The sequence below is a fragment of the Lolium rigidum genome, chromosome 2, assembly GCF_022539505.1.
Source record: "Lolium rigidum isolate FL_2022 chromosome 2, APGP_CSIRO_Lrig_0.1, whole genome shotgun sequence".
NCBI classification, from domain to species: domain Eukaryota; kingdom Viridiplantae; phylum Streptophyta; class Magnoliopsida; order Poales; family Poaceae; genus Lolium; species Lolium rigidum.
Window position 1 is genome coordinate 242,584,911 of NC_061509.1, and position 72,089 is coordinate 242,656,999.

At 43.9% G+C, this 72,089-nt stretch overlaps 3 protein-coding genes and 1 long non-coding RNA gene across 4 annotated transcripts; 2 read left to right on the forward strand and 2 right to left on the reverse strand.

Moving 5' to 3' along the window:
- The first annotated feature begins 3,736 nt into the window (after window positions 1-3,736).
- LOC124693193 lies at window positions 3,737-7,456 on the forward strand. The gene is made up of 4 exons (XR_006999892.1): window positions 3,737-3,855; window positions 3,959-4,041; window positions 4,382-4,456; window positions 5,162-7,456. It is a non-coding gene; the product is annotated as an uncharacterized LOC124693193 (long non-coding RNA).
- Window positions 7,457-7,660: 204 nt separating this feature from the next.
- LOC124693192 lies at window positions 7,661-10,548 on the forward strand. The gene is made up of 5 exons (XM_047226657.1): window positions 7,661-7,683; window positions 7,806-8,050; window positions 8,143-9,205; window positions 9,321-9,565; window positions 9,662-10,548. Exons 2-5 carry the CDS (start codon window positions 7,820-7,822, stop codon window positions 10,313-10,315), a joined length of 2,193 nt encoding a protein of 730 aa, XP_047082613.1. The 5' UTR covers window positions 7,661-7,683; window positions 7,806-7,819; the 3' UTR covers window positions 10,316-10,548.
- Window positions 10,549-26,239: 15,691 nt separating this feature from the next.
- Window positions 26,240-26,673, reverse strand: LOC124688423 (EPIDERMAL PATTERNING FACTOR-like protein 1). Its single transcript, XM_047222102.1, has 2 exons — window positions 26,563-26,673; window positions 26,240-26,473 (listed from the first exon to the last, which is right to left on the reverse strand). Exons 1-2 carry the CDS (start codon window positions 26,671-26,673, stop codon window positions 26,240-26,242), a joined length of 345 nt encoding a protein of 114 aa, XP_047078058.1.
- A 30,013-nt stretch (window positions 26,674-56,686) lies between these two features.
- LOC124688424 (protein PHOSPHATE-INDUCED 1-like) lies at window positions 56,687-57,714 on the reverse strand. Its single transcript, XM_047222103.1, has one exon. The coding sequence runs from the start codon at window positions 57,712-57,714 to the stop codon at window positions 56,767-56,769; it is 948 nt and encodes a 315-aa protein (XP_047078059.1). The 3' UTR covers window positions 56,687-56,766.
- Between the last annotated feature and the right edge of the window lie 14,375 nt (window positions 57,715-72,089).

The following is a 72,089-nucleotide window of genomic DNA, read 5'->3' on the forward strand; positions in this document are numbered from 1 at the left end:
TACCACCTGCTCCTGGTCAGAGACTACCTGCGTACCATACAAGAGGTACCCAACGGCAGGGTCATCGATCTGGCCCTTTCAATGTTGGAGGCCATAAATGGTGCATCGTGTGTTACCCTAACAGTGCCAACCCAAGCTGCGCCGACTCCATCTCTCTTTTTGTTTGCCTTCGCGACGATGATCTTGAACATGCCGCTCCTGTAGAGGCCAAGTACCTGATTAATTACCTTTGTCAACGAAGTTGAGTGTCAAAAGCTGGTATACATTCGTGCGACCAAAACATACAACTCCTCCGTTGAAGCTCGTGGTAGGGGCTCCAACAGGTTTATCAAAAGAGATGCCCTCAAATGATCGACCTACCTCAAGGATGGTGGTTTCACCATCCGGTGCAACATCATGGTTTGCAGTGGCGCCGGCGCTTCCAAGGATGATGATGACACCTTGTCGGACATACATGATCATTTTAACAGCCTCCTTCAAAGCAAGATCGGTGCCGACATGACGTTTGAAGTCAGCGGCGAGATGTTCTTTGCGCATAGGTGCATGCTCGCAGCCCGATCAAAAGTCTTCAAGGCAGAGCTCTTTGCCCCCCCCCCCCCATGGCAAAGGGCGCTACATCTAGAGCCATATATGTCAAAGGCATAGAACCAAAAGTGTTTGTGGCTTTGATTAGGTTCATCTACACAGACTCGTTCCCCCCACTAGTAGAAAACAAGCCTTTGGTCAGGCACCTTTAGTCCCGGCCGTGTCCTGGGCCGGGACCCAAGGCCTGGCCACGTCGCCCCCAAAACGCCCAAGTGTATGGCACCAATTGGTCCCGGTTCGTTAGGACCAATTTGTCCCGGTTTGAGATACAAACCGGGACTAAAGGGTTCTGTGGCCTGCTGCGGCCAGGTGCTCCTCCTTTAGTCCCGGTTTGTATCCCAATCTGGGACAATTGGGCTAGCCCTATATATATGATAGCTCCCTCCCCCCTCTCTTGTTTTTTTCCTGGTGGGAGGAGTGTGGCTTTGTGCTAGTCTTTTTTACTAGTATGCACTAGAGGCGTTTGTTGAAATGTGTGTTAGAGCGACGCCACTCGAGTTCACAGAAACAAGCATGATATGAGGTGCCCGAGCCACACTTAAGCTTCCTCCTCTTAATTTCCACTTTTCCTACAAGGTTAGCAACTATTTTCTCATTTAGACCGTGCAGTACTAATTTCAGGATTGTGATTGTGTTTGTGTTTGATATACAGTTGTATGATGCAGATGAGCCATCCATGGATGTACGGTGACCGACGCACACCCGCTTACAGAAAACGTGTGCATTCTTTTCGTGATGCGGCCGAGGAGAACAAGCATGGTGATGGCTTTATGTATTGTCCATGTGTTGATTGTCGGAATGAGAAGGATCACACTTCCTCAAGAGTCATTCAGAGCCACCTGCTTCATTTCGATTTCATGTCTGGCTATAATGTTTGGACGAAGCACGGAGAAAGAGGGGTTATGATGGAAGACGACGATGAAGAAGATAACGATGATGACTACTGATCTATGTTCCCTGAGTACGTTGATACGGCAATGGAAGACAATGAAGAAGAAGGTCAGGGTGAAGATCAGGAACCAGGAGCCTGCTGATGATTTTGGTCGGGTCATTTCTGATGCACAGCGAGACTACGATACAGAAAAGGAGCGATTGCAGTTCGAGCAGATGTTACAGGACCACAACAAATTGTTGTACCCAACTTGTGAAGATAGCCAGAAGAAACTAGGCAACACACTAGAATTGTTGAAGTGGAAGGCACATAGCGGTGTGGCTGACTCGGCATTTGAAAAGTTGCTGGTAATAATGAAGAAGATGCTTCCAAGAAAGAACGAATTGCCCGCCAGCACATACGAAGCAAAGAAGCTTGTCTGCCCTCTAGGATTAGACGTGCAGAAGATACATGCATGCCCTAATGATTGCATCCTCTACCGCGGTGACGAGTACGAGAATATGGATAAATGCCCGGTATGCACTGCATTGCGGTATAAGATCAGAAAATATGACTGATACGTCTCAAACGTATCTATCATTTTTGATGCTCCATGCTTGTTTACACCGATTCATATATGTTTTGCTTACACTTCGTTGCACTTTTACATGATTTCCGACACTAACCTATTAACAAGATGCCATAGTGTCAGTTCCCTGTTTTCTGCTATTTTTTGTATTTTAGAAAAGTTGTACAGGAAATATTCTCGGAATTGGACGAAACAAAAGTCGAAGTCAATATTTTACCGAAACAAAGACGAAGTCCAGAGGGGGGTCGAAGAGGCGCCACGGGGCGGCCAGACCACCCCATGGCACGGCCTAGGTGTGGCCCGCGCCTAGGGGTGGTGTGGGCCCCCCAGGCACCCCACCGACCTAAATCCTTCGCCTATTTATACATCTTCTCTGGAAAACCTTGGATACCCGAGCCTCCATCCACGAAAAGTTCCGTCGCGGCCGCCATCGTAGAACGCATCTCGGGGGGAGGGGGGTTCCGAAGCTCTTCCCGGCACCCTACCCGAGGTGGAAATCATCGTCCGAGGCATCTACATCACCATGCCCGCCTCTGAAGTGATGCGTGAGTAGTTCTTCCCTGGACTATGGGTCCATAGCAGTAGCTAGATGGTTGTCTTCTCCACTTTGTGCTTCATGTATAGATCTTGTGAGCTGCCCTATGATCAAGATCATCTTTTTGTAATCCTATATGTTGTGTTTGCTGGGATCTAATGAATATTATATACTATGTTGAGATTGATTATATATTCATGTCATATGTTATTTGTGATCTTGCATGCTCTCCGTTGCTAGTAGAAACTCTGGCCAAGTGAACACTTGTGACTCCAAGAGGGGGTATTTATGCTCGATAGTAGGTTCATGCCTCTAATTTTCTGGGAGAGTGACAATAACTTCTAAAATTATAGATATGTTGTTGCTACTAGGGAGAAAACAACAATCTTTTATCCGAGGATAATTCTATTGTTTACTTTACACATTGTTTAATGTGAAAATCTGTGATCATGTATTTTTTTTTCGAAATGAGAGCATAGCCAAGCCTCTGAATTCAAAGTATGCACACTTTTTTTTATTAGATTATACACAAAGTCTTATAAGGAAGATAGAAAGATCAACGCAAAGCCACCTTTCCAGCAATAACTCGCTATACCTACAAAATTGATAAATGGGATAACCCTGAACAGGGCTATTACATTGACAATACACCAACACATCATCTAAAATCGAGTGTCTTCTTAAGCTACCCATTGACGGGTAAGAAGCACAACCATTCAAGTAGATCTTCAACGCACGCCATTGCACACGCCGTAAAAATCGCTACCGCCATCTTCCTCGAATCCATTTCCAAAAAAAATCACCGCATTAACCTTACCAGATCTGCCATCCATATCGCCACGACGCCACGGCGCGAGACGACACCATCCTGCGGTGGCGAAACCTTGGGGAAAAAAACTCACCGACAGCCAAACCCGACACGCGCCGTCCTCCTCACTCCCCCTCTCAAGCTCCTCTGGCCAAGACTGCGACGGCCCCCTCCCCTGCCTCTCCGGATCGCCGGAGATTCCATTTGCGAGCCCGCGCCGGCGTGGTTCTTCCACTCACATGCGCCTCCATCTTAGCCACGGGGGGCGATGGTGCTGGAGTGGACGCGGCGGTGTCTTCGAGCCGCCCAGGGCCTCCTCGAGCTCGTTACCCGCGGCGGCGGGACGGAGTTTCTGCTTCAGCGCGGGCTCCCTGATGGCGAGGCACGCGCCGTCACGTCCGCCTCCTGCGGGTACCCTTCTCAGCCTAATTCGTCGACGGTGAGGTACCCAGCATCCTGGCCTCCAGGTACAGACACAACTAGCAGGAGAACAACCTCAGCTGTGTGTATTTCGAATGTGGTACTTGTATTTGAGTCAGCAGTTTGTTTGATTGCGTCTTCCTCTTCCAGAAACAACAGAGGGAATAGAGGCGATTTATGTTGCTTTGGCCAAGAATCAATGCCATTTCCCACTCCAGTAGTTGTAATGTGAGGTATGGTCGTATGGATTTGATGCTGCTGCGGGGTGTGGAACGTTCTGTACTCTTAAGTTCAGACAACAGCAACTCTATCTTAAAGAGAAACAGATAATGCCTAGTGAGCTCTATCTTAAGAACATATGAATCTAGTACTACATGGTAATGTCCACTGTTGGTAATGCAACTTATTTCTTGTGATTTTCTATTGATTTGCCAAAACAAAATATAGTTTAGGTTTTATCTGATTGGCATATCATATGAGTTCCATCTATCATATCATATGGTGTCTGTTTAATTAAACATCTGATGAATATTATTGGCAGTTGTGTGATGCTTAATCTGCGACTTCCTTCAGGCAAAAACCACCAAGAAGATTGTGCTGAAACTGCAGTGCCAGAGCTGCAAGCACTGCTCCCAACGCGCCATCAAGGTTTGTTCCTTTTATCTTGAACTTTCTCCCAGCAAGTGCAGGTTTCCTCCTCTGTCATGTACGGGGACCATAATTATTGGTTAATTTTCTGTGATATTTTACTTAGAATATGAGGCAATTGATCCCTTGCTCATTGAAGCACTTAAAGCATCAACATCGTGAAGCTTCTTTTGTTCAACTTTTTGTTATAAACGTGACAAGCAAATAACGAAGAACGATAAAAGAAAACGCAGCGGAGACATGAGATTTAACGTGGAAAACCCCTTCCAACACAGAAGGGGAAAAACCACGGGCGCCAGCCAACAAAGCTTCACTATATCTGGGAGTGTTTACAAACGCCGTGGGTTATCTTATAATCTGATAAAACCTAACCGGCGGCTTACAAGATGTATATATAGGCGGTGGCAACGATCCGTACCAGCCTACCGGCGATGGGCCTCGCTCCGCTCGTCAGAAGTTAGCCTCCCTTTACTATATGAATTTGGATCACAATATAACAAACTTAAGATTTGAGATCGGTAAATTTTAATTTAGTGCAGCAAATTCTGTATTCCTCCTCAAGTTTATGTTGCATTGGGAGCTAAGAATATGCACATGCATCCATTACATGGTGCCGGTCATCTACTAAGTACAACTTTGTCATGGTTCATGCAAAACTAATTCGTAAACCTTCAGGTTTTAACACTTTTTTTTTCTGGATTATAGGCTTTGTCAGCTCGAATTTTTGCTGTCATGAATGTTGCAAACGCAGGCATATCTTGTGTCATGAGAAGGATATAAGAGGAGTGGAAAATTTCCAGGAAAGGTGAGGGTTCATAAGGTCTTGTTTCTTGTTTCTTTAAATGCTTGCTTCACATTCTTATGAAGTTGTACTTGGCTTCACATTCTTATGTCTATATATATGCATGTATTTACCTTCTCTGGATTATTTAATCATGATTTTTAGACATTTGATCATAGCAATCTGTTTTTTTGTTGCATCCGTCATGATTTCATAACCAACTTAATTACATTTTAACCTCTACTAATTTTTGTGTGCGTGATTGGTGCACGATTCGAATCACGGCAGAAATGTCTGTTTAAGATTTTTTTTGAGATGTTATTATGGAAAGAATTAGATCAAGCTGGATTCGGTTAAACCGTTGAGGAAGGAGTCATACGACTCCCCAACTCTGTTTTCCCTAGCGCCCGCTGCTCGTCAAACTTAAATTATGAGCGGAAAATTTGGCTAAGTGCCCGACTCTGGGATTGGACCGTATAAGGTCCCTCCTATGGACCCTCCTTGGACTTTAACACGTCAGCTTATAGCACCAAGTGCAAAGCTCTTTTATCTAGCCTGTATCTATAGTGCTTGTAGAAGGAAGACATACGACTCCTACCATATCCCCGGTAGGCGGTAGGCACAACTCGCCTTCAACAGCGCCTTGATGTCGACGTCTTCCCCAGTGCCGGTGACTCTCAACACGTCTACAAGCAGTAAAAAGCACCTCTCCTCATCGGCATACAGCTCACCAACGTCCACCGTGGTGATGCGCCCGCCGGCGTCGATGCGGTTCTTGTATCGTCCAGATTTGACGAACTGGACGCGGACGTTAGGACAGATGCAATCGACGGAGATGCGTGACTTATGCGATGTGACTGAGAGGAGCCCTCTGATGCACTGCGGAAATGAGTCCTCGATGATCTCCTCGTTCTCGATGAAGGAGAACATGCCGGTGGTGGCCTCCGCGATGGTGTGCATCGCCGCTGAATCCTGGTCAGTGCCGGAACTAAAGGTGTGGCCGACGCGAATCAAGGAAGATGACACGAGCACATTGTAGTCGGTGGCCGCCGCGGACCTTGGAGGCTTGGATGTAGCGTGTAGCTGTCCTGGCCGTCGGAGATGAGGATGACAGCGGAGATGGTGTCCTAGTATTGGCGGCCGTCAATCATCCTGGCAGCTTCGCGGAGGCCTTCTTTGATGTTGGTCCAGCCGCAGGTGACGAGGGACTCCACGGCACGCTTGCCGCTTGGACGAGGCCCTTCTGTCGTTGGACACACGCGTGAGACGGCGCGTGGTGGAGGAGAATGAGACGAGGCTGAGGCGGTGGTCAGGTCCCAGCTTGTTGACGACGAACCCCATGACCTGCTTCAGCAGGGCCAGCTTGACACCGACCATGCTTGTGCTGATGTCGCACCATCACAAGGTCGAGTGGGGCCGCAGATGCACTGAATAGAGGAAGTCGACACTGGTGTTTGCTTGCCATTGGAATGTTGCAGATCAACTCCTTGTCAATGGCGTGCATGGTTGCAGAGATGCAAACTTTACAGCCTTGTACATCCACCGGCCACCGCTAGTATGTCTGGACGTAGTGCCTTATTCTCCATGTATACTACTAATGTATGAAGAGTCAGATTAACTAGAAAGCTTTGAGATTAGTTCTAACACGACAGGTGTCACAGTCTGACAAGGGGCCCTAGCTGGAAGGTTGTGCGGCCCAGCCGCATAGAATTTTTTTCCGACGCCAAACGTCATCCGGAATCCTGGTATCCATCGGTAATCGGGCTTCAGGGATTTTGACCCTAGCGTCTGGGGTAAGTGGCCGCGTTGTACACGCCTAGGTTTTCCAAAGAAACCAGAGCGGCGGCGAAAGAGGGCGCCCTACCCTACTGGTCTGGTAGGGGAAGCGAGTCGTCGACGCGGAAGGAAGCCGTGGAGGAGACGGGAATAGGTCTGAGATGGCGGGGGTGAGCTCTGACTCTGAGGCGAGGATAGCGAATGTAAAGAAGATACAAGACCGCATGGCGATGACAAAGGCCTTCCTCCAGAGACAACAGAAGTTGCCAACGAAGAAGAAGGCGAATGATGACGAATCAGCAGATCCCAGTTCCACCAATTTAGTGGCCATCCAAGATAACCATCTCGACAAAGGTAAATCAGCATTGGCCAAGAAGACGTCAGATGAGGAGGCGGTGGATTACGCTTGGTACCGTCTAAACTGGGAATCAAATTGTTGCAAAAACTGTGGAGAGTGGATTTTGTACACCCACGCATGGGTGTGGGTGTTTCCGGCACCGTCCATTGTGCTTTGAGATTCGGATAAAAAGAGGAGAGAGAAAGGAATCTTTCCATCTACCATGGTGGGCACGAATCTCAAGGAATAAATGGACGGTGATGGAAACACCCACACCCATGCGTGGGTGTACAAAAGTATTTCCCAAAAACTGTGACTACTTCGAAAACTTAAGTACGTGATCCTCTTACTTTACTAGTGGTTATGTCAGTCAGCATTCTATCTATTTCCTTCGAAGTTGCTGCTGCTTACGATCTACTGCATGTTAATTATTTTGCTTGGGTGCGTGCACTCAGCGGTGCTGAGTTCAATGCAGTTTACACACTACACACCCGGAATCATCCCATACAACAGTGCTGGTGCCGCCGTGGATACCTTGCAGATCTTCTCCATGAAACTCAAACTCACAGATGACATTGCTGGTGGTTTTGAGTTGCCATTGTCTGTGTACGGCGTAGTTGCTGTCCGAGACACTGTGGATTTCAGCCGAAACATTCTCTTCTCTTGCGATAGGACCATGGCCCAAGAACTGACACAGGATGTATGTACTATCTTCCAGATCGATTTTCTCTTTTAGATCTTGATTGATTGCAGGTTAACAGTGATTGATTGATTGATGATGCTTGCTTGCAGGATCCTTTTCTGCACTTGACTGGTCCGTCCCGTGCGGTCGTGTCCATAGACACGGTGTACTTTGAGATCCAACTGAAAGTAAAAGGTGCAGCAGACTCTCAAGACAACTCGTTGATCACTTGTGCACGTGGTTACACCGGAGGATGTGGTTCTGGCGTATCAACCCTGTGCTTCAAGAACATCTTCTGCACGCTAGAGTTGTGCTTGCAGCCAGTTAAACGAACGGTCCAGGCCACTATCTTGACTGTCCAGATTGTCAAGAAGAAAGAGTTATGGCCTTTAAATTTTGCATATGGCGGACTGGTTGCTTGCACCCCACTACCAAGGACGACAATGGTGGCTGCTGATAGTGGAGTCTCATCCAACCAAATTGTGCTGATTGAGTCGAAAGGTAGACCAATGCCGAAAGGTGTTAATGGGCATGTACATCTGTGGCGGCAAGTTGTTTCTGTAGAACGTGGAGGAGGTTTGGACGTTGTCATACAAGCCTACTCCAAATCTGGTGATGTCCATGTAGAAGGTCGTGTCCATTTCACGTCCCAAACTTGCTCTGTAAGCCAGCAGGAATGTGTTGTTGGTGAAGCTCAGGTAACCGTCGCTGTTGCTTGGTCCCTTGTTCCCAACGACATGGACGATGTGGTGTCGTTTCAGGCATACAGAGGTTGGGTAGTTGGAAAACCTGAAGACTTCGTGACAGAAGTTGGGAAAGCAGAAGCTCCTGTGACAGAAGCTGGGAAAGCCGAAGAAATTTTGAAAGCTGAAGAATCTGACCAAGAGGCGAGGACGGCGAAGGTAAAGAAGATACAAGAGAGCATGACAATGACAAAGGCCTTCCTCTACAGCCAAGATAAGTTGCCAACGAAGAAGAAGGCCAAGGCGAAGGATGAAGAATCAGCGGATTCCAGTTCCACCAATTCAATGACCATCCAAGATAACTATCTCGGCAAAGGTAAATCAGCATTGGCTAAGAAGACGGCAGATGAGGAGGCGGTGGATTACGCTTGGTACCGTCTAGGCTGGGAATCTAATTGTTGCAAAAACTGTGATCACTTCGAAAACTTAAGTACGTCAGCCTCTTACTTTACTTGTTATGTCGGTTAGCATTTATCTATTTCCTTTGACCTTCCTGCTGCTTACAATCCATTGCATAATTTTCTTGCTTGGGTGCATGCATGCAGCGGTGCTGAGTTCAATGCTGTTTACACACTACACACCTGGAATCATCCCATACAATAGTGCCGGCGCCGCCGTGAATACCTTGCAGATCTTCTCCATGCAACTGAAACTCACAGACGACATTGCTGGTAGTTTTGAGTTGCCATTGTCTGTGTATGGTGTGGTTGCCGTCCGAGACACCCTGGATTCCAGGCGAAACATTCTCTTCTCTTGTGATAGGACCATGGCCCAAGAACTGACACAGGATGTATGTACTACCTTGCAGATCGATTTTCTCTTTTAGATCTTGATTGATTGCATGCTAACAGTGATTGATTGATGATGCATGCTTTCTTTCTTGCAGGATCCTTTTCTGCACTTGACTGGTCCGTCCCGTGCGATCGTGTCCATGGATACGGTCTATTTTGAGATCGAACTGAAAGTGAAAGGTGCAGCAGACTCTCAAGACAAATCGTTGATCACTTGTGCGCAGGGTTACACCGGAGGATGCGGTCCTGGCATATCAACCCTGTGCTTCAAGAACGTTTTCTGTACGCTAGAGTTGTGCTCGCAGCCAGTTAAACGAACGGTCCAGGCCACTATTTTGAGCATCCAGATTGTCAAGAAGAAAGAGCTATGGCCATTAAGTTTTGCATATGGCGGCCTGGTTGCTTGCACCCCACTACCAAGGGCGACAATGGTGGCAGCTGAGTGTGGAGTCTCATCCAACCAGATTGTTCTGATTGAGTCGAGAGGTAAACCAATGCCGAAAGGTGCTCGTGGGTACGCACATCTGTGGAGGCAAGTTGTTTCTGTAGAACATGAAGGAGGGCTGGACGTTGTCATACAAGCCTACTCCAAATCTGGTGATGTCCATGCAGAAGGTCGTGTCCATTTCACGGCCCAAAATTGCTACTTAAGCCAGGAGGAATGTATTGTTGGTGAAGCTCAGGTAACTGTTGCTGTTGCTTGGTCCCTTGTTCCCGACGACATGGACGATGTGGTGTCTGCAGACTAGTTGTTTGAAGCTTGCGGCCAGGAGATTTCAATCAGTGTGATGTCCGCAGCATATGTTGTGCTGCTGATTACTTCGCACGACTAAATTGTCTGAGTAACTGAGTTAGCTTACTTGCTTATTTTAGTTTACGAAAAGCTTGCTTCTTTTCGCACGTGGTGGATCCCAGTCCATCCACATATAACATACGAACCATGGGTTCCACTTGGGTTGCCACATTGTCTGGCTATTCTTCTCGTCGGCGGGGATGGTTGGACGTTGCTCCAATTCTCAAGTTGAAATCTTTGGGAGTTCCGTGGAGCCCTTCTCCACGATTTTTTACAAGTTCTCCCTGGCTTTCAAATTCACCACAATCTTAACCTGAAACGTTGGTTAAGTTTCACGACATGAGTCTTTTTTTTTAGCTCTTAGTTGTGTATTTACTATTTAGGACACATTAGTTGTGTATTTGGGACCTCCCCCTAGGTCACCCGTGCTCTGCGTCTTCTCTTCAAGCTAGATGATGCCTAGGGCATGCTGTGAAAGAGGCTATGCTCAACAGGGGTGGGGTGGCAGCCCTGGATCAGTTCGCAACAACCGGAGACATCAACCTGGACAATGTTTGACCATCCAAACTCTTCCAGCTCCGTCAGGATCTTCTTGTTCGTCTGTGTTAGTAAAAAATCCTGCGTTCTGTCAGTTTGGCCACCTGAGGCTGTTTTCTTGTTGTATCAGCATGTTGCTTTGGCACCCTTTGCTTTGCCTTGTTCCCAGTTTGTTGGAGACTGTGTCACTAACACTTATGCCTCTCTCGACCTTATCTCTTCTGCTACAGTTGAGAGAGGCGACTGAGAGGCGACCCGCAGGTTCTGGTCCTCGCCGGCGAGTCCGCCGCTCCCCTTCACCTCCGGCCGCCGTTTCGGCACCGTGAGGTGGGGGGGAGCCCCGGTCCTCGTCGTGTATAGTTAGGTTTGCTTCCTGTGTGCGTGTGTGTGTCCTCCCGACGAGATCGAGACGGTGGCGATGGCGTCGGTGTGGTGGTGTTCGTCCTCCCCCTCTTTTCCCCGTTCCGGCGCCTGCGTCGGAGAGGTCGTGGAGGCTGCTTGGTGCTTGTGCTTGGCCGGCGAGGCGGTGGCGGCGGTCGAGCTGAAGCCTTTTGTCCCGGGTCTTCTTCCCTGCTCTGCTGGCGCGAGCTCCGGCGCTGGCGGTGGAGTCTCCGGGGTCCTGTACAGGAGCTTGTTCTTGGTGTATCTTCAGCTGTCCCTCTTGGTGTGGAGCAAGTTGATGCAGGTCGAGGTGCTGGTGGTTGCCAGCGAGCTTGTCCTGACCGCCGGTGTGGATCGGGGCGTCGCCCTCGCCGATGTGCCTTCAGCCTCCTCTAGATCCCGGCGTCCGCGTCGGGTGGCTACTGCGGCGACTTCAAAGAGGCCTGGTCCTTCAAAGGTTCAGTCCGGCGGCTTTGCTGCGGCCATGGGTTGCTTCGTCTCTCGTTCCGGCGAGTTTGAAGCGGCGTTGATGGCGGTGGCCGATCTTGTTCGTCTCAGAGGAGCCCGATGGCTTAGTTGTATTTTCTTTGTTTTCCAGGGTTCCTTCTGTATGTTGGGGACAGCTGTCCCAGTTCTGGTTGTTTCCTGTAACTTCGTTTTCCTTAATTAATATATATCAGAGTTTGGGTTCAAAAAAAAAAAAAAGTTTGTTGGAGACTGTTGCTGATGATGTTCAGCTTGTTAATCTGTTTCTTCTCCTTGCGTTAATGACCTGTGACTTTGCCATGGTTGCCAATGAGTGATAACATCAACTCTCTTATCTGGAGCGTGCCCTGAATGACGAAGATAGGCAAACTGCGAACGAGATCCTTGGGGCTTTGTCCTGACCTTCTTTCGATAAAGGAAACTTCATTACTTAGAAATTCTAGTATTACTTCCTGCCACTGCATAATAAGAGCATCTCCAGTCGCGTCCCCCAAAGCTATTTGGGACGCGCCGGACAAAAAAACACTTCCAGCCGCGTTCTCCAAACCCGTTTTTTGTCTAGCGCCCCGAGCCCGTCCCCGCCCCACAGGGGACGCACCGGGGACGCCGGACACAACGAAAAGCGAGGCGAAGCGACGCGGGCCCGACCCGTCAGCGGCACAATAAATTTTAACCTAACTGTCGCCTGCCTCGCGGCGGAAGTTATTGGCGCGCAGCGACGGTGCAGTTCCCGCAGAGGCGCAGCGGCGCGTCTCATCGCGCCTAGCTCTGCGTGCTGACGTTAATGAGCGCCACCGCTCCCCCGCCTCCCTCCGGCCTATAAGGGCCGCCTCTCATCGTCCCTCTCACACACAAATCTTAGCGCCTCTCTCCCCAACTCTAGCCGCCACCATCTCAACAAGAGTCGACGCCATGGCTGGGAGAGGCGGAGGCCGAGCTCGCGGTCGCGGTCGTGGTCGTGGCCGCGGCAGAGGTGCACTGATAAGGGGTGGCCCGATCTTCTCAGTAAGCAACGGTGGTGATGATGATCACGGGGTGATGGCAGCGGAGAAACACGACGATGTAGTGGATGATAACTTGTATGACGCAACGAGATCTCTCGATTGGTCCCTGTCGCCGGATGCAACAACTCTCAACCCCGCAAGATATTCGCAAATCCACACACTTGCGCACGTAGCCGCCGACCACGAAGCGGTAAGTTGCAACCGTCTAATTCCCAATGGAACAACAGATCACACAAGACTTAAACGGGATCTACACAATATCCAAGCAATATGGTGTAGGGAATTCAATAGTTTTGCAGAGCAAACAACTAAGAACTAGGGTTTATCTTAAACGTGGTCTAAAGCCGCTAGGGGGTCGTCCAAGGCACTTATATAGGCGTCCGGGACGAGTTCTGGTCGAAAAATACAAGTAAAACCGACCCAGAATAGATCTGGTCGAGACAGACTCGGACTGGTCCGGTCTGGAATCCGGTCGACCGGGCCGTGGACCGGCCGGTCCGGTCGGTGGTCCGGTCAACCGGTCGCCAACCGGAAACTGCGAAGTTTCCGGTTTCGCCCGTACGATACGCTCCTCCGGTTGCCGGCCGGTTGCCGGCCGGTCGACCGGGCCGTGGACCGGGCGGCCCGGCGTGGGGGCCGGTCTCGACCGGGCGCCGGACCGGCCCGGACTTCTTCTTCTCCTCTCGCGCATTCCTCCCGCTCCTCCCTCGCGCGTCCATGAGATATCTTCATGTCAAGCTCCTTGTCCAGCCTTCACGTCCATCTTTACGTCCAACTGCTCCTCTCCTCCTCGTGCGATGCTTGTCTCCTCTTCATACCCGATGATACATAAGTAATAGGACTTAGGTAGTATAAAGTTCTCATCAATCAAGGTATCGTTTAGGAACAAGTTCACCTGTTGTTTAAGTAGCTTCGCACGAGCTCGTGTCATTGGTCCAATCCCGACTTCATTGGACTTGAGCTTCACAACGAGGTTCATCTTCGATTGATAATGACGGAGGTAGTAGTGAGGTAGGGATGCCCTCATCATCTCCCCCCCCCCCTTCAAAAGGCGTCGACCCCGACGCTCCAAGGTCTTCTCCGTTATATGGTGTCAAATCAGCAACATTGAAATAATTACTGACACCAAACTCATCCTCTGGAAGATCTATCGAGTATGCATTATCATTGATCTTGGCAAGCACTTTGTAAGGACCAGCACCACGAGGCTTCAACTTAGACTTCCTCAGCTTCGGGAATCTATCCTTGCGAAAATGTACCCAGACCAAATCACCAGGCTTGAACAACATCTCCATGCGCTTCTTATTCATCCTTGCAGCATTGCTCTTGCCTTTCTTCTCAATCAACTCTTTAGTCTTCACATGAATCTTCTTCACAAAATCTGCCCTCTTTGATGCCTCCATATTGACTCTCTCATGTATGGGCAAAGGCAACAAGTCAAGTGGAGTAATGGGTTTGAAACCATACATCACCTCAAAAGGACATAGCTCCGTGGTAGAATGCACCGCCCTGTTGTAAGAAAACTCCACATGCGGCAAACACTCTTCCCACTCCTTCAGGTTCTTCTTGATCATGGATCTCAACAGTTGTGACAATGTTCTATTCACCACTTCAGTTTGACCATCAGTTTGGGGATGACAAGTAGTGCTGAACAGCAGCTTCGTCCCCACCTTTCTCCAAAGCGTCTTCCAGAAGTAGCTCATAAACTTCACGTCACGATCAGAAACAATAGTCATCGGAACTCCATGTAAACGTACAATCTCCCTGAAAAACAGGTTAGCAATATGCGACGCATCGTCGCTCTTGTGGCAGGCAATAAAGTGGGACATCTTAGAAAATCTATCCACTACCACAAATATAGAATCATGGCCTCTCTTAGTACGCGGCAAACCCAACACAAAATCCATACTAATATCCTCCCATGGTGTAGTAGGTGCCGGTAAAGGAGTATACAAACCGTGAGGCTTCAGCTTGGACTTGGATTTGTTGCAAGTAATGCATCTCCTCACATATCTATCCACGTCCCGCCTCATCTTTGGCCAATAAAAGTGGTCAGCTAGCATGAGTAGCGTCTTCTCACGCCCAAAGTGACCCATCAAACCTCCAACATGTGATTCCTGCAATAAGAGCAAACGCATAGACGATTCTGGAACACATAATTTGTTAGCTCTAAACAAGAACCCATCATGTATGTGATATTTTTCCCATGCTTTACCAAGAGCACATAAGCGGTATGGTTCAGCAAAATCATGATCAGTAGCATACAAATCACATAGTATCTCTAAACCAGGAATTTTAACATCAAGTTGAGTTAATAGCATATTCTTCCTAGATAGAGCATCAGCAACAATATTATTTTTCCCTTCTTATGCTTAATAATATATGGAAAAGACTCAATGAACTCAACCCACTTAGCTAGACGCTTATGCAAAGTAGATTGGGCTTTCGTGTATTTTAAAGCTTCATGATCGAATGTATGATAAATTCTTTTGGCCACAAGTAATGTTGCCAAACCTCAAGAACTCTAATTAAAGCATACAATTCTTTATCATATATAGGATAGTTCAACTTAACACCAGAAAGTTTCTCAGAAAAATATGCAATTGGGCGACCCTCTTGCATCAACACACCACCAATTCCAATACCACTAGCATCACATTCAATGTCAAATTGCTTATTGAAATCAGGAAGTGCAAGCAACGGTGCAGAAGTTAACAATCTCTTAAGTTCATCAAAAGCATGATCTTGGGCTGCGCCCACTCAAAAACAACACCCTTCTTAGTTAAATCATTCAAAGGTGCAGCAATAGTACTAAAGTTGGGCACAAATCTGCGATAAAACCCAGCTAGACCATGGAAACTTCGTACTTGACTCACATTCATGGGAGTAGGCCAATTTTGAATAGCTTCAATTTTAGACACATCTACTTCTACTCCATGCTTAGAGACAACATAACCCGAAATATGACCTTATCTTTGCAAAATGTGCACTTCTCAAGATTACCATAGAGTTGATTATCACGCAACACTTGCAAAACATGTCTAATATGTATAGTATGATCAGATTCATTGCGGCTGTAGATTAATATATCATCAAAATACACAACCACAAATTTGCCAATAAATTCACGCAAAACATGGTTCATCAGTCTCATGAAAGTGCTAGGTGCATTAGTTAACCCAAAAGGCATTACTAACCACTCATATAAACTAAATTTTGTTTTAAAGGCTATTTTCCACTCATCCCCTTCTTTCATCCTAATTTGATGATAACCACTACGCAAATCAATTTTAGAGAACACATCAGCACCACTCAAACATCTAACATATCCTCTAAACGGGGAATAGGATGACGATATCGAATAGTAATGTTGTTTATAGCTCTACAATCTACGCACATACGCCAAGTACCATCTTTCTTAGGAACTAGAATAACAGGAACGAGCACAAGGACTAAGGCTTATGCGGATATAACCTTTGTCGAGTAGCGCTTGTACTTGCTTCCGTATCTCCTTCGTCTCTTCGGGATTAGTGCGATATGGCGCCCTATTGGGCAGCGAAGCTCCGGGAATCAAGTCAATTTGATGCTCAATACCTCGCAATGGTGGTAGTCCTGCGGGTACCTCCTCCGGAAACACGTCGCCAAATTCCTGCAAAACATTAGAAACACCAAGAGGAAGAGGGGTCATGTCGTTAGTAACCAAGACCGTACCCCTGTACAAAAGCACAAGAGGCATGGCCGTAGGATCCTCACTAAATTCTCTCATGTCTTCTTTGGTGGCTAATGAAACTAAGGAATTCACTCTCTCACTTTTCGTTATATCACTCACGACATTACAATTCGCTCGCCTATCTAGAGGTGCATCCTCCAAATTCACTTCAATCTTCTGACGAGACTCATTGACAATTTGTTGTGGTGACATAGGCCGTAAGTTAATTTTCTTGCCCTTGTACTCCAAGTGATATGTATTGGCTCGGCCATTGTGTTGCACCGAACGGTCATAGAGCCAAGGCCGACCCAATAAGAGGTGACAAACCGTCATAGGAACCACATCAAAATCAATGCAATCCTTATACGGTCCAATCTCAAACTCAACACGCACCATGTGATTTACCTTCATCTCACCATTGTCGCTCAACCATTGAATATAATATGGATGCGGGTGCGGTAGGTACTTCAACTTCAGCTTGGTACATAACTCCTTACTTGCTAAATTGCGGCAACTCCCGCCATCAATAATGACCTTGCAAGCCTTGTCAGGACCAACTAAAGCTTTGGTTTGGAACAAATTGCAGCGCTGAGTAGATGCACTAGGCAACACATTAAGAGCACGCTGCGACACAACAATGGTACGAGCATCAGAAGGATATGCATCTTCACCATCAGTGTCATAGTCATCATCGTCTGGAGCATTTGGATCAACATCATCTCCAATCTCATACTCATTATCCTCATTGATAATCATGACTTTGCGGTTAGGACAATCTCTCTTGAAGTGACCCTTGCCACCACATGTATGGCAAAGCATATCGCGGTTGCGCGCTGTAGACATGCTAGAACCACTCGTACTTGCAGCAGATTCGGACTTCTTTGCATTAGATACATTGGAGACCGGTTTGCTAGTCGGAGTAGAGTAAGGAGCAGAGCGCGTCGAAGGCGCCCACGCTGTAGAAGGCGCACGGGGTGTAAAACGCCCACCTCCCGTAGCACGTCCCTTAACCTTTGCTTCTTCAGCCAACTGTGATTCAGCTTCTCTTGCATGATGTAACAATTGATTCATATTGGTGTAGGTGTAATGACGAACAATGCCTGTAACATCATACTTCAATCCATTGAGAAAACGCTGCATTGTCATCTCTAGAGACTCACGGACACGACCACGCTGCATAAGCATCTCCATCTCCATGTAGTACTCATCAACAGTCTTCACACCTTGCCTCAATAGTGTTAGCTTATCAAAGATATTCCGCATGTAATTTGTAGGCACAAAACGAGAAGTCATAACTTCCTTCATAGCACGCCATGTACGGATAGGTTGTGCACCATCTTCGTCGCGATTACGAACCAAAGAATCCCACCAACGCAATGCATAACCATCAAATTCAGAAGAAGCAAGCTTGATCTTCTTATCTTCAGAATAGTTGGGATGTAAGCTCCATAACTTCTCAATCTTGAGCTCCCAAGTGAGATATTCTTCAACATCAGCTCCTCCTTCAAACTTGGGTATGGAAAACTTGGGCTTACCCAATCCATCTTCTTCATCTTGTCCACGACCATTGCGGCCAAGTGGAACCCAGCCACGAGGACGATGACCACGAGGCGCACCACGAGCATTGTGTGCGTCATCTTCAAGCTCAGGATCTTCATCATCGTCTTGCTGTTGTTGTTGTGCAGTCAAATTCTCAATAGCGAGGCGCATATCGGCAATATTGCGCTGGATATCCGTCATTTGATCAGCCAATCCAGTGACGGTAACATTAGTAGCATCCAGCGTTTGTTTGATCTCGTCAACTGTACCCTTAAGCTCATCATCCTTAGTGCGGAATTCACGTCGCATCTCATTACGAAGAGCTTCATACTCCCTCCATGTGATGATATCTGCCGAATTCTTGTTTTCCTGGTTAACAATCTTATTATCACTAGCAGACATGATTAGTAGGTTAGTGCACTAAATCAAAAATATATGGTGGTACTCTCACAACTCACTCAAAACTGATAAGAAAATGAAATCTTACCGTTCCAAAGTAAATTAGTATTGCTTACCACTTGTAGTAACAACTAGTGCACGGATGTAGCGAAGCGAATATCAAGGGTATAAGAACAAGCACACGACAAAGCAGGGTATATGTGGGGCTGTAGGTAGGCTACCTATTTGCACCAATAACAAGCTCTAGCGCTGACCGTAGACAACCAATGATACTCACACAAGGCGATATAATGGGGCAATGCAACTATATGGAGTAAAAGTTGCAATGCTCTAGAGAGACGCTAGCAAAGCTCAACGAGACAGGCACAAGATTGCTCAACTACAGGTGCAGTAAAGAAAAACTTAGGCCTTCACTTGAATTCAACTAGCACGACACTTTTCTTTTTGTATTTTCGTTTTGTAACACACGCAGCTATGTAGCTCTTTTTGCTTCTTTTCTATTTTCTCTTTTTTTTTGATGTTATGACTCAACTCCTTGATAACACGGCCAACAAGATATGCAAAGCACCAAAACCCTAATGAGCAGCCTGTCGAGCGGTAAAACTAGTCTCTTCTGGGGAAGTTCCTAGTCACGTATATCGATAAGCTGTGTCTATGGTTGGGAACAAGCACACTGTACGCTATGTGGACTCGGAGTAACAAAAACTGACACACTATGATAAACTAGATGATAGAGAAAACACAAACCCTAACAATTCTACTAGAAGAAAGATAAAGATACGCAAAAACAACTACGAAAAGCAACTAACACTTGAAATTAGTGCAATCTAAGGCTATGGCAAACCCTAACCCTAATTTTTTTTATGGCTTTTTCTGGATAGGAAACACTCACAACTCAACTATGGGGTGGATTGTGGATGGCTTACCGAGGAAAACTGGAAATCGATACCAAGATGATAAGGGGTGGCCCGATCTTCTCAGTAAGCAACGGTGGTGATGATGATCACGGGGTGATGGCAGCGGAGAAACACGACGATGTAGTGGATGATAACTTGTATGACGCAACGAGATCTCTCGATTGATCCTTGTCGCCAGATGCAACAGCTCTCAACCCTGCAAGATATTCGCAACTCCACACACTTGCGCACGTAGCCGCCGACCACGAAGCGGTAAGTTGCAACCATCTAATTCCCAATGGAACAGCAGATCACACAAGACTTAAACGAGATCTACACAATATCCAAGCAATATGGTGTAGGGAATTCAATAGTTTTGCAGAGCAAACAACTAAGAACTAGGGTTTATCTTAAACGTGGTCTAAAGCCGCTAGGGGGTCGTCCAAGGCACTTATATAGGCGTCCGTGACGAGTTCTGGTCGAAAAAATACAAGTAAACCAACCCAGAATAGATCTGGTCGAGACAGACTCGGACTGGTCCGGTCTGGAATCCGGTCGACCGGGCTGTGGACCGGCCGGTCCGGTCGGTGGTCCGGTCAACCGGTCGCCAACCGGGAAACTGCGAAGTTTCCGGTTTCTGCCCGGTACGATACGCTCCCTCCGGTTGCCGGCCGGTTGGCGGCCGGTCGACCGGGCCAGGGACCGGGCGGCCCGGCGTGGGGGCCGGTCTGACCGGGCGCTGGACCGGCCTGGACTTCTTCTTCTCCTCTCGCGCATTCCTCCCGCTCCTCCCTCGCGCGTCCATGAGATATCTTCATGTCCAGCTCCTTGTCCAGCTTCACGTCCATCTTTACGTCCAGCTGCTCCTCTCCTCCTCGTGCGATGCTTGTCTCCTCTTCATACCTGATGATACATAAGTAATAGGACTTAGGTAGTATAAAGTTCTCATCAATCAAGGTATCGTTTAGGAACAAGTTCACTTGTTGCCAAAGTAGCTTCGCACGAGCTCGTGTCATTGGTCCAATCCTGACTTCATTGGACTTGAGCTTCACGGCAGGTTCATCTTCAGTTGGTAATGACGGAGGTAGTAGTGAGGTAGGGATGTCCTCATCATCTCCCCCCCCCTTCAAAAGGCGTCGACCCCGATGCTCCAAGGTCTTCTCCGTTATGTGGTGTCAAATCAGCAACATTGAAAGAATTACTGACACCAAACTCATCCTCTGGAAGATCTATCGAGTATGCATTATCATTGATCTTGGCAAGCACTTTGTAAGGACCAGCACCACGAGGCTTCAACTTAGACTTCCTCAGCTTCGGGAACCTATCCTTGCGAAAATGTACCCAGACCAAATCTCCTTGCGCTTCTTATTCATCCTTGCAGCATTGCTCTTGCCTTTCTTCTCAATCAACTCTTTAGTCTTCACATGAATCTTCTTCACAAAATCTGCCCTCTTTGATGCCTCCATATTGACTCTCTCATGTATGGGCAAAGGCAACAAGTCAAGTGGAGTAATGGGTTTGAAACCATACACCACCTCAAAAGGACATAGCTCCGTGGTAGAATGCACCGCCCTGTTGTAAGCAAACTCCACATGCGGCAAACACTCTTCCCACTCCTTTCAGGTTCTTCTTGATCATGGATCTCAACAGTTGTGACAATGTTCTATTCACCACTTCGGTTTGACCATCGGTTTGGGGATGAAAAGTAGTGCTCGAACAGCAGCTTCGTCCCCGACTTTCTCCAAAGCGTCTTCAGAAGTAGCTCATAAACTTCACGTCACGATCAGAAACAATAGTCTTCGGAACTCCATGTAAACGTACAATCTCCCTGAAAAACAGGTTAGCAATATGCGACGCATCGTCGCTCTTGTGGCAGGCAATAAAGTGGGACATCTTAGAATAAAAAGCTAAACATATCAAAATACAAAAGAATAAAAAGCACGAATAATTCTCTAAGAAACTAAAAAATAGGTGTCTAAGGTGATGGAGGAGAAATCCGTAGGTTACGTTGCCATCTATGTTGGATAAAAATATCTTTTGATGTGTCCTCAAATCATGTAAATACCTTCGTAAACAGGTTGTGGTTCTCCACACTTTAAAAAGACCAAATAACGGCAAGTGTTCCACCCTAATAAGTACTTTAAACCTACAATCCACACCATTTAGCCAATTGCCAAATTAAAGATGGGGAGAATTTCACTTCCTCAAGTATAACAAGTATAAATAGGAACCTAAAATTGTGTACACGAGGATTTGAACTTAGGTGTTGGGTTTGTACATCCGAGCCCAACCAGTTAAGTTAGACTCACTTCATGAAACCGGATGACATGGATCAGTCTACCGGTGCTTACCTCGGAGGAAATTGCTTAAGGAGATTCGCCCAACGCCCAGCTATGGCACCCTCTTGCTATGGGATGGGGCAGTTGCGCAAGTTTCTGATGTCGTTGTCACTGAATTCTGCCTCTCGGCTTATATCCTCCTTTGGCACAAGGGAACCTCTTTAAGAAGCGGGCTTCATCTACGGACCCACCTCCTACAGCTGAAAAGGCGACTTCTTCACCGAATTGCTTGCCCAAAATTCCGCAAATGGAGACAAATGGCTTGCCTTGAGAGATTTAGACCAAATTTATAGAGCGATAGATCGAGAAACAACAATAAGAGAAATGTTAATCGGAGCGCAAAAATAGATTATGAACAACTTTTTAAAGTTGCGAGCTCAAGGAAATTCATCCGCAAAAGAGACGCTTCACTTGGACAAATGAGTGGGAGAGCCCCACCATATGCAAATTGGACTCCTTTTGCAACGCTGAGGGAACATCCACTTTGACTCCCAAGTCCGCAATGCTCTTTCTCCCACCCTCTCCGACCACTGTACCCTCCTCCTTGTTGATAATAGCAGGCCAAGAATTCCAAGGAGCTTCAAATTTGAGAGCTTTTGGATGGGTATCCACATATTCAAGGAGATTGTGGCACAAGATTGGCAAATTCACTCTGGACATGATGAGCCATACCAAAAGCACTTCCACAAGCTAAAGCCAAGTGAGACAAACCTCTCCAAGTGGAACCGTGGTTTATTATCCAAAACAAAAAAAGCGCTCCTCCAGCATGCTCTCCCGGGCATCTTGCAACTTGACATTGCCCAAGAGAACCATCGTCTCTCCAAGGAGGAAAGGGAGCTTAGGGATGACCCAAAGAAGAGAGTAATTAGCCTTGCAATTATAGATCGAGCTAAAAAAAGCACAAGGAAAACAAGCATCAAAGACGGAGACGCGAGTACAAAAAATATTCCACTTGAGGGTCAATGCGAGGAGGAGAAAAAAACCATATTCACTGCCTCAAAAGAATTGATGGATGGGTCACCGAGCATGAGAAAAAAGAGAAGATCATCTATGATCACTTCGCTTGGGTCATGGGAAGACGACCAACTAGTAACAAAATCTTCAATTCGGAGAGCCTACCTTTAAGCAATGTGGACATAGAAGGCATTAATGACCCTTCTCGTAGGAAGAGGTGCTTAAAGCAATAAACCAAATGCCCTTCGATAAGCCTCTCGGACTAGATGGTTCTACTGGGGCCTTCTTCAACAAGTTCACGAATCTTCAAGTGGCTCACCTCCAATGGTTAAATTCAGCTAATATTGTTCTCTTGCCGAAAAAGGAGGGGTCGAGGGCATATCCGAGTATAGACCATATAGCTTGATCCATGCCATAAGAAAGACCAACGCCAAAATGATAGCTACCCGGTTTACCCCGTACATGAAAAAGCTCGTGTCCAATGTGCAAATTATTTCCTTAAAAAGAGGAGTATCTATGATAAAAAAAAATGTATGTTCGTAACCTTGCTATAAGACTCCACAAGAGTGAATCGAACCTCTTATATTCAAGCTTGACATTTACAAAGTGTTTGACTCCATGAGAACGGGTGGTCATTCTTGAGCTCCTTAAAATACATGGGTTCCCACCAAAGTTCCGTGATTGGATTACCGCTTTGCTTTGCACCTCATCCTCGAGGGTTACCTTAATGGTTTTTCCCTTTACAGTCAAGCACCAGAAGGTTCTAAGGCAAGGAGACCTCCTTTCGCCACTTCTTTTTTTTCCTTTCTGTCGACCCCCTTAAAGAAATTATTGGGTTTGCCACAAACAAGACCTTTTGAGCAAGATTAGGGGGAGATGGACCATTTTTAGAACATCTTTATATGTGGATGATGCATCTATTTCTGTAGCTCCTAACAAAGAGGACATACAAAACCTATCCTCCATTCTCAAGGCCTCTAGAGAGGTTACGAGGCTTGAGAAAAATTTCAAAAAATTCTTGGTGATGCCCATTAGATGCCGCAACATCAATATTGACGAAGTGCTTAGTGACATGCTGGTCATCCTCTCTACCTTCAATTTGAAGTACTCCGGCCTCCCGCTATCGGTGTGAAAACTTAAGATGGTTGATTTCCAACCGCTTGAAGATAAGATGGTTGGGAAACTTGTTACTTGGGATGGGAAGAATACCAACGCAGCCGGTTGTGGGGTGCTTGTGAAATAAGTTATCACTTCGCAAGCTATTGTGCACCTCGCACCGCTCACAATTCCACCAGGTAGCATGAACAAGGTTGAAAGGGACTTTTGTGGGCTGTTACTAAGGAGAAAGTGTAAGATCAATTGGGAGGCAATTTCTAGGCCTACTCTTCTTAATGGTTTGGAGATTTTGCACCTCGAGAAATTTGCTCGTGCCCTCCATTTTCGATAGCCTTGGTTTGAATGGTGTGACCATGAAAAGCTTTCGGTCATCTCGAGCACCCCTTGCGAGTCGGTAGACATGAGCCTCTTCTATGCCAGAACCACCATTACCATTGGCAACGGGAATATTGCGCCTTTTTTGGACTCCACTCATTTTTAGGTGGCACAATGGAAAGATGCCCAAAGATATTGCTCCACTCATTTTTGAAGCATCTACAAGGGAGAAACAGAGTGTTAAACAAGCCTTGCACAACAAGGCTTGGATTTCTATGGCTTTGGAGTGACCTTAATAATGCCCATCTTCATGAGGAGGTCCAGGACACCATTGTTTGGAACCTCACTTCAAGCGGGGAATATTCTACAACTTTGGCCTACAACGCTCCATGTTCTGGGGCAACGCAAACTTGCATGAACAAATTGGTGCGAAAAACCTGGGCGCCGCCAAAAGTCAAGTTCTTCACTTGGTTGGCCATACAAACTAGGTTTTGGACGAAGGAACGTCTTGAGAAGAGGGGACCGACCAATTGTGGCATTTGCCCTTTTGCAAGCAAATTTAAAAAACGGTGGCGTACCTCTTCCCACATTGCCGATTCACCAAAAGATTTTGGGGATGACTAAAGAGTGGCTTGGGCTCCATAATGTCAACACCCAAGAGTGGACGGGGAACCTCTCCATAAAGGCATGGCAGACCAAAATGTCATGCAAGTGTCCCCCGAACCGCAAGGCGGTAGCCTCCCTCACTGAGCTTGTTAGTTGGAAGGTGTGCAAGAAGAGTAATGCGAGGGTTTTTCGTAACAAGTGTACCATGCCTTCGAACCTTCACGATATCGATCATTAAGAATGAGGCTAGAATTAGAATAGTCGCGGACGCAAAACATTTGAGTTTTTGCTTGACAAACTCTTCTCGTTAATTAATAAAATGGGGTAAATCTTTTGGCTACGTTAAAAAAATTAAAAAAGGCAAGCGCATCTGCATCTGTCGCCACCGTGGTGTGCCCACTACCCAATAGCCAGCACCAGTGCCTGTGCGACGGTAAGAGCATCTCCACTCGTCTCCCCGAGAAGCCCACACACGAGCCGTTTTTTACATCCGGACGGCGAAATCCGGCCCAGTCGTGCCCCCGGTTTCTCGATTTCGTCCGGATTTGGGCCTAAATTCATCCGGCGATCCCACGCCATCCCCGGCCCCCCGGGAGCGCTCGGGCCTCCGGATGGAGCAAAACCAACCGCCCACGCCCACGTGTCTCCTCTTTCGTCCAGACTCCCCGGGCCATCCTCTTTTTCCCCGAGAAACGCTGCTTGGGGAGCACACGACTGGAAATATACTACCCCCATGCCAAAAATTGATCCAATCCGGACGAAAATTTCGCCGGATTTGGGCGTGGGGAGCGCCAACGAGTGGGGATGCTTAACAAAGAGGGAGACCCGACAAGAGCAACGTCCGCGCGTGTGCTTCCAAGCGCGGCGAACCCTACACAGCCATACAAACCGGCCAAGCGCGAGGGAGACACCTCAGTGAATAAACACATGGAGATCCATCAGAGCCGTACTACAGAGATAATGATGATCAGGCTAAAACCTCGCGCTAGCCTCCACTCGTCTCACAGTCTTTGAACAGCGCACTTATGAGCTAGAGGGCCACCGCTCAGCTGCTCCTGGAAAACGTGTCGGAGACCCGCTCAGTACCGTCAGTGGCGCTAATTAATCAGATCGATCGCTACTGTAGTAGCAGTACGTACGTGGGGCGCAACATCCTTGCACCGGGTTCAGGATTTCAGATTCATATCAGAGGCGAGTCACATGCTGCCATACGGCCTTGTCTCTAACCTGCCATGAGCAGAGACCACTAGGTAGTGCTAACATTATTACTGTATTACATCTACGCTAGTACATAAGTATAATTTACCGCTCCATCTCGATCGATCCCACAGTCGCTCTTACATGTTCGTGTCATGAATCATGATGGAATCAGCGTAGCAAAAAGAAGGGGTAATAGCTAGGAATCGCTAAGTGTGCAAGACGGTACACGAGAGATCAATCGAGCTCGAGCAACGGAAGCTGATGAGTAACCAAAACAAGACCAGAAGTTGTTGGTCTCGCCAACACTTGCAGCCATGACAGCATAGCGGCGCAGCGTTCTCAGGGTGAGGCCACGCCGCCGTCAAGGAATGTAAGCGACTATCTACTTGGACGATCTAGCTAGGGGTTGTAGAGGCGGCCGGCGCAGCGGCATTTCCACCCGAGCGGCTTGTAGTTGGAGTACTGCGCGTAGGCGGCGGCCTCGTCGGCGGCGCTGCGGGACGTCGACGGCCGGCTAGAACCCGAGGGGAGCGTCGTGGCCACCTGGATGGGCTTGCAGGGGTTGCAAGCGTTGCACCGGTTGTGGCAGCTCGGCGGCGTCGACCCCAGCCGCGACTTGTCCTCCGCCAAGTTCTGCACACAAATAAACCCAAAGCACTTAGTTAGACCAACCTATCAATGGCGTCATTGAGAGAATGAGAGATGCGAGAGTGACGTCGTACCTGGAAAGAGGAGAGGGTCGTCGTGGTGCGGCTGCATGTTGCAGCTCCGAGGAGGAAGCTAAGAACCATGGCCGCGAGGAACGCTCGGAGAGGGGATTTGCTCATGGCCATCCGACCATCTCGATCGTTACAGCCAGAAAGTATGTAGTGATGAGAGGTTAAAGAGAAGCGAAGCTTCTAGCCTGGAGTGATGTTGAAGCGAAGCTAAGCTAGCTTTGCCTTGTGTGTACCTTCTTTGATCAGACTAGCTAGAGCTAAAGATGCAGCTAGAAGAAACCTATAGCACCTCCACCTGCTAGGTTGGCCGGCAGTGATGATGCCACAGGTTAGGAGGATGGAAGGAAGTGTGGTCAGTGGCCTATGAGAAGCTTGGTTGCAAAGGAGAGTAGAGGGATGGAACGAGATGGGCATATATGTATGGGAGCCTGGGATGCCGCTGCTGCTGAATGGAGGTCGCAAAAGACAAAGGTGGTGACCACCCCGGCCTGGACCATGGCTGCCGCTTGTGTAACTATCACTTCCGACGGTGCAAACACACGATTTGTAGTGGCATCCCCTCTCCTCTCGACGAAGTCTTACTACCTTGGTTCGGAAAAAAAGGCGTATAAATTTGATTTAAAAAATTAGAGCTTCTTAAATTTGATCACATATATAATAAAATTTTAATACCGATAACATGGATAAACAATCTTATAATCGACCCCCTCCTGACTCCCTCCACCTAAACTTAGCGGCCACCCTCCATATCTCCTTCCTCGCCGTTGTTGGAGCGGTGACGGGGCCCTTCTACACCGGCGGCGCCTGCCTCCATCTGGCGGTGGCGGGTGGGCAGCGGAATTTTGGCGGCGCGGTCCTACCAACCTCCAGAGGCGATCTCAGCCCACACGGCGGCGGTGGGGGCTCCCTACTTCGGTGGTGCCCCATGTAACTATGGCTGGCGGTGTCCGGGTCAATGTCTATAGGAGGCAGTGTGGTTCGTCTTAGCTGGGAATGCTTCCTGGCACCATGGTGGTGCCGACGTTGACGAGCTTCGTGGTCATGGCCATGGTGTGGCCAGCTTCGTGGCACGGCAGATCCGGTGATGGTGGCGGCACCAACCTCGTGGTTGGTGGCGATCTAGTCAGCTGCGGGTTTGGGGAGGCGTGAATCAGTATGTACTACTCCAAAAAAGAACGGCCATCTAAAAGGAAAAATATGGCAGTTAGGAACTATGCACAAATACCGAAACTCCCTTATCAATTGTGCATGTTTTTTTAATAATACTCCCATCGTCCTAAAATGGTGTCATAGATATGTATAAATTTAGATGTATCTATAAAAAATTTACTCTATAGATACATTCAAATTTAGACAAATCCGTAATATCGTGGTTTCAAACGATGGAATACATTATTTTGATCCACAAAAAGTAGTGAACACATAAACCTTTTTGAAGGAAAAAACAAAACGTCTCTCTTCAATTGCGCTCTTACTTTAAAAAAAATTTCCACCATATTGATCCATAAAAATTGATCTATCAAATTAACCAAATGAAAAATAACAAAAAACAAATAAGCAAAAAAGAAAGCTCTTGCAAGGTCTCTCGAAGTCAATGGCTTTGTTTCAAGCATATTTTCTTCTTCCACGTCACTAGTGACAAAATGCAAACAAAAACACATCTTAAAACTATAATAACTTTATAATTTTTTAAAGCCGCACGAGACACACGTGGCCGTATGATCTTTGTGCGCACTTTGTCAAGGGACACATCTCTCCCAAAGGCATGCATTTTTTGTATTCATGAGGTATCAAGAATACTAACATAATGACTGAATACGAACATGAGAAACGCTGAGTCCATGAAATACAGTATATACCCGAACAAATTTTAGATCCCATAGATTTACAATAGGAAAATTATTCGCATACCATTTACAATGATCGTGGATTTGTATTAACCTAGATCCCATGACATGCACTTAAATTTATTTGTAAGTATTTTCGGCAATGATGCCATCGCATGTATGGGCAAAGCTTGAGTAGGACGGCTAACCAGCCAACCAGGAGTACGTACGATAGGGAGGACAGGAGTTGGATGGCGACACAACAATCGCTATCAATTTGGGGAACATGGCCGGGTTTGACGCCGGCTCTGACTGACCGGCGTACGTGTCACAATGAATGGGCAAGGCCACTAGCGCTGCTTGCTGATAGCGAAGGAGCGGCGCGAATGGCGTCGCCGTGGTTTCATGAGAGGATGCCAATGCTGGCTTATCAATTATCAAAACAACTATAGCTTGGCCGTGGCAGACGGCCGGGAAGCGTGTGCGTGAGTGCATGTAAGGGCATCGCTCCGGCGGTGAAAACTGCTCGCGCTGCATCGAAACCGAAGCAGCAGCGTGACGACGACGTTACACGGAGTACTCCTCAATGTACTAGCAATAGAATGTGAGATGGTGCTGGTCAAAGCGTGGTACTGCTGCTGGTGTAGGACTGTAGTATCTGTATGATCCAGCAGCTTGTTCCATTGGTGGCCTAGTGGCCGGTCAAACAAACAACCGTGTCATGCAATGCATAGTTCTTCGTGTAGGCTGGCATCAGTGCCAGAGAGCTTCAGATCTGAAAAGTGTGGCAGAAACGAAGGAGGAAAAATGGCGTTCCAGTCAACGTACGTACAAGCGGCTGTAGCTCTACTCCTGTGAGAGTTCATACCAAGCAATGTGCAGATGCATCGGAGACGTTTCTCCATCGGAGGGCTGCAACCGTTGGCGGCAGTGGCACGTGGTCTCGCGCAAGTGCCCAATGGTGAATGTTGTCGCTCCAGCGCGGCCGCACCTACGCACGCAGCCGAAAGCTTGGCAGGCCATAAAACGATGGGGAGGCTGGTCAGGTATGGGTGTCGGAGAAGACGACGAGCACGGCAAGGAAAATGCATTAACTTCAACTTCAATTCCTTACATGCATGGTGTTTCTTGTTCAACGGATCCAGTCTTCTCGACAGGGCATTGGATTCGATCTTTAAATCTGTTCTTTCTGCCTGTATTTTTTTTTTTGAAAAAAGGTAAGCCCCGCAGCCTTTTTGATTATAAGTGAATATTAGTATAAGAAATTATTTAGACCACCGGCACCAAGTTGTTTTATAGCAAGAGAAGAAGTCATTTATGATATTTCTCAATAATTATCTGAGGAGGAGAGAACTATTGTCGCATCACCTTGCAAGGAAGAGAAGGTGCTTGAACTCAGATGGAACTTAATAAAGCTCCGGGCTAGATGAGTTCTCTACAGAGTTTTATCAAAAGTTCTGAGACGTCATGAAATTTGATATGATGACACTTGTTAAGCAATTGCAAACTAGAGAGTTGTAACTATTTAAGTTAAATTTTGTAGTCATAACACTCTTCCATAAGGAGGACATGAGTAGAATTGAGCGATATAGGCCAATTTGTCCAATGAATGTTCGTTTCAAAGCGCTCACTAAAGTCGGAACTAATCGTGCAAATATGATTGCACATAAAGTAGCAACACCTACTCAATCCACTTTCATACCTAGGAGGAACATACTAGAGGGGGTAGTTGTTCTCCACGAGTCTATCCATGAAATATATGAAAAAATGGATGTGTCCTTTTAAAAATTGATTTGAAACTGCCTATCATAAAGTTAAATGATCGTTCCTTCAACAAGCTTTGCTTGAGAGGGTTCACACCTCATTGGTGTGAATGGATGGCAAGGTTTGCAGTGTGGGAATGTAGATATAAAAGTTAATGATGATATTGAACACTTCTTTCAACACTAGAAGGTTTACAACAAGGGGACCTGTCTTCTCGTATTTTATTCAATATTGTGGTAGACATGTTTGACATCCTCATTGCAAGGGCGAAAGAGGATGGGCAAATAGGCAGTTCAGTGTCTCATTTAGTTGATGGTGTAATTTCTATTCTGCAATATGCGATTAGTACTATCCCATATTCCTATTTATGTAACACGGTTTAGCTAAGGTCATAAACATGAAGTTAATCATATGCTTCTTTGAACAACTGTCTGGTTTGAAAAGAAATCATAAGAGTGAGATTTTTTTGTTTTGGTAAGGCTAAAGAGGTGGAGAGCGATTCGGAAACATCTTTGGACATGGCACTTTACCTTTCAAATATTTTGGCATCCCTATTCATTATAGAAAATTGCTAAACAAGGAATGGAAGCCAGTTGAAGATTTTTTTGAACGAAAACTTGCATCTTGATTTGGCAAAATGCTCTCATGTGGAGATCTTCTTGTGTTAATAAATTATGTTCTAACTAGCTTGCAAATGTTCTTACTTTCCTACTTCGAGATACCCAAAGTGGTAAGGAAAAGATGAGATTTCTGTAGGTCGCGCTTTTTCTGGCAAAGTGATGATCTGAAGAAAAAGTGTAAACTAACAAAATGGAACATTATTTGCTGACCTAAGAAACAAAAGGGTTTAGGAATAGAGGTACTTGAAATAAAGAATAGGTGCTTACTTAGAAAATGGTTATTTATGATTCTTTCTGAGAAAGGGGCGTGGCAGGAATTGCTAGACAACAAGTATTTACGCGGGAAAACTATGTGTAAGTGCAAGCTTAACCCATGGACTCCCCATTATGGAAGGGTATTATGGGAGTAAAAGATGACTTATTTCAATCGGTTCTTTTGTTGTGGGAGATGGCATGAGAACAATGTTTTGGGAGGATAGATGGCGGAGCACTCTCCTTTGGCAATAATGTTGACCTATGGAATTTCTTGTTACGGGCAGTTCTACGGAAGGATGTGGTGGCAGCTAGTTGGTGGAAATCTGATTTCGTTCCATGAGTTTAGGAAGGTGGGTTCTGAGACTAATTACCACGTCAGCGCGTAAGTAAGTTTTTGTAAAACTGAGCCTCTAGGTGTAGCATTAGAGCATCTCCAACGGTGCACCCCATAGCGGCTTCGATAGCGTTTTGAGGGCCGACGTGGATTTTGGGCTCGCAACGGTGCGCCTCAAAAGGCGCCGGCTAGTTTTCGATTCCAATACAATTGTCGGCAACCCCGTGCAGGCCCCTTCGTAGAGGGCGCGGATAGGGCACATCGGCGCCTCGTGGCACGTCAGAAAACGAGTGTGGGCTCCGTCTGGAAGCCAGACGCAACGCTTTCCCCACCTCCTACCCACGCCCGAGCCGACTCCCACCCCTCTAGATCGCCACCATCGCCGTCACCGCCGTGCCCCTGCTTGCAATAGACACAACCGGCTATCCAGGAACCACCGTCCATTGACACGACCGCCACCCCCTCGACTAGCGGCCGCTGTTTCGCCCGGAACAGAGCTCGCCGCCACCGTGGCACAACCGCCCAGCCCGCAAGGTGTTCGTCGGATTGCGGCAATGGACAGCGACGATGAGATGATGATGCAACTTTTCACGGAGGAGCAGAACGTTGAGGCTGTCCGGCGGCAACATCAACACATGATTCTGACGAGTATGTTGCGTGTTTTCCAGCCTTTCTTCATCGTGCCTCAGCGCGGCGACTCAAAGTCAGGCAAGAGGAGGACCATCAACCGGCATCGTCAAGCCGACGCAATGCTTCTTGACGCCGACTACTTCAACGACGACACGACTCATTCGTCGACGAATGAATTTCGGCGCCGGTTTAGGATGAACAAGGAGATGTTCTTGAAGATTTTCTACGGCGTCAGGGAGTACGACCACTACTTCATGGCCAAGCAAGATTGCAAGGTTTATGGGGCTTCACCTCAATTCAGAAATGCACTGTTGCAATGCGCTGTCCTGCATATGGAGCTCCTCCAGATACAGCCAATGACTACCTACGGATGGCAGAGTCGACATGTCCAGAGACTCTCTACATGTTTAGCCGAGCCGTCATAGCAGTGTTTGCTAAAGACTATTTGAGAGCACCAAGGGCAGATGATATAGCTCGGATCCTAGAAAAAAATGCATCAAGACGGTTTCCTGGTATGCTCGAAAGCATTGAATGTATGTGTTAGGGCTAGAAGAATTGCTATTTTGCTTGTGAAAGGACACGGATGTCGCCTAGAGGGGGGGGGTGAATAGGCGATTTAAAACTTTTACGAGATGGGCTTAACAAATGCGGAATAAAACTAGCGTTTACTTTATCAAGCCCAAAGCCTATATACTATGGTTCACCTATGTGCACCAACAACTTATTCTAAGCAAGAGTTCATCTATGTGCACCAACAACTTATGCTAAGCAATACAAGCAAGTATGTGATAGCAAGATATATATAACTTCAAGCACGATGGCTATCACAAGGTAAAGTGCATAAGTAAAGAGCTCGGGTATAGAGATAACCGAGGCACGAGGAGACGATGATTTATCCCGGAGTTCACACTCTTGCGAGTGCTAATCTCCGGTGGAGAGGTGCGGTTGCTTAGTGCTCCCGAACGCCACAAGAGGCTCACCTTGAGGTGTGGTTGCTCGATGCACACCAACGCCACAAAGGCCTCACCCCAAGATGCGGTACTCACACCACACACCGAACGCCATGAAGGCGCCTCACCTAAATCTCCGGTGACCCTCGCCACAAAGGCCTAGGTCACGGTTCCACTAAGGGATTTCCTTCGAGGCGGAAACCGGGCCTTACACAAAGATTGGGGCACACATCCACAACTTAATTGGAGGCTCCCAACAAATCGCCACAAAGGCCTAGAATCCGTCTAGGGTTCCAAGAACCCAAGAGTAACAACCTTCTTGCTTTCACCACCACGAATCACCGTGGAGAACTCAAACCGATGCACCAAATGCAATGGCAAGAACACCACAAAGATGCTCAAGTCCTTCTCTCTCAAATTCCAACAAAGCTACAAAAGCTATTGGGGGAATAAGAGAGGAAGAACAAATAAGAGGAGGAACACCAAATTTCTCCAAGATCTAGATCTAGTGGATTCCCCTCACAGAGGGATTTGATTGGTAGGAATGTAGATCTAGATCTCCTCTTCCTTTTCCCACAAAAAGATTCAAGAAGCATAGGAGGAGTAGAGGGAAAGGGAAGCTCTCAAGGTCAACAATGGTGGAGAGCACAAAGGGGAAGAGGTAGCTGCCCAAGGAGGAAGAAGGGGGGCTTAAATACCCCCTCACATCGAAATATGACCGTTTGGGTCAGCTCAGGCCGGATTTTCCGGGCCGGATATTTGCAAAATATCCGGGCCCCGAAAAATGGCTAAGGACCATGAGAAAACATGCCCCTGGATGGGGGCCGGACATTTGGCCGGATATTTGCCCGGATTTGTCCAAAAACCAGATTTTTCCGGGGGGCCGGATTATCCGCCCCAAACTTGGGCCGGAATATCCGCCCCCCCTGAAAACTGGCGAAACATCAAACTGAAACGGGCATAACTTTAGCATCCGGACTCCGATTTTGATGATCTTGGGCTTGTTTTAAAGCTAGGAACAAGCTCTACAAGATCATGCAGGAAGCCATCATAGTCCAACAAGGGAGGATAGAAACAAATGATGAAAGGTTTGACCTATCTAAAAAAGACATACCGGTAAAACCTCCAATCTTGAAAATGCAACAAGTTGCCCGTGCAAAAACCATTCTTGATGAACTAGAGCTTGTCATGAGAATAAGCACAAGCTCTAAATCATCACATGGATAAGATCCAAATAATAACCAAGAAAGATGATGAACCAAACTCGAAAACGCAACAAGTGATCTATGCAAAATCCGTTTTCGATGAACTAGAGCTTGTCATGAGAATAAGCACAAGCTCTAAAACATCACATGGATAAGGTCCAAATAACAACCAAGAAAGATGATGCAAGGATGCAAAGGTTTGAGCTCTCTCCGAACGATATGATCAAGTTACTCACTCGAGAGCCCTCTTGATAGTACGGCAACTAAACTATAAACCGGTCTCCAACTACACTATGAGACCGGTGAGAAAGAAACCCTATCAAGAGCAAAACTTATACTTGCGCATTCCACTTGAGCTTGATGACGACGATCTTGACCTCAACAAGATGGAACGCCTTTCTTGCTTGTGCTTGCTTGACGAAGTCTTGTAGATTGCTCCCCCATAAACCACCATGGGAGAGCTTCTTCTTCGACGCATCTTCGCATAACCATGATCACCATGTGGATTGCTCCCCCATAATCCACCATGGGAGAGCTTCTTCTTCGGCGCATCTTCACATATCCATGATCACCATATGGATGGCAAGACTCAAGCAAAGGATCTCTTCGAGATGGCTCATCTTGAACTTGCACATCATTTCTCCATGGCAAGCTTCAAGCTTATGAACTCTTCGAGTTGGCTCATCTTGAACTTGCACTACATTTCTTCATTCTTCATCATGTTGATGTCTTGAAGTAACTTGAGGGCTCACTTCATCTTCATCTTCAAGACATACTTGACACTTGATATCCTTCATCAATTTCTTCTTATTGCAACCTTGAAACCAACATATGGTTCAAGAATTGCCTATGGACAACTCCTACAAATATAACTCAATGCAAACATTAGTCCATAGGGATTGTCATTAATTACCAAAACCACACATGGGGGCTCCATGCACTTTCAATCTCCCCCATTTTGGTAATTGATGACAATCTCTTTGAGAGGGTTTATATAAGGAATTTAAGTAACAAATAAGTTGAATATATAGAGCAAACTCCCCCATAATATATGCATGTGTGAATGATCTTGACTTTCATTGCATATATTGGCATTCAAAGCCTAGTGGAGTTTCCTCTAAATATTCAACTATGCAAAGCAACAAGATGCAATGCAATAAATGCACATGCTTAAGCACAAAGCAAAGACATAACCAAATTCCCTTAAACCCTCCAAACTTCTCCCCCATTGGCACCAATTGCCGAAATGGGTGAAAAATTTAGAAGGCCAATATAGTGAGAGTTCCTCCATAGCGTGTGCATTTCTCATAATTTGAGTGGAATCAAATGCACATATCCAATGACGAATATTCGGAAGGAATCACACTATAGATAGGATCAAAGATTGCAAAAAGATAACAAAGTCTAGAAGCTTCAACAAATGAAGCAAGCAACCAAATGAACCTCAAAGAGGATACCAAAAGAAAGATAGATATTATGATAAGATCAAGAAGATTGCTCTAAATAATATGAGGAAGCTCCCCAAGGTTTGTGCACAAAACTAGACAATTTGCATTGGAGTATAAAGTGCACAAACATGGAATCGTCACTCCCATAATATCATTCAAAAACAAAAGATACCAAGTGAATCAAACTCTAATGATCACCACAAGATAGTGTTCTAAATCAAATGAGGAAGCTCCCCAATGTACATGCATAAAATAAAATGTTGCATTTGAATACAATATGCATAACATGGAATCCTCACTCCCTCATTTAAAACACAAACATTTGTAATAGATCATAGATAGAAAAGTAAGCTAAACACTTGCAACAAACAAATAGTTGAGCAACAAGTAAGAGGCACCATAATAAAAAGGCTCAACCAAGAGGATATGTGAAAGACATGATAAATCATATTATAAGACTATTACAAGGATGAGCAAAAAGCATCATCATAGTCTGTAATGAATTATATTGCTTAGCATGACCAATCAACACGCAATAAATAAATAAGATATCAAAAGGAGATGTATCATCTCTTATGTGTATAAGTTTCTCTAAGTGGGCAATATCACAAAGATATTTATCCACAAAGAAACATGCACACATAAAATAGATACGCAAGAAAAATAGTATGATATCCAAGACGAAGTCATGCAATATACCAATAAGAAATTTTGCTTAATAGCATGGCCAAAGGCTCAATTTTATCTTATTGTACATTCATGAACTTCAACCATAAACAACTAAAATACATCACAAATATCAACAAGGGATAGAAGATAGTTGGGACGCATTTGAGAAAGGCAACAAGTATCACAAACGGGGATACCGGCCAAAAGAAGTAACTAAATTTGCACTTTCATCTATATTGCACATGTGAGAGCCTTGAGGAATTGATATGCAACAAAAATTTCTAGATAGGCATAGTTGGGATGGATGAATCATGAGCATGATTTAAAATACTTCCCAACAAATGCACTCATCTCAAATTACTCACATTCACAATAAAGAGGTTTCATAAAGACTTTTGCAAGAAGCACAACATTTGCAAATCAAGAGATTCATGCCAAGATGCAACCATAAGGTTGGATACAAGAAAAGTATGCATGAGAAGATACTTGTTACTGATACGTCCAAAACGTATCTACTTTCCCGAACACTTTTGCTATTGTTTTGCCTCTAATTTGTGTATTTTGGATGCAACTAACACGGACTAACGCTGTTTTCAGCGAAGCTGATTACAGTGTCTCGTTTTTGTGCAGAAATCCAACTTTCGGGAAAAACCTCGGGATTTTGACGAAAGGGCCTATTTTCCCAGAATGCGACGGAGCCGGAAGGACAAGTAAGGTGGAGGCCGAGGGCCCCACACCATAGGGCGGCGCGGCCCAGGGGGGGCCCGCGCGGCCCTGTGGTGTGGCCCCCTCGGCTGGCCTCCGACGCCCTCCTTCGGACTACTTATTCGCCTCGACCTAAAAACGCACGGAGAGAAGTCGAAGTCGCCAGAAACCCTCCAGAACGCCGCCACATCGCGAAACTCCGTCTCGGGAGCCAGAAGTCTCCGTTATGGCACTCCGCCGGGACGGGGAATTGGAGGAGATCATCGCCATCATCACCGCCAACGCCTCTCCATCGACCAGCCATGTTTCCCCCATCCATGTGTGAGTAATTCCCCCGCTGTAGGCCGAAGGGGATGGTAGGGATTGGATGAGATTGGTCATGTAATAGCATAAGATTGTTAGGGCATAGTGCCTAGTGTCCGTAGATGGTACTTTTATGATATTGTTGCAACTTGTTATGCTTAATGCTTGTCACTAGGGCCCGAGTGCCATGATCTCAGATCTGAACATGTTATTATTTCATCATGATATTCATTGTTTATGGTCTTACCTGCAAGTTGTATACACATGTCGCTGTCCGGAACCAATGGCCCCGAAGTGACAGAAATCGGGACAACCGGAGGGAATGGTAGTGACATGAGGATCACATGTGTTCACGGAGTGTTAATGCTTTGCTCCGGTACTCTATTAAAAGGAGTACCTTAATATCCAGATAGTTTCCCTTGAGGCCCGGCTGCCACCGGCTGGTAGGACAAAAGATGTTGTGCAAGTTTCTCATTGCGAGCACGCACGACTATAATTGGAACACATGCCTATTGATTGATTAGTACTTGGATACCGTTTTATTATTATCACGCAAATGCCCTGCTATGATTGTTACATGAGTTTCTCTCATCCATGCAACGCCCGTCATCCGTCCCCGTGCCTACGGTATTTTAATCCTGCTTGTTTACTAAAATTACTACTGCTGTCTTTGTTACTCTGCTGATGTTATTTCACTCATCGCTACTACTATAAAGCTGTTACTACGATAAACTCTTGCGAGCAAGTACTGTTTCCAGTGCAGCTGAATTGACAACTCCGTTGTTAAGGCTTTCAAGTATTCTTTGTCTCCCCTTGTGTCGAATCAATAAATTGGGTTTTACTTCCCTCGAAGACTCGTTGCGATCCCCTATACTTGTGGGTCATCAAGACTATTTTACGGCGCCGTTGCCGGGGAGCATAGCTTTATTTGGAAGTTCACTTGGATTGATATTGTTCGCTGCAAATTCTCCATCATGGGTAAAACTCGCGATACTAAGGTCGCCATATTACCATCCACTACAAGAAAAGGTACAACTACGAGTACCTCTGCTGCTCTTGATTCACCATCCGTGATTGATAAACTTGTTTCACCGCCACATGCTTCAAATGCTTGGTACTTCGCTGAATCCGAAAACTCTCATAATACTGATAATATTTCTGCTTGTGCTTGATGATAGTGGTTCATTGGGAACTTTTCTAGATGCTTCAATTGCTAGATCTAGACAAATTGAAAATACTGAAACTCCTGATGCTACTACACCTGTTAATTCACCTGAACTTGAATACTCTAGTGATGATCTTGATGAAGATTATGTGGAACTTGATGATGATTTTATTGAAAAATGTCATGCTACTACTGATGCAAGAAAAATTAAAAAGTTGCTTGCAGAACATACTGTTAGATATAAAGCTGTCTCCTGATCCTAAATTTGCCACATCTCCTATAAACATTAAGGATAAAGATTATGATTTTTCTCTTGATCTATCTCATATAGCTATTGTTGGGAAAACACCCTTTTGTGGTACTGAAAAAGAAAGTGCTTTGTTGAACACATGACTGAGTTATCTACTCCGAGTAGCTTGTTTTCTGATGATGTTAAGAAGCGTACTTACTTTGTTGCTAAAATCTTTCCATTCTCATTAAAGGATGACGCTAAAACTTGGTATAATAGTTTGCCACCTAGCTCTATTAAAAGTCCAAAAGAATTGCTTGCTGTTTTCTTTCGGAAATACTTTCCTGCTAGTGCTCAACATGCTTGCTTTGCGAGAGAGTTTATAATTTTGATCGAGGAGATGAAGAGAAATTGCACGAGGCTTGGGCGAGATTTTGCTCTCTTATTAGAGCTCGCCGACCATGATTTGGAAAAGCATGATTTACTTGATATATTTTATAGTGGACTAACCATTGAGTCTAGGGCATACCTGGATAGTTGTGCTTGGTTGTGTTTTCGGAAAAGAACTCCAGACGAAGCTGAAGAATTATTGGCTAAAATAGGCCGGAATTATGATGATTGGACTACGCCTGAACCAACTCCAACGCCAATAGTGAAGAAGAGGAGTTTAATTAAATTGAATGATGAAGATATGAGGGAAGCCAAGAAGTCTCTCAAGGAGAAAGGTATTAAATCTGAAGATGTGAAGAATCTACCTCCTATAGAAGATATATGTGAGATAATTCCCCCTTCATCCATGATTGAGGTAAATTCCCTTCAACGCTTTACTAGGGAAGATATTCCGTATTCAAAACCTTCTGCGCAATGCTTAGATGAGTTTGATAATTATATTGTTAAGCAAGAAAATTTTAATATGAGAGTAGAGAATCATCTAATGGAAAATTCTCAAGCTATTAGTCAATTGCATGATATTGTGGAGAGAACCTCCAATGATGTTAAGATGCTTGTTAAACATTTTCATATGGTTCAAACTCAAATTGATCAACTCACTAAAGTGCAAAATGACTTGCTAGGAAATAATTCTAAAGAAAAACATGCTTATAAAGTAACAACTAGAGGTGGTGTCTCTACCCGGGATCCTCTATATCCTGAAGGGCATCCCAAAAGAGTTGAACAAGATTCTCAACAAATTGAAACTAGTGCTCCATCTAAGAAAAAGAAAAAGAAACATAAGAATGTTGTAGAATCCTCTGAACCTGCTAATGATCCTAATAGTATTTCTATTTCTGATGCTGAGAAGCTGAAAGTGGTAATGAACATGATAACGATAATGATAAGAATGATACTCCCGATAAAGAAGAGGTTGAAAAAGAACTCGAAAAGCATGCTAAAAATAAAAAGTATACTAAAGAAGATTTTATTGCTGAGAAACATGGTAATGAAAGAGAACCTTGGGTGCAAAAGCAAATGCCTTTTCCTGCTAAGAAACTAAAATCAAAGGAAGAAGAACACTATAATAAATTTTGTGATTGGATGAAACCTTTATTCTTGCAAATCCCTTTGATCGATGCTATTAAATTGCCTCCTTATTCAAAGTATATGAAAGATATTGTTACTAACAAAAGGAAAATCCCCAATGAGGAAATTTCCACTATGCTTGCTAATTACTCTTTCAATGGCAAAGTTCCAAAGAAGTTGGGCGACCCATGTATACCTACTATTCCTTGTTCTATTAAGAATAATTATGTTAAAACTGCTCTATGTGACTTGGGAGCCGGTGTTAGTGTTATGCCTTTTTCTCTTTATAAGAGACTTTACTTAGATAAGTTGATACCTACTGATATATCTTTGCAAATGGCTGATAAATCTACTTGCTATTCCTGTTGGTATATGTGAGGATGTTCTGTTCAAGTTACTAATAACTGCTTGATATTAACTGATTTTGTTGTGTTGGAAATGCATGAAGATGATAATATGTCTATTATTCTTGGGAGACCTTTTCTTAACACCGCAGAGGCTGTTATTGATTGCAATAAAGGAAAGGTTACTTTCAATGTTGATGATAAGGAACACACCGTCTATTTCCCCAAGAGGATTGAGAAAGCGTGTGGAGTTAATACTATTTCTAATGTGAGAACTATCAAAGTGGGAACTATTGATTGTCCTATATATGAGCCTAAAGAAGAATATCAAACTCTTATGATTGGATCCATATCAATACAATTCAAGGTAACATGATTGATTTGAGGTTTATTTCTTCATATGCTATATAAAATTTATTTGGTGGCAAGACTTGATCAACCTTGTTAACAAATACATCTTATATGCATAGAGGAGGTAAACAACATCTCTTTCTTCCTCCACTTGCTTTAGTTGTTGTAGCATTTTTAATTTGCAAAGTTTCTTAGTTGATTTGAGATTTCAAAAATTTTCCTGGCCAGTAATAATAAACTTAATACCCAGAAATGTGCATTTTTCAAAGTTTTCAAAAATTCGCGAAAATTACACCGTTGGTCCTATTTTTCGACGAGGCACTGGGAGCACCGAGAGGATGACCTGTGGGGCACCACGGGGTGCCACACCACGAGCCGGCGCGGCCAAGGAGGGGCGCGCCACCCTGTGGTGTGGGCCCCTCCTTGCCCCACTACTTCATCTCTTTCTCCCGGCATCTTCTCTCTCCCGAAAAAACTCGAACCAACTTTCTCTCACTCGCGTTTTTGCTCAAGAGCTCAGGATTTTTCGATCTCTTTGCTCAGCCCAGATTTCTGTCTGAAATTTGGCACATTTGTTCTCCGGTATGTGACTCCTTCGATTATCCAAGTAGAATTCTGTTTGGTGAAGTATATCTTGAATATTTTGCTGTTGTAGGTAACATGTTTAGTGAGCTTGCATGCTTGTTCTAAGTGGTAGAAATTAGTTTTGATGCATGATTAGTATTCTAGCAAGTTCCTATGGTAGTTTCCCTCAATTATATGTCACCAAATCAAGTTTTATATTGTTTGTTGAAAATTTCAGAAAATGGAAGGAGGTAGGCACCAACTCAACCAACATGAGTTGGAGGTGCCACAGGTCATGAGAGTTCACCGAGAAGAAGGAGTATATCCCACTTACTATCCGTGTGCGGATTTCATGAGAAGTGCGGGGATCTTGCGGGACGTCCAAAATTTAATCTCTCGTGCGGGATTGGATGATTTTGTTGATGGGGAACCATGCCAATATGTGAAACTGACTATGTCGGTAGTGCAAGATTTTAAATTCAATTGGTCACGATCTAACCCCATGGTTCAGGTACAAAATTTATAATAAAGCTGTCAACTTGCCATTCGGTGATTTTTGTGCGGCAATCGAGTACCGCAATGGGGATCATGCGAGAAGATAAAGGGATCGCCGCAAGAGCTTTTGGACCTCTTCAAGATGATTTTTCATGGAAGAAGCTTCTCAGAGGATGATGGTAAAATCAGTAGTATTCATTTCCCAGCTATTCGTTACTTCGCTTATTTCATTACCAAGTGCGTTCTAGCGAGAAAGAATGGAGGTAAAGTAACTATTCCGGATCTAGCCTTTCTAGCTGCTTGCATTACAAGGTAATAGAACTTATAACTTGGGAGCTTTGATAGCCAACGGACTTGCCATTAACCGTGAGAAGGGAGGAATTTGTGGGGGTCTCATCGCCTCTCGTTTATTAGCTATGCATAATGTGGGACCTCACCGTCTTGATATTCCGCTCCCTATGGAGAAACTTGACATAGCTTCCATGATTAAGCATGAATTTCTTTCTAATTCGTCTAATTTAGGGAACCTGTCTTATAGAATAACATTTTACAAGAAATCTTGGACAAGGACTAAGAAAGTTGAAAAATTAGTAGGATTGCCTGCACCTTCTCTGTTTAACTTTGATTCCAGGGAGGATTGGTCAGTCACGGAAAGTGCGGTTAATGCATACATAGAGGGAGGAAGCCATCGTGCACGAGACAACACGGATGAGGTCGAGGAACACCTCGACTCGTCATCCGATGCAGCAAGCTCTTCGCATCCACAAGCTGGGTATGAGGAACCCCCACGCTTTTCTTACGCATCGGTACCTTATTATGACTACTCCATGTATGATCCACGGCGTGGAACCCAAACCCTCGATGGGGTTGAACTCCACTTAGGCCAAAAGCCTAAGCTTGGGGGAGGTATACCGGCATCACTCATTCTTTGCATATTATGGTTGCTGGATACTTGTATATACTTGTTTAGTTTGTTTGAGTGGTTTTCTAATGAGAGGAAGATGATATTTGGGGAAGTGCTGCCTGAAAACAGATTCTGGGATGTTACCGTAAATATTCGTGCGCACAGCCAGAACAGTATTTTGCGAAGCCAATTTTTGTGCATGTTCCCCAGGTTGTTATCTAACTTTCATTAGTTGAACACTTTTCGAGCTGAGCAACGTAAGATTTTTGTAAAAATCGATTTCTGTACTGCTGTCAAGTTTTGGCAGATTTCCGCCATCTCGCTTTTCTGTGTTTCTTTTAGTTTGCTATTTCTTGCTTTCACTTTGTTTCTTTCCCAAAACACAAAAAGACCAAAAATATTTCTGTTGTTTCTCTTCACCATTTGTTTATCTTGGTTTCTTGCATTTGTTTCGCTTTATTTGCTATTGCTAGTTCGTTATAAGAAAACCCAAAAAGATTTTGCTTTGTTTGCTTGTTTCCTTTTGTTCTTGTTCTCAAATTCGAAAACACCAAAAATATTTGCTGTTCTTCTTTGGTTTGTAAAGTTCATCATGAGTTCAATGGTCTTCGGTGGCTGGAGCGTGGTTTTCATTTCATATTATCCAAGCTATACAAGTGAAAAGGCAATAATGATGATCTACGACAATCTGATTGTGGTGAGAGGCTGGTATGAACTCTATTTGTTTTCATTTTTGTACATATACTCATCCATGTGAGCATGCTTAGTTGGTTCATGTGAGGTATATGTTATTTAAGAAAGTCTAGTAGTTCATGATCTCTCATGATTAGCTCCAATTTATTAATATGAGTAGCATGTCATGAATGTTTGCTTGTATTGTTTTATTCATAAGTAAGTATGGCATTGTGGTATCCTCCTCTGAATAATTCATCTATATCGACTTGGCACATATGCTCACGCATGCATATGACTGAACAAAAGTCAATTAAGCCTCCATGATTTACATTGCTTCAGAGTTCTTGTATCACTTTTATGCCTCAGTTAATTTATTTTGCCGCAAGCATGATTATGACGATTCCTGCTCTCTTGATTTGTCGCTCCCTAGTCTTTTGCTAGCCTTCACTTGTACTGAGCGGGAACGCTGCTCGTGCCTCCAAACACATGAAAACCAAGTTATTCCAAAGTGTCCACCATAAATACCTATGCATGGCATTTCAAACCATTCCAAGTAAATTCTCATGCGCTACCTTTAAAATTTTCAAAATGCTTCTTAATTTGTGTTAATGTTTCATAGCTCATGAGGAAGTATGTGGTGTTTAGCTTTCAACCTTGTCATTTACTTTTGACGGACTCTCATATGGACTAGTGGCACATCCGCTTATCCAATAATTTTGCAAAAAGAGCTGGCAATGGGATTCCCAGTCCCGAATTAATTAACTTAAATAGACACTCCTCCATGGTTTGTGATTGTTGGACGGCACCCGAAGGATTCGGTTAGCCATGGCTTGTGTAAGCAAAGGTTGGGGGGAGTGTCATCATCATAATAAAACTAAACTAAAAACGCACTCCTTCATGGTATGTGATTGTTGGCAGGCACCCGATGATTCGGTTAGCCATGGTTTGTGTAAGAAAGGTTGGAAGGAGTGCCACATAAAAATGCAAATAATTCATGGGAGCCGCTCTTGAAAGTCCGGTTGGCGAGGTAGTTGGTGTACCCATTACCATTCGTTGACAACAACAAACACCTCTCAAAATAATTTTACTCCTGCTTTACAAATGAAAAGCTCTAGCGCATGTTAATCCCTGCTTCCCTCTGCGAAGGGTCAATCTTTTACTTTTATGTTGTGTCTCCATTATTTCTTTGAGCACTTTCTTGAGAGCACAACTTGTCATTCTTAGTATAATATGCTTGTCTCAAAATACGATTGATTGTGGTATAACTTTGATGCTTTTATCTTTGACAATCACTACTTCTAGTCTTTCTATGAACTCCAAAGGTGCCCGGGCATTTATGTTTTGCCAATCAAATACAGGCAAGCGAGATACCACTTTATCATACTCTCTTATGAACATTGCAATCCTGCTTATATACATGATTCATGATGCTTATTATTAATTGTTGGGACCTCTTCATGATTGACATAGCTGTTAGATGATCTTGTTTGCATGTATCTTATTATGAGCTGCTTAAGTATTAGCCATATCATGAGAATATATACATCATATGAGCAAATGTGTTCGTGAAAGTTCTTTTATCGCTCAGTTGTTAACTGAATTGCTTGAGGACAAGCAATAAGCTAAGCTTGGGGGGGTTGATACGTCCAAAACGTATCTACTTTCCCGAACACTTTTGCTATTGTTTTGCCTCTAATTTGTGTATTTTGGATGCAACTAACACGGACTAACGCTGTTTTCAGCGAAGCTGTTCCGGTGTCTCGTTTTTGTGCAGAAATCCAACTTTCGGGAAAAACCTCGGGATTTTGACGAAAGGGCCTATTTTCCCGGAATACTGACGGAGCCAGAAGGACAAGTAAGGTGGAGGCCCGAGGGCCCCACACCATAGGGCGGCGCGGCCCGGGGGGCCGCGCGGCCCTGTGGTGTGGCCCCCTCGGCTGGCCTCCGACGCCCTCCTTCGGACTACTTATTCGCCTCGACCTAAAAACGCACAGAGAGAAGTCGAAGTCGCCAGAAATCCTCCAGAACGCCGCCACATCGCGAAACTCCGTCTCGGGAGCCAGAAGTCTCCGTTCTGGCACTCCGCCGGGACGGGGAATTGGAGGAGATCATCGCCATCATCACCGCCAACGCCTCTCCATCGACCAGCCATGTTTCCCCCATCCATGTGTGAGTAATTCCCCCACTGTAGGCCGAAGGGGATGGTAGGGATTGGATGAGATTGGTCATGTAATAGCATAAGATTGTTAGGGCATAGTGCCTAGTGTCCGTAGATGGTACTTTTATGATATTGTTGCAACTTGTTATGCTTAATGCTTGTCACTAGGGCCCGAGTGCCATGATCTCAGATCTGAACATGTTATTATTTCATCATGATATTCATTGTTTATGGTCTTACTCGCAAGTTGTATACACATGTCGTCTGTCCGGAACCAATGGCCCCGAAGTGACGAAATCGGGACAACCGGAGGGAATGGTAGTGACATGAGGATCACATGTGTTCACGGAGTGTTAATGCTTTGCTCCGGTACTCTATTAAAAGGAGTACCTTAATATCCGATAGTTTCCCTTGAGGCCCGGCTGCCACCGGCTGGTAGGACAAAAGATGTTGTGCAAGTTTCTCATTGCGAGCACGCACGACTATAATTGGAACACATGCCTATTGATTGATTAGTACTTGGATACCGTTTTATTATTATCTGCAAATGCCCTGCTATGATTGTTACATGAGTTTCTCTCATCCATGCAACGCCCGTCATCCGTCCCCGTGCCTACGATATTTTAATCCTTCTGTTTACTAAAATTACTACTGCTTGTCTTTGTTACTCTGCTCGTCGTTATTTCACTACTGCTACTACTATAAAACTGTTACTATCGATAAACCCTTGCGAGCAAGTCTGTTTCCAGTGCAGCTGAATTGACAACTCCGCTGTTAAGGATTTCAAGTATTCTTTGTCTCCCCTTGTGTCGAATCAATAAATTGGGTTTTACTTCCCTCGAAGACTGTTGCGATCCCCTATACTTGTGGGTCATCAGTTACCAAGATAGCATTGGTGTGGATGTAGTAGATATGTGTTCGTTTGATCATCCTAGCTTGCCTCAAGTTACCATTGAGTCACCACTTCTTTCCAAGAGTGAGACAAGCATTCAATGCATATCCATTGTACCTAACACAAAGGTAAGTACAAAATGGTCCCCAAACTAATTGGATCCGAAGTAGTTAGACACACTACAACATATAGGACAAACTCCACAATTCTATGTGCATATAGATATGAAATTGAATTTCATGCACATCTTAGTCAAATTAGGATTTGATGGAGTTTACCCTATATATTGGATCAAAGAAAGTGACACATGCCATAAGATATACATATATTAAATATGCATGCACAATACTTTCAAGAACCAAAGGAAGATACAATTTGGACAAAACACCAAATAAACCAAGAGACAATGGTTGTCCAAATTATATCAAAGAATCAAATCAACACAAGATTGACTCCAAAGACTTATCTCATTATAAGAAGCTAATTAAACCTAAACACAAAGGAATGAGATAACCAACTCCCAAGAGAGCAAGGTTCCAACAAATAAACCAAACCCTCAAAACTTTTTATGATGGCACAAAGTACCAAAAAGAAAATTTATGTCTCCCAAAACCAAATTTTTGATAATGATCAAGAGAAGTTTAAGCATTATAACAAATATAGGAGAGCTCCCCCAAGATTAGTGCATTATCTAGGATTTAGAATATGGATACAAAATGCACAAAACTAGGATCATCACGCTACCTATATCTACTAAAAATGCTAAGAAAGTTTGAATAGACAAATTAGATCCATGAGATGCAAGGAAAACACATGGGAGTTAAAGCACAACAAATTCATGGAAATAAATAAGGCAATATAAATACAAGAGCCAATGTAGATATGATAAATAAATATCTACCTCATAATTGATTACCAATTGTCCTAGGACAAGAGGTATTAGGAAATATTTCCCGGTGGTAGTTTGTAAGAATACATAAGATCATATTTACAACGAACAAAGCATATGGTAAAAGATAAGAGTTAACCATCATGCAAAGATAGTTTCTTGATAGCTTCATTTAGTCATACCAACATGCAAGGCAATTAATAGTATTCATACCAACATGCAAAGCAATTAATAGTATTCATACCAACATGCAAAGCAATTAATAGTATGACTTGAAGCACATGGTTTTCCAAAAAATGTATTGAGGGACACGTTGTGAAAAACCATGCCAAGAAAAACTTTCACAAATAAGATCCACAAAGATATTAGCAATGAAGCCATTTAAGCAAATTGGAGCTTGTTTGAGCAAACATGCCACATAGGAGAGAGATAATTTACAGTATCAATTCTATGTGACACAACCTCAAATGTTCACATTTTCTAGGCTTGTAATATGCACAAAGCTTATTACTCCCCCATAATGTGATAAGGAATTTATTTTCACAAGAGGCAAATAAGATCCAAGTAGAGATATTAATGGACATTAGAATTTGAATTTCTCATGAAGATGACATACCACATAGCGACTAGATGATCTCGCAATATCAATTCTAAGTGATATTCCTCATGTACACACATTGTTTAGGATCATGAAATTCCCAAAGGAATATCACTCCCCCAAAATGGGATTGTCCATTAATTGCTCATAAGAGCCATATAAGATACAACAAGATGCAAAGAGGCTCCAACACAAACACAAATACATGGTGTGCAACCCAACATGCATAGATTTGATTTCTCAAGCAAAACTATTAGAAAGCACAACATATACAAACACATGTTAGGAACAAAACTATCACATGCAAAGGGGCGAGTAACTTTCAATATAAATGAGTTGAGAACATGTTACCGCAAGGAGGAACATTGGATATATGATAGTAGCAAGATAAGCAAAAGACTTGGCTTGATATAATATAAATGATGAAGATCCCTTAATTCTTCATGATGTAGCCAAGTCTCCAATGCCCTCCAACAAGCACCTATTGATCAAGTTTTGGATTGTTGGTCCCCAACTAAGTTGGGTCCTAAGAGGTTAGTCACAATAGGCTTGGCAACCCAAATGGTTCTTTTCTTGACACCACTTTGAGCACCAACAAATTTGGCAAACACATTGCCACCCTCATCCTTACGAAGAGAATAAACATCATCAACGGTGATAGAGTTGGATGAGGTACCAATAGTGCAAAAGGAGGAGATGTAGCCCTTCTCGCGGCATATGTAGCAAGTTCTTTTCTTCTCCTTCTTCTCACTAGATTTCTCCACAATGGGAGCATTGGCTTGATTCTTCTTGGGAAGTGACATTTCTTCAACTTGAGGTTGAATATGAGTTTGAGCTTGAGGCCGCTCCCCTTTTTGCTTCTTCTTCAAAGGGCAAGATCTAACATGATGCCCTTCAATTTTGCACTTGAAGCAAACAATCTTGGCCGGGTCTTTGACTTGTAATTGGCCCTTCTTAATCTTGTTGTTCTTGGACTTGATCTTGTTGTTGGAGTTGAATCCAAGTCCACTCTTGTCATTTGGGGATTGTTGCACACTTAACATCTTATCAAGTTTGCATTTCCCTTCATGACCCTTTACCAAGTCGTTCTTCAAAGAAGAGACTTGGGCCTTGAGCTCTTTGATTTCCTCTACATGGTTAGTAACAACACAAGTACTAGAGGAAGTAGAACCTTCATTGTTAGAGCAACAAGGCAAGGAAGATAATTCATCACAAGATTTAGCAATATTATGAGTGGATGAATTACTAGGACTAGCACATGGCAATATAACATTTTGAGTAGTAGTGCTAGTACCCACATGAGGCTCACAAGGTGTTGCCTTAGATATTATAGCCTCATGAGCTAACTTTAGCCTATCATGAGAGGCTAGAAGATCCTCATAGGAGCTAGAAAGCTTTCCATGATTTTCTTCCAATTTCCCATAATTGCTAGTTAGCAATTTAAGTTGAGCCCTTAGCTCATCATTCTCCTTCAAGATAGATGCTTCACAAGAAGTAGAGTTAGTAGCACAAGCATCATTATTAATAGAAATGGGAGAAGGCAAGTTGTCATGCTCTTTTAGATAAGAAGCTTTAAGTTGCTCATGCGACTCGGTGAGTTTGGTGAGCGCACTCTCAATAACCCTTGAGCCCTTTTTGAGTTTCTCAAAATCCTCAAGGAGTTTAGCATTAACAAACACAAGCTTATCATTTTTTAACTTTAGTTCATTTGCCACCTCAAGAGCTCTATCATGGTTTACCTTTTCTCTAGACAATTCTAGAGCAAAGGTTTCCTCAAGAGCTTCCTTGGTGGTTTGTTCTTCTTCAAGTTCATCCTTTAGAGATGCCACATCATTGGCATACTCTCGTTCAAGGGCACCCATTTTATCAATGGTGTTCTCATGCATCCAAATAAGTTTTTGGCTCTCAATAGCGGTAGTCAAGATTTCAAAGAAGTGAGTGCTAGCAATTTTATCTTTGCAAATAACCTTGAATACGCTCTTACCCTTATCGCGTAGAGAGACAACCCAATCCTCTTCTTCATATTCATCCTCATCCTTATCACCACGAGACATATTAGGTTCCATGGTAGGAGGTACCGTGGAACCCTTGGCCATAAGGCATATATGAGGACCGTGAGATAAAGATGAGGAGTTACTTGAGGCTCCTTTCAAGATCTTGTCTTGACCAATAGAATCTTTGGTTTCCTCTACATTGTTAGACAGACAACAACTAGAGAAAATAGAAGCATTTTTATCATGGCCACAAGACAATGCAAGCATATCATCATTAGATTTATTCAAGCAACTTACACATGATATGCAAGGACTATCAACACAAGCATGTAAATCATTTCTAGTGCTAGATGTGTTTGAGTCCGTAGATGAAGCATTGCAATGAGATAGAGATGAAGAATCATCAATAGTAAGCTCAATATCAACATTGCAATTTTCATCACCACTCACCATATCATTACCTTGTGTCTTGACACACTTTGGTGAAGTGGATGAAGATGAGAACTCATCACGGCCGGAAGTGGAAGCAATACAATCATCCTCAATAATATTGGACACATCATATTTATCTTGAAGCTTTGTCCATAATTCATGAGAGCTCCCAAAAGGCATGATTGACGAAGTAACTACATTGCTCACAACAATGGAAAACACATGAGAAGCAAGAGCATCGAGACAAGAGTTTTTCTCCTCCTCAAGAGATAAATTTTGAGGATCCTTAGGAGAAGAAAAACCCATGCCAAGAAATCGCTCCATGTCCGGGAACATACCCCATAAGATTTTAAGCACATAAATTTTCCATAGATCATAATTTGTGCCATCAAATATAAACAAGTTATTGTGCGCTAATCCCCTAACCGACATCTTTACTCTCAAGGCGGTGAAGCCTAAGAATGAGAGACCTCGCTCTGATACCAATTGAAAGGACACGGATGTCGCCTAGAGGGGGGGTGAATAGGCGATTTAAAACTTTTACGAGATGGGCTTAACAAATGCGGAATAAAACTAGCATTTACTTTGTCAATCCCAAAGCCTATATACTATGGTTCACCTATGTGCACCAACAACTTATTCTAAGCAAGAGTTCACCTATGTGCACCAATAACTTATGCTAAGCAATACAAGCAAGTATGTGATAGCAAGATATATATAACTTCAAGCACGATGGCTATCACAAGGTAAAGTGCATAAGTTCTAAGCAAGAGTTCACCTATGTGCACCAATAACTTATGCTAAGCAATACAAGCAAGTATGTGATAGCAAGATATATATAACTTCAAGCACGATGGCTATCACAAGGTAAAGTGCATAAGTAAAGAGCTCGGGTATAGAGATAACCGAGGCACGCGGGAGACGATGATTTATCCCGGAGTTCACACTCTTGCGAGTGCTAATCTCCGGTGGAGAGGTGCGGTTGCTTAGTGCTCCCGAACGCCACAAGAGGCTCACCTTGAGGTGTGGTTGCTCGATGCACACCAACGCCACAAAGGCCTCACCCCAAGATGCGGTACTCACACCACACACCGAACGCCACGAAGGCGCCTCACCTAAATCTCCGGTGACCCTCGCCACAAAGGCCTAGGTCACGGTTCCACTAAGGGATTTCCTTCGAGGCGGAAACCGGGCCTTACACAAAGATTGGGGCACACATCCACAACTTAATTGGAGGCTCCCAACAAATCGCCACAAAGGCCTAGAATCCGTCTAGGGTTCCAAGAACCCAAGAGTAACAACCTTCTTGCTTTCACCACCACGAATCACCGTGAAGAACTCAAACCGATGCACCAAATGCAATGGCAAGAACACCACAAAGATGCTCAAGTCCTTCTCTCTCAAATTCCAACAAAGCTACAAAAGCTATTGGGGAATAAAAGAGGAAGAACAAATAAGAGGAGGAACACCAAATTTCTCCAAGATCTAGATCTAGTGGATTCCCCTCACAAAGAGAGGGATTTGATTGGTAGGAATGTAGATCCAGATCTCCTCTTCATTTTCCCTCAAAAAGATTCAAGAAGCATAGGAGGAGTAGAGGCAAAGGGAAGCTCTCAAGGTCAACAATGGTGGAGAGCACAAAGGGGAAGAGGTAGCTGCCCAAGGAGGAAGAAGGGGGGCTTAAATACCCCTCCCATCGAAATATGACCGTTTGGGTCAGCTCGAGGCCGGATTTTCCGGGCCGGATATTTGCAAAATATCCGGGCCCCGAAAAACGGCTAGGACCATGAGAAAACATGCCCCTGGATGGGGGCCGGACATTTGGCCGGATATTTGCCCGGATTTGTCCAAAAACCGGATTTTTCCGGAGGGCCGGATTATCCGCCCCAAACCTGAAAACTGGCAGAAACATCAAACTGAAACGGGCATAACTTTAGCATCCGGACTCCGATTTTGATGATCTTGGGCTTGTTTTAAAGCTAGGAACAAGCTCTACAAGATCATGCAGGAAACCATCATAGTCCAACAAGGGAGGATAGAAACAAATGATGAAAGGTTTGACCTATCTAAAAAGACATACCGGTAAAACCTCCAATCTTGAAAATGCCACAAGTTGCCCGTGCAAAAACCATTCTTGATGAACTAGAGCTTGTCATGAGAATAAGCACAAGCTCTAAATCATCACATGGATAAGATCCAAATAATAACCAAGAAAGATGATGAACCAAACTCGAAAACGCAACAAGTGATCTATGCAAAATCCGTTTCGATGAACTAGAGCTTGTCATGAGAATAAGCACAAGCTCTAAAACATCACATGGATAAGGTCCAAATAACAACCAAGAAAGATGATGCAAGGATGCAAAGGTTTGAGCTCTCTCCGAACGATACGATCGAGTTACTCACTCGAGAGCCCTCTTGATAGTACGGCAACTAAACTATAAACCGGTCTCCAACTACACTATGAGACCGGTGAGAAAGAAACCCTATCAAGAGCAAACCTTATACTTCCGCATTCCACTTGAGCTTGATGACGACGATCTTGACCTCAACAAGATGGAACGCCTTTCTTGCTTGTGCTTGCTTGACGAAGTCTTGTAGATTGCTCCCCCATAAACCACCATGGGAGAGCTTCTTCTTCGGCGCATCTTCGCATAACCATGACCACCATGTGGATTGCTCCCCCATAATCCACCATGGGAGAGTTTCTTCTTCGGCGCATCTTCACATATCCATGATCACCATATGGATGGCAAGACTCAAGCAAAGGATCTCTTCGAGATGGCTCATCTTGAACTTGCACATCATTTCTCCATGGCAAGCTTTAAGCTTATGAACTCTTCGAGTTGGCTCATCTTGAACTTGCACTACATTTTTTCATTCTTCATCATGTTGATGTCTTGAAGTAACTTGAGGGCTCACTTCATCTTCATCTTCAAGACATACTTGACACTTGATATCCTTCATCAATTTCTTCTTATTGCAACCTTGAAGCCAACATATGGTTCAAGAATTGCCTATGGACAACTCCTACAAATATAACTCAATGCAAACATTAGTCCATAGGGATTGTCATTAATTACCAAAACCACACATGGGGGCTCCATGCACTTTCAGCTTGGCAGGGGATCTACAAGGGGCATACTGGTGAGTGCAGTGTCATTCTTGAGGCGGTGGCAGACCGTGACCTTTGGATTTAGCATGCATTTTTTTGGCATGACAGGAACAAACAATGATATCAACATGATGCAGCGCTCTCTGGTGTTTTCCAGGCTAGCTGAGGGACAAGCTCGCTCCTGGCATGAACTTTAAGGTAAACGGCCATGCATACAACAAGGGGTACTATCTAGCTGATGGTATCTACCTGATGTATGCTACATTTGTGAAGACAATCCCGGCTCTATCTTCGGAGAGAGACGCTTATTTTGCAACATGCCAGGAAGCAGCACACAAGGATGTTGAGCGTGCTTTTGGGGTGCTTCAGCAACGTTTCGCCGTTGTCAGGTACCCTGCTCTCACTTGGTCTGAGTCTCAGATGTGGAAGGTGATGAATGCTTGTGTGATCATGCCCAACATGATCACTGAGAGCAAGCACGACGAATATGTGCATGATGATCAACCATTTGATTATCAAAGGCATCTTGCTGAGGTAGAACATGTACCCCGAGAATTCGCCGCTTCTCACATGCATAATAAAATTTGAGATACAGGTGTCCATGCTCAACTTCTGCGCATTTATGGGTGAGGAAAGAAGCCACCAATAATGTATGATTTTATTTCTATTTGTTTAATTGTATGCATAATTTAATTTCCTTTTTAATTGTATGAATAATTTAAGTACTATTCGTTTGATTGTACGAATAATTTAAGTACTATTTATGTGATTGTATGGATAATTGAATGTAGTATGAATAAAATGTGATTGATATGTTGTTTCAAAATATTGTAATTTTTTTTGGAGCCGCTGTATAGGAAGTGCCGGTGCGGGAATAGCGTCCTCAAATAGAGGATCCACCGCCGGCGATCCCATACAGCAATGTCGGCGACCTAGCCGGCGACTATTTAAGGAGCGCCAGTGGAGATGGTTACTGCTCCTTTAGCATCTGAATACCCAGACCTCTATAGTATCGTTACACACAAAGACATCTTAGTTGAACATATTTTAGTTCAAAGGCCGTTGGATATATGATTCACATATGTCCCCACACATGATAAATGAGAAACACGGGTAAACCTAGTGCGTAGAGTGATGGTAGTACAACTTACGGAAAAACATGATAGTTTTAAATAAAGTATGACTGAAACTGGTATTTTTCATTCAAATCCACGAATGTTGATTATATGAGTGGGCATACTGCTTTTGTAAAAAAATGCTTGTGAAAAATTAAGGTAATGCTAAAGATAAATATTTCCATGCGGATTCATTATAAAAAGGCATTGCTTGCGGGAGTGGCGTTTTGACATCAGGGAGCATATGCTCTCGGTTTTTAAACTTCGTGTTAAATGAATTTTTTAAATGTTGAAAAATTTGAACATAAAATTTAGTGGATACATCTCAAAATTCTACGCATTCACAAAGTGGTTTCATAGAAAACCGACATTTTGAGTGTCATCCGAAAAAAGACAAATTTGTGTGTAAAAAAGGTTATTTACGAGACGTTTTGTTTGTCTTTTTCACACAAGTCAAAAAAATATGTCGGTTTTTTGCAAGATTTGATGTGCGCACGTAAAATATTGATACGTAAGCGAGAATTTTTTTTTGATTTTTTTGAACATTTCTAAATGTTTTTCTGGTGGCAGAAGCATATGCTTCCATGTGCCGAATTGAATTTCCCCCATTGCTTACTAAAGATAACCTAGCAAAAATAAATTGGAGCGGATGCACAATAGTCTGTTTTTTGTGATTTTCTCAAGAAATAATTAACCATTGTTATATTCCATGCATGTTTACTCGCCTAGTTTGGAGAGTAGTTTACTTTATTTATAACAGCCCTCCTCCTGTAACAAATATGTTTTGTAATTGGCTAAATGGAATTGACAAGAAAACAAAGCTCGAATTTATGTGTGAGTTTATGCTTTAGTTTGGATAATAAGGAATAGTGGAAAAGATGTTGTTTTTAACATAGTGGTAACACCAAGTCTCTTGCAAGTTATCCACATGCCGGCTTCTTCGATCTAGATGGCCTCGATTGATGACGGTTGTACAGGTTATCTTTAGTCACGTGGTTGGCTGCATTCTAGACATATACAAGACGCATAGAAGCTACTTGTGTGTGTTATTTATATGGATGGTATTTACTTATAATTTGAGTGATCCCTGAGTTGTAAACCTATTGTTATGACCTCGTAATAATATAAAGGTTGTGTATATCGCGTCGATGCAGAGTGATCGGAGCAATGCTCCCATTTTGCAAAAAGGCATTCAAAAAAGACCTGCAGAAAAACCTTACATACACACCGAAACCACGAAATATGGTGAAAAGCTCCACCCACTAGCACGAGGAACATACGGGAGCTTATGCTCCTGCTACTACTATCGTCGGCTTATCGGCTAAATTCAGATATAACGCCTTATGTGCATGATTTAGAGGTCGCCACCGCCATCTTCTACCAACCCTTCTCTAGAGTGTAGATCAAAGTGAAGACCCTCACCGGGCCTGCTATCGATGTCACCACCATGCGCTTGTACATATCGGCTCTTCAAAGTATGTTCCGCAAAATTTCACATATATTTCTTATGAGTTTCTGAAACTTCTAAAACATTTTGTATTGTTTAAATTTATTTTAATTATGTTTTGGTTTTATTAAAAAGAGGACACGTAGTCTCACCGATCTTAAAGCATAATATGTGCGTAAAAAAGAGTTATCGCGGTGGTGTCCTGGTTTATAGACAACTTTGCTTTTTCTTTTTTGAGGGGATATAGACAACTTTGCTGGGTCGGAGTCGAAAATGTATTCCGTTGGGCCTCCACTTTCTCTGGCGCACGGCGCTCATCGCTTTCCAAGGCCCGGCTGATCTAACAGCCGAAGCCAAGTCAGGTTTTAGCAGCATTGTATCACCACGTACCCCTAGTTTTCAATGGGTTTGGCCTACGTGCTGTTTGGCTACAAGGCTTTGTAGGCCAGACCGCCAGATCTATACCACCTTATCTTTGTGATTTAGGCCGGAATATACAAACGCAATAAAAACGAACAAAGCAATTCCATCTCTTCCACCAGCATTACACGTATGTACAACTTCTCGAGCGCACAGGGAAAGCCTATACGTGTCCGACGATCGACACAACGGACTAAACCAGCGTGCTGCAGGAGGCAGTGGCGGGGTCATACAGCGCCGGGAGCAGGTACTTCTTCCCGCCGGCGCCGTTGGCGTTGTAGCTGCCCCCGCTGGTGGGATCGACGAGCAGGTTCCCGGCGTAGCCCGGGTACGCGCCGCTGCCGTAGATCCCCGAACACGCCGAGCACGCCTCCAGCCCCGCTCCCTTGGGGCCCTGGTAGTACCCGTCCCCGTGCGGGTTGCTCACGGTGCCGGCCACCATGGTGGCGAGCACCATGACCATGCCGTCCATCCCGACGTCGCCGTTGGGCGCCACCAGGGGCGAGCCCTGCGGGCCGTGCTGCGGCTGCGCGAACGGCCACGCGCAGTGCCCGGGGCACTGCTTCACGGAGTTGCCCACCCAGATGTGCGTGGACTCGCCGTCCTGGGACGACCCGTGCCGGCCGCACCGGCTGCTGCAGAACCCCTCCACGGCCACGTCCTCGTCGGTGAGCACCAGGGCCACGCCGCCCTTCTTGGCCCCGACGCGCGCCGCGAGCTGCTCGATCTGGTCCAGGGTGAGCGACGTGCCGTGGGAGCAGTCCTCGTCGGTCAGCTGCTCGCCCAGGAGCACGCGGGTGGAGCCGGCCGCCGCGCCGTTGGCGGCGGCGGTGACGGCTTTGGAGAGGTAGAGCTGCTCGATGGTTCCCCACCACTGCCCGACGGAAGGCGTGGTGGCGCCGTTCGGGGCTGAGGTGAGCGAGAGGAGGAAGTCGGAGACGATGGATTTCTGCGCCGGCGTGAACTTGCCGTACCAGAGGATGGACACGGGGATGTCGCCGCTGAGCACGGCGCCCTGGTGGTAGCTGAGCCGGTCGCTCTCCGGAGGCACGTACAGCTCCATCAGCCTCCTGCTGCTGCCCACGGAGAGCTGCGCCATGGTGAAAAACAGCGCCACTACCAGAGCCATCGTAGAAGCCATTGCGAGATTGCACGGTGGAAATGGAACACTACTTGAGACTTGTGAGAAGTGAGTACTGGGTGATCGATCAAGCTGCCACTCTTGCTTAGCTAGTTAGCTTGTGTTGGTTGTGGTGTGGTGATGGAGTGGCAGCCTCCGCCTCTTATTTATAGCCGTGGTCGTGGACCTGCAGAACTTCGCCGCTGGTTCCTACGTGTCGCAATGCCGGGGGATGGCGGTATGGCGCGGCGGGCGGGGGGACAGCGATGAGCTGGTGCAAGCGCACGCACGCCACGGCGTGTCGCTCGCGCCGCGCGCCGCGGTGCCCAGTTGCTTCCGGGCACGGCTCCAGGTGCAGCGCGCGGCGACGCACGGGAGTCAAATCTGCCGCAATACTCTATTCGCGCGAGCTCCAACGGATGACGACGACGACGACGACGATCTGGTTGCGCAGATTCCTGCCCGCCGCCTACCGATGAGATCCACAGCTGGCCGCGGAAGGTTCCCAAGAGCGGAGGCGCGGCGGGTCAGCGTTCTTGAGCGAATGAGCGAGGACTCGGTGCTGCTAAGATTTTGCATCTGTCGAGATGCAGAATCGCGGATATGCTTCAGTGAACTGATCGACGAGTTTCCAGGTTTGGCGCCGTGGATTGCAACACCGGCCAAACCGCGGTCCAATGCTAGTCACGGCCGGCGGTATGTAATTGTTTGTTGCGCTCCGTTGTTTGCAAAATAGCCGTGTTGGAGCGGTCCAAGGCATTTCAGCGATCAGACAAGACTGTTTTTTTCTTAAGGGAAACGCTTTCGATCGCTCGCCAGCGATCGGTCGTCTCGCTCGCTCCCACGCAGCTTCTATATGGGCCTGGTTTTTTCGTTCCAAAACCGAAGTGTTACTTTTTTTTAAGAAATCTACAATGTTGTTTTCAGATTGTAACAATTAGATAAAAATTTGTTGTAAACTCACACGACATAATTTGTAAGATTTTTCTAAATGATATGTTACAAAATGTGTGTTTCTTGATATGTTGTAAACGCATGACTTTTTTGTTGGAATTATTTGTGATTTTTTGTGTAATTGTTTAAGTCATGGATACTTTTTTCGTAGAGATGTTGTATATGTTCGTTAGTTTTGTAACAATTGATATAAAAGTTATAGAGAAAGCTATATTGTAATGTTTACCTGGACGTTTGCCATAAATTGTTTTGTTGTAATCGCCAATAATTTTTAGTCAAAATAGTTGGTGATTTTTGTTGTAATTGGATATATATAAAATGTGTTATTTTTAACCAAATTTTCACAGCCACGAACACATATTTTTTGTTGTTATAGCTTTTGATTTTTTATTGTAATTGCTCTCAATTTTTTGTTGTAAACCAACCTATAGCAAAATAATGGTTGTTTAACCACTTTTTATAAGACTATTTGTTTACATTTTTTTGTAATTTTTTGTTGTAATAGTACATATATTTTGTAAGCGGAGTGAGAGATTTTATTGTAATACTATGTATGAGACTCGGATCAGTCGTCGAGTGGCAGTTTTATCGTAAATATTGAGAAGACCAGCCCAAAGAAACATACCATTTCGGGTTAACTGGAGAAGTCTAGTACTGCGGGTTAATAGTCCAAAAATTGGGGGGCAAAATGCAAATGTTACAATGTGGCTGATTCCAACCGTTAGATGACGATCCGATGACGCGGAAGACAAACGATTTTAGGGGTCGCTATCAGACGACCGACGCAAAGCGTTCGCCTTTTCTCAAATAAGATAAAAGATTTTATCATTTTCATTAAGGATGTGTCTAGAACTCAGTTTACTGATTTAGAGCTCAGTAGACTGACATCATGGATCGCTGCTCACCACCTCTCATTCAACCACATAATTAGCTTAGCTAGATAATTTATCAACGCATGGTTTGCTACGTGTGTGCTAGTTCACGTGCATGCTTCACAACAGCTAGCTAGCTAGACATGCTAGTTGAAAAGAAGCGACACTTTTCTTACTTGTGTTTTATTCTCTTTTTTTATTTTGCAAGGAAAACACATGAATAATTTTCAAATGATTTCTAAAAAATAAAAAAAAATCAGCAACACTACGTACATGTGCAAGCGCTCTAGGTGCATGCATATCTAAATGGATCGCATCGCTAGCTAGTTATGTGTACATGTGGTCGACCATGACACTACTTGTTGCCACAACAATCTCCTCCTGCATTTTTTTCGGAACATTAGCTGCAGGTGATCCCACTTGCAACTAAGAGTGACTAGTTGCCAAATAAAATTGGGTAATAAATGTAAGTTGCGACATCACTAACAACAAGGGGAAAAAATCAGGTTTAGCATGGACTACAGAGCATTTTTCGGATTTCGAAAACAAAAATAAGTGTTTAGCACGTTTCGGAGCATCTCTCTCTGTTGCAATTCCACTTGTAACTGTGGAATAATATGTCAGTTGCGACCCCACTTGGACCTGGAACAAATAAAAAAATCAGGGTTAGCACGGATCCTGAGAACTTCTCGCTCAGTTGCAACTCCACTTGCAACTGCTCACTTGCAACTGGCCAACAAAGGGCAGTTGCAACCCCACTTACAACTTGCACAAAGAGAAACTCGGGGTTAGCACAGATTCATGCGCATTCTCTCTTAGTTGCAACTCCACTTGCAACAGGGTAACAAAGGTTAGTTGCGATCCCACTTGCAACTAGGATTTAAAAAAAATTTGGGATTTGCATGAATTTCAAAGCATTTCTCTCTTAGTTGCAACTTCACTTGCAACTGGCCAACAAATATCAATTGCGACCCTACTTGCAACAGAAACAAAACTAGAAACTCCAAATTAGTATTGATGTTAGGGAATTTCTCTCATAGTTGCAACTTCACTTTCAACTGGGCCCCACTTGCAACTAAGAAATAAAATAGAAATTCGGGGTTAGTACGGATTTTGGAGCATTTCTCTCTAAGTTGCAACTCCACCTACAACTAGCCAACAAAAAGGTCAATTGCGACCTCACTTGCAACTAGGACAAAAATAGAAAATTTGGGGTTAGCACAGATTTCAGAGCATTTTCTTTTAGTTGCAACTCCACTTGCAACTGGCCAACAAATGCTAGTTGCGACCCCACTTGCAACTAGAACTAAATTAGAAATTCGAGGTTAGCATGGATTTCAGAGCATTTCTCACTTAGTTGCAACTCGACTTCCAACTAGACAAGAAAGGTTAGTTATGACCTCACTTGCAACAAAGACAAAACAATAGAAATTCGAGGTTAGCATAGATTTCATGGCATCTCCCTCTCAGTTGCAACTCCACTTACAACTGGCAACCTCACTTGCAACTGGGACAAAGAAATTCGAGGTTAGTACAAATTTCGAAGCATTTCTCTCTCAGTTTCAACTCCACTTGCAACTGGGCAACAAAGGTCAGTTGCGATCCCACTTAGAACTAGAAGAAAAGTAGAAATTCAAGGTTAGCACTGATTCGAGGGTATTTTTCTCCCAGATACAACTCCACTTGAACAAACGTTAGTTGTGATCACACTTACTACTAGCAAAAAGCCTATAGCAGAATGGTACCGTCGGCGCTCAAAATAAATGGTATGCCATCGGTCCCGTTACCACCGACGTGGTAGCGCTGGCACGCGCACCCGATGGTAGCCAAATTGGTCCGCTGGCAGTAGGGTTTTCCCTACTAGTGTGTCGTCTACTTGGGGAACAAGAATATTGTGTCTGAAGAAATAACCTCGTTTATTTGAGTGCAAAAATATTGTGTACTAGAAACACATCTCGTCTACTCGGAGGAACAAGATATTGCATCTGAATAATACATCCAAATAGGGAACAAGAATATTACATATAGGAAACAAAATCTTGTCAATTCAACAACCAAAAATAATGTGTGCCCGAGTTAAATAAAAGTGGCTTAAATAAATTAACAAAAATTACATATAGAAAGAGAATGAAAATATAAAAAAGTGAAAGAAACATAAATAAAAGGGAAAATGAGAACCAAAATAAATCCTAAATAGGGGCAACACATACCTACAAATGAGAAAAGGAACACCAGCTCAAAAAATGCAACCGCTAAACCAAAAGAACACCATAACAACGTCGAACTGAAAAAGGTTAAAAATGGTTGATGGACATTGATGATTCATAGCTTAGTGTCAGCGCAGTGGCACGCACCACATTACTCCCTCCGTCCACAAATAAGTGTACATCTAGATTTTATGTTTAGTCAAACTCTTTAAACTTTGACCAAATATATAGGGAAAAGTAGTAGCATTTATGACACTAATTTAGTATCCGAGATTCGTTTTGAAATGTAGTTTCAAATTATACCAAAATCTCATTATATATGTTGCTACTTTTTTTCACGGTTGGTCAAAACTTAAAATGTTTGACTTAGTATAAAATCTAGAAGTACACTTATTTCTGGACGGAGGGAGTACACCTTTCTCGACTCCGGGGATCCACTCCCAGCTTTTCCCAATTTATACCTATTTAGCTTATTTGTTTCACAAATAGCTCGGCCCACAGATGGCTTGGCCCACGAGGCCACGATGATGGTGAACAAAAAATCTGGCCCACGAGACAGACGATGACCAGGCCGAAACAACAAAATCTAGACAAACAAAAATCCTAAAGCAGATCGAAAATTAGACGGTTCACAAGTTTGCTGAGCTCTAAGCTAATTCCCAGTCTACTGAGAATTAACAAATCCGTTTCATTAATTAAGGAGTTTCTTATTCCCTCTCATTCATATTAATTATCACTAATATAAATGTATCTAGACATATCTTGGTTTTAGATATATCCATATAAGTGACAAATAATATGAATCAGTGGGGGTAAAACAAATGTTTTGGCGAAGCCAATGACTTTACATACAAGACTACTTTCACGGGATCACATTACCCAAGAACTTCGTGCTAGCAATGCTCCAATTTTAGCATCATCCTATACATCTTCATTTCTCTCTTTCCAAATGTCCCAAGATTCAAGCAATGACGAGCTAGGCCATTGCCTTTCAGGAGTTTCCATGTCCCAAAGACATCTTCATCTACCAATAAAGACCACTTTTCTCATTAGCCCAAAAGCAGCATGTCAATATATTGTGTTTCCCACACCAAGGAAGGATAGCATTCCAAATGCGGAGGGAGAAGCGATACTTGAGAAGAAGGTGAGACACCGACTCTTGGTCTTGCTTGTAAAGGGGAAAATTACCACAGTTTGGCAGACCTCCTCTAGCCAACTAGTCCACTGTTTAATCTCCATTTTTCAAAGTTAGCCATGCAAAAAAAATTGCATGCGGGGAGGTCCCAAGACTTCCAAATGGCGGGTACCGTCGGGTGAGAATAGTGCCTTCAAATTTCATCTTCTAGGAACCATATTTTTGGAAGATTCTATATGATTGCATATTTGACCCCTTCAGGAAGTTGCACATTGAAGATGACCTTCCAAAGGGTGACAAATTGTTGTATGTGCTCAACTTCAAAACCTTGGTCCAAGTCAATGTTGGTGATCCATGAATTATTCTCCAAGCCTTTGTTCACCGTGATGTTCTTTTTTCAGCAATAGCAAAGATCTTTGGAGAAATGTCGTTGGGCCTACAACCGGATAGCCAAGATGATGATCAAAATTTTCCTTTTTCTCCATAGGGAATGTTGAAAAGAGTTGCCGCATCGAACATTTCTCTGTCATTGTCGTTGCAAGGGCTGCCAAGGCCAATCCATGCTTTGGATTCATCATTATATTCAATCCAAAGCTAGCGGAATCTAAGAGCGGTGGAAAACTTTTCAATATTCAAAATACCAAGGCCTTCTTGTTTTCTTAGGGTAGAACACGAAATCCCACTTCACTGTTCCTTTTCCTCAACTTTGTCGCATCCGGCCCATATATAGATATGCACGAAGAAGGGACATGATCTTCTTCAAGATATCTTTGGGAGCTCGAGATAGGTGATGTGGTAGAATGCTTGTGACGTGAGGACGGAGCACACTAACACTCTTCATCTGGCCATGGTAAAAATTTTCCAACTTCCGGCACCTAACTTGCCGGCTATTTGATCCTCAAGGGGTTGAAAGTCAATTCTTTGAAGGCGGTGAATCCAAAGTCGGAATCCCAAGTATCACATTGGGAAGCTTGCTCTCTTTGCCTAAAAGGCTTGGATGATCCATCTTAACAAAGGGACAGGAGGCAACATTTATCAATTTATCTTAGGAAAAAAATAACCAATTGATCCCTCTAACCTAGTCAAGTTCCTATTTAAAACTAACCCACATGTTTTAATTAAGTAATCCACCATTGACAATAGTTAGTCAAGATGAATCCATAGCCAGAAATATTGATTAATGAGTCTCAGCCATCAATTTAAATACATGTAACTTCACATCCAATCAAATTAATCCACTTGGCAGTACCCAAAAGTAAAGCCCAAATTGTGAGATAAGAGCAACTCGACGTTGCTTGCATAAGGAAGAGAAGATCAACTTTGTAGCATACACTAGATGGCAGGAGCACACACACAAGTAGCTTACACCACACATGCATGTCATGTGCTGTCAACCATACAACATCAGTATAAAAGCCAAACACCAGCAGCTGTGCTGGTAGTATCTCACACACACCTCAGCCGAGCTAGGATATCAAGAACAACCGCAGCAGCTACAGTACAGTAGCTAGAACAGCAAGAACATACCATAATCCACTAGAACAATACACCAGATAAACCACTAAATCAATAATTAGATCTGAGGAAACCAATCAAGCAGATCAGGAGCTGGGAGGATCAAGCATGCCACCAGAAGCAGATTAGATCATCAGCCAGAAGGTCAAGATACATAAGTGAAGCAGGTATACATCAACTGAAGATGATGAAGCATCTGTTCTTAATTTGCATATATATCCCGGAGAAAATAAAAGAGTAATATTCAAAGCAAGCAAATCCATCTACCCTTCAACTAGAACTTGCCTAGGAGGATTTGATGGATCATTTCTCTCGGACTCACGGAGAAGTGCTCGTTGAATCATCATCGAGATTAGGAAAACCCCTAGTAGTATTTGTTCTTATCACAGGTTTGTACCTCGGCCTTTGCATCATTGGCAAGGCTACAAGATCAAGCCAAATCTGTTCTTATCAGTTATAGCTATTCAAAAAGGGAACATCAAGATCCACCAATAAAATCCAACCATGCAAAAATCATTTCTAGTTGATAATCAACAACTGGATCATATTCAAGAACACATGAAAGGCATCATTTTGTGCATTCCAACACAGCTACTGTCCAACATCATTTATGCACGATTTAGTCATCACCACAAGCCGACAGTTAATAACCAACATACTACATGAATCTACTTAGGGTCCAGGACATTCATCCCGGAGCCAACCAAGTAGTACCGAGTTGAGGCACCAAATCAAGCCTAGTACACCCATTAGGGAATCACTTGTTTGACTAACACAATCCAATGGTAATGATCACTCGAAATCCGAGCACCACAATGCTCACCTTCACTACCAGAACATGAATAAACTGGACGGTTGTATAGCCTCAACCGAGAGACATTAAATTGCCATGCAAGCACTAGCCACTTTAATTAACCTCAACTCAAATGCATAGGCCAATCACACTACATATGTCTTATCGGGGGATATATATCGAAATGGCATAACCAACATATCGGCAAGATTATAACTGAGACAATAGCACCACTTGGATTAACACAAGATCCTAGTCAGAGTGAGAGAGGAGGGGAATATAGCTCACAGGGAGTTCAATCGAGAGTTGGAGCAGTAGTTGACGCCGGGGTTGCGCCCGCGACACCGTCCCACCGGCGTCGAGGTCGAGGATGCAGTGGGAACAGCGACAGCACCCCAGTACACCGACACCGGGGTTGCGTCCGCGGCACCGTCTAGCCGGCGTCGAGGATGAAGTAGTCGCAACAGCACAACACGGCGCCATGAACAGCACACCCAATCACCAGACACCACCGAGATGGCGAGCTCGAGCTGGGGCTCGTGGTCGACGAGGAGGCGGGGTCGCCAATGGGGAGCAGCAGCGGCTTGCAGCATCACACCGGCGAACCTAGGGTTCGGCCGAGCGCGCGTGGAGGCGCTTGGGTCGTGGCGGTGGCGCGTATATGGTGGATCCCCGCCGGTCGGACAGCGAGAGGTGCCGAAGGCGGCCATCAACGGCCGAGGAGGAGATGGCGGCGAGCCACTCCGCGAAGCGCCGGGCGTGAGCGAGGAGCAGAGTGGCGCTCGCGCCTAGGGCGGCATCGAGGCGGTGGGTATGGGTGAAGCCTCACCCGACAGCAGCAGCGACCAGTGGCGGCGCGGGGGTTGGCCGGCGACGGCCAAACCGACCAGCGGCCGCTAGGGCTTCCAGGTTTGGGGGCGGACGATGTAGAGATGGAATAGCAAATCGATCTGGACGGAGAGGTAGAGCACGGCGAGGCGGTCCAGAACCCCATCCCGCCGGCACTGGGGAGGGCCGGAGGTGGCCAGAAGAAATCGGCGGAGCGGCAGAGCTTGGTGGTCGCGAGAAAGGAGGGTGGAGGGGTCGAGTGCGTGCGAGTGAGAGGGAGGAGGAAGAGAGAGGGGTCGGGTCGTGGTCTCGCCTGGCTCGACCAGAGTCGAGCTCGGTCGGACCAAGTTGGTCCGGGCCGAGTTTGGGCCAAACCATTGGGCCATTTGGTCCCTATTTTTTCTTCTTTATTTCCTTTCCCTATGAAATTTTATCAATTAAAAATTAATTAAATAACAACCAATAAATAAAAGCGAGTAACAGAAAATTACCTCTATAATAATATATAACAAATACTTTAAAACTAAAGGAAAAATAATTTAGAGTTTCCTCTAAATTTTAAAAAGGCTAATTTTAAATCTTAAACTATTAAACCTAAATATTAAAAATATAATTTCTTGTTTCTATTCTTCACATAAAGAAAATATTACTTTGCATTGAAATGCCATATAAAACAACAAATAATTATTGATGATTGTATTTAACCACATGACAGTCCTAACTAATCATTACTTCAATTATTAATTCAAAACCCTAAACCCTAATAGTATTATCATATTTTTATTAAGCCTTTTGGCATAATATAATGTTAAATCTATTATCATTTTATTTCAAAGTAATTAATCACTTTAACTCTGTTACCAATTATTGTTTTAGGCATTATATCACAAATAGGAAAACTTAGTTCCATTATGAAATCACAACTTCATAATTTCATGAGAATCATAAACCCTAAGTCCTATTTAAAACCCTAACTCTATTATCTTATGTGAAACCTAATTTACTTCTAAACCTAAACCCTAGCTTGGAACATGAGATCATGATACTTTCCTTTTCACCATAATAGCAACTAAATAATTGCCATGATCACATAAAATGTAAGAACCTTAACACTAGTTAATTGCTATGCTATGCTCTCATCTAAATAAAACTTGTTGATCTAGTAGGATCAACCAAGTGCAAAACCCTAGTTCCTATTCCCAAGACCACCATCCTTAACTATCCATGATTAGCATCACAACATTGTGATGAATCCTAATAGTAACCATGATTGATGATTACCTTACATTCCATACTCCACTAAACCCTACTAGTATGAGATATTTATGAACCATCCTATCTAGGAACCAAACATTCTTTACTTAGTGAATGCAAAGGTAAACCTTAGGCAACCACAAACTTAATTGTAATACTTCTTATTACTTAAGAAGTATGTTCTTCAAAAGCTATTCTTTCGAAGAAGATAAGGAATCATCATCAACCCTGCCTAATAGGACCTATAGACAATAGCCATCTATCACCAGTAAGGTATAACCAACCCAGATAGCACCCATGTGTAATTAATTGCTTAAGTTGCTTATGCTTAAGTAAAACCAATCAAACCTAGTGCTGATGAATCCAACTATGTTGTGATCCATCTAATACTTACTCCAGAAATTAGTTGAAACCATAGTAAACCATAGAACTCCACAACCCTAATTATCATACTTGTTCTTTAATAAAGAACATGTTCTTCAAAAAGTTATTCTTTTGAAGTATATGATAATTAATCATTCACCATGCCATATAGTGCTAAAACCAACCACTATTCATTACATGTTAGGATTATACCAAATGTTATTGTTGTGTGCTATTACTGTTATCATTATGATTTATTACGGCACCTGTTTATGATACCAAGCAACCAATCATTAATAAGAACCTTGTTTATGAATCACTCTAAAAGTACAACACACCCTGAACCAATTATTACAACTCACTGATCTTAAAACATCGGGGTTAGGTCACGCTTAGAGCGATTGCATCTCATACTTATGCATTATTGCATCCTTGCCAACCTTTTAAACATCGTCCTTACCGGACGATGATGCTATTTCAGAATTTGGAGTTATTGCGTATCGAAGACCTTGCCCGCATAATCTTGCAGTCAAGAAAGGCAAGTTCATCACTTGCTCATGTCATTTGAGTATCTTTATCAAATTACTTGCAAAGTACTATGATTATCACTATTGCATAAAAGCCAAAACCACTATTTTCATAACTATGAATATGACTATGTGGTGGGCAATGGAACCATGGATTGTGTTGATATGGTGGAGGTTCCATTGCAAGGGTTTATATCCATCTAGGATTAAACAACAAATGTCGCCGAGTGATTCTTGTGCCGTAATACCCGTGTTAACCATAAGATCCGGAATGGGACGGACTAGTCAATCGTATTTCCACCTCTTGTACATCAACGGATGCGCTTACCGTAGCGAGTTGTATCCGGCGGAACAACCGGAGGGTGGGGATCCCACTCTAATTCCCCACGGTAAAGCATTGCTTGCCGTAGCAGTTGTGTCTTGCGGAACAACCGGAGGGTGGGGATCCCACTCTAATTCCCCACGGTAATGTGGTCTATGATGGGTTGCAGCTACCGGCGTAGGAGTGTATGGTAGAGCCCAGCACTGTCATCGTGGTCGGGGTCCACCTTGAAATCTACAGGAATAATGGGACCGACGTGGACCCAGGGTCGGGGCATGCAACAAAGGGTGGGTGTGCGAGGTAGCGGAGGAATATGATTGGCTATGACCTTATACCGGGCCTCACACCAAAGGAAGTGTGGACAAGAACTTAAGCTCGGTTGGCACCAAGGTTAAGATCTCTTATGGGTAAAGCAACACACCTCTGCAGAGCGTAAAGAACTGTGACCTGTCACTCCCTGTTCCGGGATAAGGAACTGCGAACGCGGCTGGAAAGGAGCTCCATGAAGTTCTAGTAAACCGGTGAAGGCTGACGGACATAGTTCTTCTGAATAAAAGCAACCTTTTGAAGAAATGGTTATGAAAACTTGCATTGGTATTAGACTTTCCGGTCTAATGCTCGTAGCTAGTGCATTAAACACCTCTTTCCTATAATGAACTTGTTGAGTACGCTCGTACTCATCCCACTCTTAAATCCCCTGCTTAGATATGAAGGCATCGAAGGAGGATCTACAGTGCAACTCGAAGGCCGAGGAGTCAACAACTACTTCAAGAGACAGAACCCTGTCAGAGAAGTTAGATACCACATACATCAAGGTGAAAACCTAGTTTAGCCATAGAAGGGAACTAGTTTCCTAAACTTAGCTCCTACTTAGCTAGAATCTATTCTTAGCCTCTATAGCCAGTTAAATACTCTACAAATAGAGTTCGTAATAGGATTAGACCACGAGTCGTTCTTCTGGAGTTTATTTGCGGCTTTACCTCATTGTAAAGTAGGAGGCTGTGTGGATCTTTTGTAAAGAGTCGATGTTGTAATTCTATAGACATGCCTTGGACCCGCATATGTTTCTATTGTACCACTCTGAGCGATATAATACTAGTGGAACGTTGTTTCATTGGAGTTATATCGGACTTGCATACTACACCATGCGAGTGGTATGCCGGGTCACCACAGTTGGTATCGAGCAAATGCTTTGACCCTAGGATTAAAACCCTTTAAAGGAGACCTATAGGATTGATAGTGTCTATAGGAAGTTGTCCTAGGTAAACCAAATACTTTTTATGACTTGAGATGGATATTCACTTGAGAATAATCCTGACACACTTGAGTCAACATTTCTTATCTAGCTTACCAAGATAAAATAAAGTTAGTTAGATAATCCCAAACATGTAGTACACCATGAAGCCCTTAAACAATAGATGAGTAGACCCCAGTCGGTATAAAATACATGGTAGTCCAAAGAGAGGATACAACAATAAGGAAGATATCCTATTGGAAGATGTGTACCAACAAATGTTATGGTTAAGTAAGAATTATCCAGACTTGAAATAGGAGTTATATCAAGTGATGAAGATAATTAAAAATCCTAATAGAAGATATAGACTCAGATAAGTAATAAGTAAGTAAAATTATCTAGACATGTGAAACAATTGATAGTAAGTGATAACTCTGAGTTATGTGAGGTAGTATAGACCATGATGAGTCAATCATGGGAGGTAAGGAAGAGAGATAGGAATAAAATATGTTTATTTACATGGTAGAGTTATTAATCATATATGATTCACCTGAGAATCATTATGTGATGGACTAGAACCTCATAATTAATTAAGAGGAGTACGATAAGAAGCCAAGTGCAAAACAATAGTGTAAGAATTGTGCTTCAAAACAATGGGAAGTGTGCCAAGCACATCAAGACCATATGTTTATGGTAGAAACACTTTGAAGTATCAGAGCAATATTCCAATTGTTATGAGTTAAGAGTAGCGATGTTAGAACCAGACATACCATGTGAAACAGTCCTCAACCAAAATGGAAGCTAAGTTCGTACTTCCAAAGAAAATTAGGTTAACTTCAACTATCCTAGACCACTTTGTTTCAAGCTTATCTCATTGCAATTGTGCAATTAAGGTAAAGGTTGAGAAAAATAGTAGAATCCCAAATATTTGTGCTAAGTATCACGATATAAACCTATCTTATGTAGTGTTATATACTACACATCAGAGCCTGATGTTTAGAGATGTCTTACTCAACTATTATATTCAGGCTTATGATGATGTGTATTATAAGCACAAAGCTGAATCTTCTTGGATTTTATTGGATTTTCATTGTTTGACTAGATCCATACATGAAGTTTAAACTTTGATATGCAAATGCATGTTGCTATATCAAGTTATTACTTGATGCTATAGATCTAGAGGGTAATGGTATTCGTGTGAGGAAGTGACGAATTCTAAAGATTCTGAAGACAAGATGAAGGTTCATTAGAAGAAAGGAGTAAAGTTGTGGGAAGCAACCACAATATTCAGAAGGAAGTACCAATCAAAATTCATGCTTTACCTCAACAGAGGAGTACTTTATTACACAGGAAGCATGAAGGTGAGAAATATGATGATTATGGAGAAGCTGAAGCAGATCCATAGTCAACATAGAAGAGGGAATGCATTGGAAATCACTTAGGATACTATAATCATAGTATCAGCTAGTGGTTTTCTTGCAAAGTAAACCCTGTATGAAGGAAGATGATATATGAAACCATAGCAGCTATAAGAAGACCATAGTTGATATCAGAAGACCACAATTGGTATAGGATCAATACTGCTAGATAGAGTAGAAGATGTCTCGTCCAGTTGATCAAAACCTATAATAGAATCCATTTTTTTATAACCAATAGCCACAATTGGTATCAAGTAGTCCACCATTGGATTATTTGTACCAAGAAGTTGTGAACAAAATAAAATTTTGTTAGCCAAATAACACTGACCTATAATCATTTAGTCGAAGGATTCACATTGGATGTCCACAATTGAGTGGATACACCACAAACATTCTTCACGAGACCTAAGAAGAAGTATAAACCATAAGTTAGACCTAGACCAATATTCTAACCATACGTCTAATGGTTGGAAGAAAAGGAGTTGAAGATTATAAGAAAACTCTAAGGGGTAGAGTAAATATTGAGTTGGGTGTACAATGACTCAATACTTTGAGTAAGATAGATGAAGAAGGTCTGAACTGAGAGGAAGTTCAATCTTATTTTCATAAGATTGTTGAACACTACTTTCGGAAGGATGTCAGACCAGAAGCCGAGGTTCATACCTCGAGGAAGTAAGAAGTGGACTATAACTTGAGAAAGTGAGTAATATTTACTCAAAAGTACGGAAGCTCAAGTAAGTCAAGCATAAAGAAGTTGGACGAAGAAAATACCGTAGGCCATTAAAGCCCAAGATGGTCAAAGAATGAAGAAGATTGAACATACCAATATCAAAGACTAATAGAATGATTCCTTTCATGGAACCTAAAGAATACAAAATAGGTATAGGTATCAACCATAAACCATGATTGGATGGACTAAATGAGTCTAATCCATTCTTAGAGGAATAAACCACCATGATCATTTCCATGTTAAG

What these genes read in the sequence shown, in the direction of transcription:
- LOC124688424 (XM_047222103.1), bottom strand. Translation starts at nt 57,714, where the DNA reads ATGGCTTCTACGATGGCTCTGGTAGTGGCGCTGTTTTTCACCATGGCG.
- LOC124693192 (XM_047226657.1), top strand. Translation starts at nt 7,820, where the DNA reads ATGCAGTTTACACACTACACACCCGGAATCATCCCATACAACAGTGCT. An exon ending in CCCAAGAACTGACACAGGAT is followed by an intron (nt 8,051 to 8,142) that starts GTATGTACTATC and finishes GCTTGCTTGCAG; the next exon opens with GATCCTTTTCTGCACTTGAC. An exon ending in CCCAAGAACTGACACAGGAT is followed by an intron (nt 9,566 to 9,661) that starts GTATGTACTACC and finishes TCTTTCTTGCAG; the next exon opens with GATCCTTTTCTGCACTTGAC.
- LOC124688423 (XM_047222102.1), bottom strand. Translation starts at nt 26,673, where the DNA reads ATGGCCATGAGCAAATCCCCTCTCCGAGCGTTCCTCGCGGCCATGGTT. An exon ending in CGACCCTCTCCTCTTTCCAG is followed by an intron (nt 26,474 to 26,562) that starts GTACGACGTCAC and finishes ATTTGTGTGCAG; the next exon opens with AACTTGGCGGAGGACAAGTC.